The following is a 52,137-nucleotide window of genomic DNA, read 5'->3' on the forward strand; positions in this document are numbered from 1 at the left end:
TTCCCCCTTGAGATTGTAAAGCCCACAAGGGAAAAGTGGAGACTTTTTAATATCCCACTGTGTGCAACTCCTGTCACATAGTAGGTATTTAATCAATGTTCAGTGAAAGGATGAATGAATGACTTTAAGTAGCCCCTTGACAAAAGTATAATCCCATTAATGCTGTATCGGCCACCCGGGAAGTCCTGGATTCTTCCACTTCCTCTGTCTCTGCACTGGTTTCTTCATTTGCTCAGGATGACCATGCACCTGACCCCTGGCTACATCTGACCTTGACCCCACCTCTTCTCTAAACAATGTTGGCGGTGGCCCCTGAGGTGCTCCCTTGAGTGATACTCTACTCCAACTTGCTCTTGTCCCTTGAATAATGGTCCCTCCCAATGCAGGCAGGCATCCCCTCTTTTCCCCAGGAAAGAGAACTTTCCAGCTCTTTCCAGCTTGGCAATTCTCAATCCACAGTCCTAGGCAACATTTGAAAGCCACTGTGAGTGCATCTAAATTACCTTTGCAGTGAAGAGTCTTGGTCACTGGCCGTGTATCAGAGCCTGGACTTAGGGTTCAAGAACACCCCATTCAGCACCCCCTCTGCCTCTTACAAAATATCACTTATCTGAGTCTGTGTCTTCAGTGCCCAGCACAGAGCAGTGGGCTACTACATGCTGTATGTCATCATTATCGTTATATTGTTACCTCTTAGATCAGGATGTAGGTGCTAGAAAGCTGTGTGATTTCCCACTACTGTCCTGGTTCCCCCGGAATTCCTGCAGCTACCCTGGATGAGGGGATTGCCTGTGACTTGTAATACAGAGCCACCGACACTTCCTTTGCCTGCTGACTTGGACGCCTCTGCCTGAATGGGGGTGGGGGTTCACCTTTCCCCTCCTAGCCTTGAGACCCTGAGGGTGCTCCTTTTGCCACCAGAGCACATCCCACCTGGCTTTTAAGGAAAAAAGGCGTTGCAGAGAAGTTTTGTTTGTTTTTTGGCTGGAAAAACCAGTTTCTCCTTGCTTATCCCTGGCTTGAGCCCCCGGGTTTCTGAAGCAGGATTCCTGCCAACACCCACTTGCCAAGGGGCGGTCCTGAAACACCAAGGAGGAGTGCTGGGAAACTGGAACGGAAAGCCTTGCTCCTGCCCCAGGCCGCTTGCAAGACCACCCTGAGCTGAAGGAGAACCATCCGGGACCACTGCAGCACATGGTGGTCACCACTAGACCGGTTTCCTTAGCGACGCCTGGTTTCCAGTCCCGAGACCGACTTCCTCTCACCTCTCCCCAGAGAGGTGTCTGCCTCCATCTCTGGCTTGGGGAAGCTTCTGAGGTTCATGCCGAGGACCATCTGTGCAGGCTCACCTGCAGGAGGAAAAGGAGGGAAGAAGGGGGTGCAGTCCTTCAACACTCGCACCAAGAAAATGCCGAACAGCCTAAGTTTATCTGTAGCACCTCCCGTGGCTCTAGCCTTGCCAGGTGTCTGCCGGGGAAGGGAGACAGAACAGATGCTGGTCTTCCGAGCTTCTGGAATGGTGGGGCTTCTAATTGGCAGTAAAAAAAAAAGAAAGAAAGAAAGAAAGAAAGGAAAGAAAGAAAGAAAATAAAGAAACTCTTGGTGGAAAATTACCACCAGCTCCATTAAGAGCAGAGCACAGGAGAGAGGCTGACTCAGAGCCTCAGGTGACATTGTGTTTCGCCTCAGGGAGTGGGTGACTGTCAGAGATGCGGCAGGACCTCCCAGGCACTGGGAGAAGAGGGCAGGAACACAGGTGGGTGGGTTTTCTTGCTTCATGCACGAGACAGGAGACTGAAACTAGTATGAAAAGTAGATTGTTGCCAGTCTAGGTCACAGAATCCTAACACCTTAAAGCAAGCGATCATTGGGTCCAAATTCATTTCACAGACGTGGACACAGAGGCCCAAACGCAAGTGACTTGCCCAAGGCCGCAGAGTGACACAGCCACGCTGGGATGTACATTCTTGGCTCCTCCCCACAGTGCTCTAGGCGTGAGTGGGTTTTATATGCAGGGACAGAGCTTATTATGTAAGGCGGTTCAGTGGAAAGCCCTGTATCAAGTGATTAATGAACTCTTCCCTCTTCCGGACTCTTAGATGTTCGTTTTAGGCTCCCGTGGGCCATAGTCATAGTTACCCGAGAAACACAGTCTGTATACTTAGCTCTCTGTGGGATAGGACCAACTTCTACTTAATTATGAAACTAAAAATTCTGGTTGTCATTACAGTATAAGAAATATGTGCAGCATATAAAATAAGGAATCGCACACACACAGACTTGGACAGCAAAGACATCTTGTGGCTGTCCTCCTGGATCATTTCTCTTTTATGAGAACTTGGGTTTTAATCAGCGCTGGCTAATTCCCTACTGACTATAAAATTCTGACCCTGCCCTCTGCCTGATGCCAGAGGCTCTGCCTCCAGAGGCTGGCCTGCGGCAGCCGCCAGGAGGACCTGGGGTGACAGGCCTCCAGGAGTCCCCTTGTTCCGGCCCACCTTCTAGAGTGCAGGAGAGCCACTGGCTGATGCACTGATCTTCCAGCGATAGGAGTATTTCTTTGGGGGGTGTTTGAGAAAGAAGTCTCTAGGTCCTGCCTGATTTTTCTTCTCAAGAATGAAGGCAGAGCCCCCAAGGGGCCAGAATCAAGGCCGGCATCCCAGCACCTGTGTAGGACCTTGGATTCGGTGCTCAAGCAAAGCCACCAGGGGGCGTGAGAATGAAGACACACACACACACACACACACACACACACACACACACACACACATTCGCATGTGCCCAGCCATGCACAGAGAGCCCTTCCTGATTCAGCTATTCTACTCACTCTTGGGGACATACCTTAGAGAAATTTGTACACGGGAGCAAAGGGACATGCATGAGAATGTTCCTAGCAGCCTTATGATAGAAAAAACAAAGAAAGCTCTAAATGTACGTTACTGAGAGAATGGGACCGTGGCCTCTCTGTACCATAGAATAGGATACAGCGGCAAATACGTAAGTCAATAAATAAATAAACAAATGAGCTAGACCTACATAGGTCTGCAGGGGTCAAGCTCAAAATTTTCATGTGCTGCCCAAATAGTGAGATACAAGTTAAATAAAGTTTAAAACGCAAAGTACTCTTTGGCTGCTCAGGGTTTATGTAACCTGGAGGGAAGGGGTGAAGACATGTTTGGGGTGGGGAGAAACGTGACGCTCTCCTGAGTGAAACCAAGGAGACTTCAATGGCATTCGTCAAGGTTTCTAAAACTCGGTAGCGGCTAATGACGAGTGTTTATCAAATTATTGTCTGTGCATCTGATGTGTCTCAAATACGAAGCAAAAAGAAAAAAAGAAAACACTGGGCCCCTGACCCCGCTGGAAATTATTTATTTACCACTGAGAGATTTTTGCTCCCAAGTGTGACACCAGACATATGACTACAATGTCTCATGCGTCTTTTTGTGCTTCAGTTCATGATTGAGAAACAAACACACACTTAGCACTGACAACAAGAAACACAGGCAGCAGAAACAGATCACAAGGACTAGGTCTCTCTTTTGGGGGTCTTTACCTCAGTTTGGCTTACACTGCAGCTTCCTCCCCTTCAGACTCCTCTACATCCCCAAGAAACTGCCCCCGGAGAGCCTCTTCTGCATCCTCCCCTCTCTACATAGTGTCCTTTGGAGTGATGGGTCCCTCAGCCCACGCCAAGGATCGTATCTCAAAGTGAAATGGACAGACCTGTGCGAGGCCTGGCGCAATGGGAACCTGGCAGATAAACGCTGATTTGATGTGGAGCCACAGGTTAACGAGGGTGGGCATCCCCTTCACTGTATCTAGGAGAGAACCAGTTCACCTCGGCGGCCCCAGCCTGGTCTGTGGTGGGTTTTCCCTTTATTTTCACCTCGCTCCATGCCCTTTTTAGAAAATGCTCCCTGCGAAGTACAAGGTGTGCCTTTCAAAAATGATCGGTTGATTTCACCCAGACCCGCTTACTCTAAGCTGGTAGTAAAATTGCGCAGGGATCTGGTACAAGGCACCCCGACGCGAAGATTCCTCGAGTCCGTTGATTTGGCAGCCTGATGTCTCTGGGCAATTTAAAATTCACCAAGACAGAGCTCTGCTGGAAAACCACAGCAATTCTATCCTTCTGTATTGTTCATTACATTGATACAGAGGGCTGTGAATTGTCATCAGACGGCTGATGCTTTTACCATGGAGAACTCAAGGCAGACTGACCTTTATGCCACTTACAGTGTCTTTCTCTGTCTGGTCCCCCATCTATCCTGCACTCATTAACTCATTCCACAGATATTAATTGAGGGCCACCAGCTAGCTTTATTCTAGGTTCTTGGAACACCCCAGTGAAGACAACAGACAAAATCCCACGCAAGACCTCCTTCGTTCCTGCGCTTGCCCGCTAAGTGAGGTGGTGGTCGACACTGAGATATTCTGTGGTAGCCCTTGACTCCTATCCAGGGCAACCTTGAGTCTGGATTCTGGAAATGAAATGCTTAAGACACAATGACATAGATGCCCGTGATGGAAAGACCACAGTCTGTAGAGCTGGTGTTTCTGGCTCCGTCTACCTCCAACACCCTTCAGTGTAACTGTGAGGCAGGTGCATAAATTTATAAGGAAGCAGAACTTGTGTTTCCTGACGGTAAGTCCAGAATCCAGACTTTTCTACACTGTAGTGACGGGTGTTAGAGAGAGGAGAGTACCAGTCAGGCCCCAGAGGAAATGCTTTGTTTTCTTGGGGCCATGCTGGCCAAAACCAGGAGGCCAGAGTGTGCGGGGAGTCTTAGCAACATGCCATAGGGAATCACCAACAAATGCTTTGCCTAAAAAAGTTTAAAAAAAAAAAATGTTGCCAGGAGGTGATGAACCTTAAGGCGCAAATTCTCCAATTACCTGAAAACTTGCCAATTAAACAGGGATTCGATATTTTTTCTGTCTCTTGGGATGCTTTTCTTCTTCTGCACAGAAATGGAAAATCATGACCCAAGGTGATGAGGTGCCCGCTCCGATCCTCAGGCAGAGGCCAAGAGCGGCCTGACTCGTCACAGGCCTGAAGTAGGCCCTTACCCACCTCACCCAGGGGTTCCCTTGCAGATGACAGGACTGGGTGACCTTGGAAAGCCCAGAGCTTGGGTGTCAGTAGCGAGGAGCCCAAATGCAGAATCCATAGTTCTGTAAGTGCCTGGGATGGTTCTGGTCCCTTCCAGTCACCATCAACTGCCATCTTGACGCTTAAAGGTGACCTGCCGGGGGCTGTGCTTTGTTTCTAGCAGAGAGCGCCTCCGGTGTTGGAGCTCTCTTTCATCTGCCACGTCATTCACAGAGACAGAGCTGCCGTGTCATTTGTCCCATCTGACAGACGGCCAACAACAGAACCCACGAACCCTGGTTCCTGGGCAAACGGTATACCCAACAGCGAGACTCAGTGTCTAAGTGACCACGTGGACAGCTGTTTGGAATAAGAAGGTAGGAATTTGAAGCCAAGTTGCTGGTTACTTACTGATGACAGTGGCAGGCCCTGAAAATTGAGGAAAGGGGACACATTCATGCAAGACTTTTTTTTGTCCTATTTCAAGTTTCCTTCTTCGGCCCCTTGTAGGCAGCCAGATAGAACAGCCTAAATCAACACGAGCCTCCTGTTCCTCCTGCAGTGGCTGGAACGCTGAGAAAGATGAATCTGTCTCAGAGGGTCACTTTGGTGATGCTGGTGGGCGTGACAACAAGCGCCTTGCGACAAACAGGGGAATCCCACCCACACCTGGTCAAGGAAGATCTCCCCGAAGATAACAGAAACGGACTTTGAGCTAAAACGACAGAGTTTGTCAATAAAAAGCACAAAATCCAGTCCAAAAACGGGATCTGAAGAGCACAAAGGAAAAATATTAAGAATTAAAATGATTAAATTAAAAAGAAAACAAAACCAGAGGCCTCCCAAGTTTCACACTGACAGTTGAGATGTCCAGCCTCGGAACCAGCTGCCTCAGGGTATTGGGAGTCCCAACAAGGACTGGGGAAACCTGTGTGGAATGTTGTAGAAGGGATTTCTCCCAGCGCCGTGCTCCTACCTCTGCATCAAAACCGCACGGAGCTTGGTAAAAATGCAGGTGCCGGGGTCATGGCCAGGAATACTGATCTGGAGTGTCAGGGGGCAGGTCCGGGGAATCTGCTGGTGATTCTTCACACACTAGGGTTCGAGAACCACTGGGTGACAGTCGTGGGTCAGGGGCACGATGTCATGCTGGCTATTTCATCCCACCCTTTCCCGTTCCCAATCCCTAACTCCGCGAGTTGATCCAGGATGCTTTATGTCCTCCACCGTTTTTGAAATGCTCGTTTTTAAAGAGCCACGTTCTCTGCACTCATTCTTCTTCACATTATGCGTTCTCTGCATCGGGCCTGAGTCCACCTGCCAAAACTGCATGTGGTCTGTATTTGACAAGTGTCTCTGCAATAGCACAGAGGAGCACCATACCTTCCTCAGTGCCACCCCAATGCCCCGTTTCCACACACCGCCCCACCCCACCCTGCTCATGTTTTGGAAAGACGAGTGCACTAGGAGAGGCACGGGGTCCCAGCCTTTGCAAACACATCTGTCTCCTGGGTGTCAGAATGAGGATGGGGCACAAAGAGGACGTTGCAGAGGACAGCAGGGCTGGAGGGGCGGGGCGGGGCCCGGAAGGGGAGGAGCCCGGGCGGCTGCCTACAGATGCAGCTGGTGCCACATGGCGATCTGCCGGCGAGGGTTCTTGAGCATCTCCTCCCAGTGGCTGCGCTCAGAGCCCGAGGCGTGCAGGCCCAGGCTGCAGCGGCCAAGGGCACAGCTCTGCCCCTCTTCATCCTGGCCCAGCACCTCCAGCTCCACGCTGGAGGCCTTCAGCAGCTCGTCGGGCAGCTCAAACATGATCATCTCGTTCCATACGGGGTTGATCTTGTGCTTGGCCCGTTTTGTCTGTTTCTTCTTCAGCTTCTGTGCCTGGTGCTTTAAGGTCACCTTGACGGAGACGTCTGGGGGAAAGAGAGATGGAAAGGTGAGTCTGTAGGGTGTGGATGGTCCAGGATAATGCTCTGATTGAGGGCTGGAGAGACAGTGTCCCTGGCTAAAGATGTACCCTGAGGCTCCCTCTCTCTGCATCCCCTCTGCCGGCACCACCCTCCTCACTGGGCCACGCATTCATTCAGCAATAATTAAATGCCCACTGTGAGGCACTAGACATAGAGTTACAGCAAAACTTCCTGCATCTGTAGAACTTAGGCTATAGTGTGGAAAACCCACAATAGTACAACACACCAAGGTGGTCACTGGGTAGCCCATGACTGGGTCAAGCTTGAACCACTACCTGCTATGAGCCCTTCCAAGGGTCTTTGTGTCCCACATCAACCCAGATTCCAGATAGTGCCTCCGATGTATCACAACTTGACCTTCAACTCAACCAGCAATACAAAACCATCCCCACGTCTTCATCCCCTTGGTTCTCCCTCCCAGCATTTTTGTTGGTTATTAAGATAGAAAGTCTCCTGCTGATGGGTTGAGTTCTTCTCCTTGGTTGTTTTGTAAATGTTACTGGAGCAGCCCAGCTTCATGTGGAGGGTGAGAGCAGACTGCCTGGGCCCCTGTGCGTTCTGGGTCAATAGAGCTGCTCCCCCCCCGCCTCCCCAACAGTAGCATGGGTCACAGGACAAGCCTGCATGGAGCCTCACTAGGCTCCGATGCCAAATTACGTTTTCATTAGTCAAGGTTCCCGAAGCTAATGGGAAAATAATTGTTCCTTGGTATTTATGGCGATAATTATCACCCCCATGCGGCTAGTTTGTTATTTCAGCAGATAGATTTGAGAGACAAAGTGTTGTGTCGTAATTGTCCTGACAGGAGCTGTAAAAAAAAAAAAAAAAAAAAGGAGCAGGAAGCAGGAGACCAAGAATTGTCTGAAAGGGATGAGGAAAGGAGGCACGGAATTCTGGCCTGGCCTTCTGCTGGGGGATCTGGCGGTAAGACTAGCGCTTCTGATTTCATTTGCCCAAAATTGTTTGCTCAGAGATTCTGAACACGGTGGTAATTCTTTTTTTGCATCCTGCTATAAATACCTGGTTATTTATATTCTGCTCTGAGCATTTGGCGTGGGGTCTAGGTATCATACTGTTAACCAGTGCTGCTTTCCTGCTCCGATAAGAGAGCCTGTTTGGTCCCCAAGACTCGGGGGGCAGGTGTCTGTCTGTGCTGGGGTATCCAGAAGGAAAAACCGAGGCTCCCGGAATGTTGGAGAGAGGCTTACTTGTGTATATGGGGCACAGACACCCTAAGCTTCAGGCCGTCTCAGCCCATGCACCCACACACCTTCTGCCAGCGCCCACACTCAGCTGGTGTGGGGGCGGCAGCTTGACAAAGACTGAGAGAAGAGAAGAGACTGGGGTTGGGTGCGGGGCACACAGGGATGGTGAGCTGAGACGGGACCACCGCCCCGCCTTCCCGATACCTGCCGGTGAGGTCACTACAGTCCCGTGTGGGAAATGGGCTGAGCTAAGTTTCCTCTCTACAGCCTGGGTACTATGCTCTGTGACTTCCTTGGTCCGATCCTCTGCTTCCTCTGACCCATGGGTGAGACCGGTTCTCCGCATGTGCACCTGCAGGGTCGGGAGCTCCAGGTGGCTCGGACCCGGGCCGGATGAAGGGACGGGCCGGGGAGTATATGGAAATGAGTGTAAAGAAGGGAGTGTAGTCTCACTCACCCTTCCCCAGGAGTGCCTTGGATTGGTTAGAGTGGAGGTTCTTGGCCTTAATGAGTACAACCAGGAGGCGGTTGGCAGCCGGGAGATAGCTGATGGACAGAAGGACCTCCCCAGTTCCTGCAGACGGCTCCTGAAACAGAGAAGAAGATGAAGGAGAGGGCTTCTCTTGGGGGTGGCTTCTGACCCATCAGCTAATGCGGAGGCTGGGCTCCCACTGGTCTTGTATCCAATAGGCATCCTAGAAACACTTCACCCACCAACGCTGCTTTCTTGCAGAAGGGAAGAGGGCACAGAGGAATGATATGGAATGTGAGCTTCAATAAGAGGTTTACATTTGCCACAAAATGTGATTTTCCAAATATCATATATTCAAACCTGACAAATCAAACAGAATGAAGAGACGCCACTTAGGACGTGGCAGGAACAGAGGGTCAGGACCCCTTTTCATCCTTCACCTTTCCCTCCCCCAAGTTCTTGGGGTATTTTTATAGAACACTAGGGTTCTAGCGGACACAATTTGAGAACTATTGCATCGACCGGTCAGGCTCCGGGGGGGCCGCGGAGAGGTGTGATTCATTACTCTGTTTGAGAAGATAATTCCTTCCAGCCCCTGTAGGGCTGAGAGTCAATAACGTGATGACAGATGCTGAGTGCGGCCCTGCTCGGTCAACAGAATGGCCAACCGTGTCAACAAAAAAGCTAGGCACGCGATGGTAGAAAGGGCACCAGAGGCCATTGGCAATAAGTACACTCTGCGGGGGGGCAGACGCCTCTGTGAAGCGTCCAACACACTTTGCCTCCTTTGGTGGCTTTCCAGAGTGTCTCCACTGGAATTGCGACAAGGAATTGTTTGGAATTTCAACAAATCCACCGATAGACAAAAATGACCCAAAGAGCCCCCCCCCCCCAGACCCAGGAGGCAGATGTCCGTCACAGTCCCAAGGCGGTGAAAGTGTGTACACTCTAGCCCCGGACCACAGAGGGCTGAGAAATCCTGCCTTCCAAGTGCTGTCTGCACTTTAACATGTGACTTCGCTTCCCCAGGCCTCCAGGGCCTCATCTGTAAAATGGGGATAATAATACATACATCCACCCAGTGAGCCTGGGGCCCACGTGAATCGCTGTGGAACTGTCTGCTCAGAAGATCACCATCGGTCATTGAGGAAGGACAATCCGCATTTTTCGAGATGATTAAGTGGGAATATTGTTTCTGGATGAATAGGAGCCAGTGTGGGCTTTGGGAGTGAGGCAGGATGAAGCTGGCCAGCCCTCTGCCCGGGTCACCCCTTTTCTCCAGGATGGGGGGATGTCTGCAACATGACCCCAATGACCCCAAAGATTCAACTGGCCCTAAGTAACTAGTCACATGACAAAATGATTTGGGAGCTACCAGGGACTTTTGCAAGGACATGAATAATAGCCATGAAGACTGTTTAAACGCTTACTGTGTGCTAGGTGCAATTGTGCTATCGATCCCACTAGGCTGGGGTTCTGCAAAGCCCTTCCCTAGCACGTAGCCTACAGCTGACATGCAATAAATGTTTGTGAGAAAGTAGGGGGAGACATCCTACTGAATCTTGCCAATCACCCTGGCGACACTAACTTGTTCCCATTCTGAACACAAGGTCTTGACCCTCAGAGGGCACATGGCTGCCTGAGGTCTCCCGCAGCCCAAGGAAGGGAAGCAGCAAAGCGAAGCCTTAGTGGAGGTCTGGCCTGATGCCACAGCCCAAGCTCTAACCCGGAGCTTTCCCTGTTGAAGAAGCTAGGCCCAGGGACCTGTCCAGGCACCCAGAGGGATGTGCCCAGCCTCCTGGCTCCAGACCACTTCTTGGAAGTCCTTGGTGGGCCTGGGCTATAGTCACAGGACAATCTGGGTTCCGTGTCCTGCTTCCCCGAAGCCAAGCGGGAGGATCCTGGGCGCGTCAGCCTGTGAGGGGCTCGTCCCGGGTGACGCCACTGTTTGGCCAAGTGTCTTCCGGCGAGAACTGGGGCACAGAGGGCCCCCGGGTTAACCCATTCTGGCCTAGAGGAGAGAGGCCTCAGGGCTGTGGCCACGGAGGGCTCCACCTACCTTGTTCACCTCAGCCCACAACCCCAAGCTGAGGCCAGGGCCACCCCCTTGAATGACTGCTGTGCCCCCAGCTCCTGGCACAGGGCCTGGCACATGCTGGAAATTGGGCAAGGTGTTCCCAGGATGAAGGGATGCGTTTTGCTCTCCTAGGGGGAGTGACAGCAGGTCTGAGCCTTCTGGCTGGAAGTCCCCGAAGCCCTGGGGAGGCCCTCCCCCTCCAGAGAAAGCTGGTTTGGCAGCTGAATGGACCACAAGTGTCCGATGTTCTTCCCAGCCCCGGCTCCCCCACCCCGGGGCTGTGATTCCGCTCGGGTCCCAAATCGCGCACTCATTAGGGAGCCTGCTGCAGATCAGCCTGGCTGCAGCGGAGAGTGGCTGTCAGTTTTTATCGAGTGTCTGTGGCTGGGAAAGAAAGAAAAATAAGGCGAGGAAGAGATGACAGCCTAAAGGGGGGCCGGCGGGGAGTGACAGTGTCCGTCAGGAGAGGTCCCCTCAGAGGGGGCCTCGTAGGCGGTGACCAGAGGGCAGCACCAGACTGAGTGAGCCAGACCCAGCTGGCCGGAAGGCCGAGCTGGCGCTGTCCCAGCTGGGTGACCCCAGGCCCCACCCCTGTAAATGAGTCACAGTGTCGTTCCTGCCTAGCTGCTCTAGGAAAGGACTGAAGTAAAATTCTAAGCACAGCAACAGATGAACAGAGAGTAAGTCCTCAAAAATGAATGCCCTTTGTAGTATTTTTATTACTCGCGCATAGCAGTCAGCAAACGTTTTCTGTAAAGGGCCGGAGAGTAAATACGTGGGGTTTTGTAGGCTATGCAGTGCCCCCATAAGGCACTGATCCGCTGGTTGAGACCAGCCCCGGAAGGCTCCCGCTAGGCTGCACTGTGGCAGACCCCTGAAGGAGGCCTCGATCCTAAACGATCCTAAATGATCCTGATTTAGGCCTTGATGGGCTAAATAACCACATACCATCCTACGGCCTTGACCTCTCTGACCCCTCACCGCGGGGCCTGTGAGAAATACCGGTTTGTTCTCCAAGAAACGCCGCCCTGAACAGCTCAGCCTCTCGGCAGACCCTTCTCTCCCTCTCTCAGCTCCCGCAGCAGCAGAGGGGTGCGGGGAACCAGGGCTAGGGGCCCTAGAACACTGGGCTCTAGGGCTGCCCCCAGCCCAGTCCGTCCTTCAAAGCCCAGCACAAACACCACTTCCCACCATGCCTTCTAGAACTCTCCATCAGAGCACTTCGGTTAGGTGTCTTAGGATTCAACCCATGTCCCGTATCATCACTCGTCTGCTCCAATTTATCTCTCGGGTCTGTAAGCTCTAGGGATAAAGGCGTCCTATGTGGGGCCTGTCTCCCCAGCAGTGCCTGGCACATAGTAGGGACACAGGGCATCCCTTCAGATGGGGTATTACTGTCAGCATTAGAATCCACACACTCATAACACATTTTCCACGATGGCAAGCAAGCTAGAAGCAAATCAGACGCCAGGAATTCCACAGCCTGGGGTCTGCGGCAGCCCTCCACCCCGTCCACGACTCTCAACTTCCTTGCACGCACATACACACATGCACGCACGCGCGCCGGGAAGGTCTGTAAAGCTTGCTGCGTGAGCACCGGCCCAGTCCCATCACCCCAAGCTCCACTAACGGGTTTCATCTTTCCTGGAAAGACATAACCCTACCTTAACTGAAGTCTTCAGCTCACCCCACTGGGCGGCCCCCAGAGGCCCAGATGCCCCATCCAGGCCCAGGCAGAGCTCCCCGAGCACGCTGTGGCGGGAGAAGCGGTCGCAGGTCCGCAAGGTCAGGCGCAGCGTGGCTGTGGGGAGCTCCTCCTCCGCCAGGGGGAGCACCAGGCCTTCCTCCCAGGTGGTGTGCAGCTGCCGCTTCTTCAGCGCTGTCTGGGCCTCCACTGTGCCGGTCCTGTTGGCCACACTGCCTTGGACGTAGCAGTCACAGCCTCCATCGTGGCCGCTGGTCACAGCTGCAGCCAAGGAGACAGCAACACAGTCGTGGGACTTCGCAAGAACTAGGGGAGGGGGGCGGCTCATGTTGGCTTGGAGTGGCCGTGTCCAGCTTCACAGTCATGACCCCAGGAGCACAGGAGCCCCCAGGTTGACCACCATGGCTTTGTGGAATTGCCCTAGAAACTGGAGCTCCCCCGATATAGCCCATGTCAGCTCATGCTGGTTCCCAGGAGAACAGGGACAGGATAGGGTCCTTCCCAGAGCCCTCCCCACCTCATGACCCTGATGTGTCCCCAAGATGCCAAGACCCATGCACGGCGATGACTTCTGTGCTCCAATCCTGTTCTTGTTTGTTCTGTACCTTCAATATTTACCACAGAACCATTTGTGGCACACATCACTTGGCCACTACCTCTGTTGTTTTCTCATTCTGAACTCTGGTGTTTTTAATGCTTCCCAAGATGGGCTTAATCCAGAAACTTGTACCCCTGGTGCTTTTATGGCTGGATACTCAATGATCACCTGAGAAAGGGTAGCTGACCTTTCCCAAAGAGATGGTGAAGGACTGAGGCCACGTATCCTGCTAGTACTCTCCACCAGGCTCCAAGGGCACTGGGTTTAGTCCTGGCTTTAGCACCAATAGCGGGAGCCATCTCAGACAAGTCACCCGAGGTTGCTAGACCTCAGTTACCTAATCTGTTAAATGGGACTATTGTGAAAACCAAATGCACTCAAGGATAAGAAAAGGCTAAAAAATCTTGAAAGAGAATAATAAAGAAAAACACCCCCTAAAAACATAACATTTAATACAAAAGTCTAATTTCTCCTGCTCACAGCTCCCAACTCCCAGGAGCCATAGAATGGACTATTGTTAGCCCCAATTCTTTAGCAAAGCCTCAGCTTTGTTTGTTGATGGCAAAGTGAACTGTTGGGGTCGGAACACCAGGGACATCGTGACCCCCTTGGAAAGACCACCCAGTTCCTGGATTACAGAAACTTTGCTGCCCATTCAGAACACCCTTCATATCCAGCACAAAGCTCCATTCAATGTCAAAGGCACCTGTGACAGAGAGAGCTAGCTAGTCACCCAAACCCCCTTTCCTCTTTCTGCTGAGCACCCGCTGAGCCACACTTCCCAGGCTCCTTGGCAGTCAGTGACCATGAGTTCCGGGAGTGAGCGGAAGGGATGCATGGTCTATGCAGGTCATGGCTTTTAAGGGGGAGGCTGTGCTCTCGCCTCCTCCTCCCTCTGCTTCCACCTGCTAGATACAGATGACAAGGAGACCTGAGAGGACTGAGGGGCCCTTGATGGAAGGAGCCCGGCCTCTGAATCACCACTTGGAGTAAAGATGTTTTCTAACCAGGATTCTCCACTTTGAATGTTCTATGGGAGGAGGGGAGAACCCCACACATTTCAGGGTCTGTTGGTTACAGGGTGCTCCCTCTGCCACAGGTGCTCCCATCCCTCCCGCCCAGCTCCTCCAGGGGAGATGGGCACATGGAAGCCCGTGGAAGTCCAAAAAAAGTAATACCTTCCAGACGAGTCACGAACAGTTCTGCCTTCTGCCGGTCATAGTCCACACGGTAGTGGAGTTTGGGGGCTTGGTTCCAGCTGGCGGCCTTCTCCGGGTTCCAGGTTTCCATGACACACACATCTTCAACCACACCTGTCAAGAGAGGGAAGGCCGTCACTGCCACCTATGTTAGGGTCCCGTTTTCCAGATCACAGCTTTCCCATCTGCCACGTACACCATGAATGCAAACTGAAAGCTCCATAGCTGGGGAGCGACATCGTGGTGGCCACACCAGGGTGACCCTGGTGGTCCCAGGATGACATTTTGAAGGACTGTCACCGCCCAGTGGGCAAGACACAGGCTTTGGTGTCGCACCTTGTTGCCCTGTAATAGTTATGTGACCCAGGACTTCTCAGTTTCCTCATCTTTACCATGGGAGTGATCATAGTTCCTCCTTCCTAAAGTTACTTGCACAAAATGAAATGAAGTGGGGAAAGTACTTGGCCCAGGACTCAGCCCCTGGTGAACTTTCAAGAAGGGAAACTGTCAGAGCGTGTGTGGTCCAGGCACCCTGCTTCAGGCAAACCAAGCTCAGGTCTCCAGCTCCGCCTCTCCTGGAGTCTCATCCTTGCTCCGCAGGTATTCACGGACAGAGATCAATGTGAGAGAAATGAGTCAGGAGGAGATGCCAGGGACAAGGTCAGGTTGTGGACATGACTTCAGTGCAGGTGCAATAAATGCTTGTGGAACAAATGAATGACCACAGCTTTATTTCAGACGTTCCTAAACCCACCAAGATTGCTCACTCAGCATCCTTTGCACTGGAGCCAAACATCTGGAAGACTGCCATCACTCAAACACACTCCAAGAATTAGAGGTTCCAGCAGCTATAGCAGACGCCACTTGAGGCAGATAGGAATTTTAAAAATTTTGAATTTCAGAGCAAATTTAGAGAGTAGCTACTTGAAGGACCATTGAACTTCCTAAATGGCTCACTATGAGGTTCGTGCGAGTGGTGAACAATTCCCCTGATGTCTAAGTCAGGAATAGATTGTCCAGGCTGTGAGCAATGCATAAAGTAAGACCAACACTCACACAGGACCCATGTGGCTTCCGAGGGTCCCACACAGAGGAACACAGCAGGGTCAGGGACAGAAAGGGCCTGCCTGGCACCCAGAGCTCTCTGCTCTCAGATGACCTTAGCCTTCAATTTCAAAACCAAAACAAAGCCAGCATCACTTGGAAATGAGGAATGTATTCAGCTTCTAGAAGCAGGACACTGAGCCCCACGGCAGGTGCTGGGGATCATCGCGGGTGGGAGTAGGACATGTTCAGCATCCCTGAGACAACATCCAATTGATCTGGCATCCCCCTCTGTGGCACACCCATGCCTGTGGTCAATATTTGCTGAAGAATTAATTCCTGGTAGCTTTCTGTAGGGCTGGTGTTTGGCTTCTTGGGGGAGAAAGAAAAAGAGGAATGATGACCAAGAGAAGATGAGCTAATGCTCTGAATTTTTCAAAGTTCCAGACTCTGACACCCTTTCCTGTTCTTCCTGGTGGAAAGCATCCAATCCTGGCTTCATCTGGGCTTTGAGAAATTAGGACTCCGACCATCCACCCTCAAGGCTCCTCATGCAAGCTCTTCCCCACCCTCCAAGTGTAAGCTCTGGAGTCCTCAATGGGTCTGTTTTCATCTATTTAAAATGTAGATCTCTCGGGGCTCCTGGGTGGCTCAGTCGGTTAAGCCTCTGCCTTCGGCTCTGGTCATGATCTCAAGGTCCTGGGATCAAGCCCCACATCAGGCTCTCTGCCCAGCAGGGAATCTTCTTCTTCTTCTTCTTCCTCTGCCCCCCACTCCGCTCATGCTTTTTTCTCTCTGTCTCAAATAAATAAATTTTTAAAAATCTCTAAAATAAAAATAAAATGTAGGCTGGAGGCTAAAAGAGGAGCAGCTTCGTTCATGCCACAGGCACTATGTGAATTTGTTCTTGAAGAAATGCCGGACTAATCATTGTGGTCCTGGGTGGGTTTTGAAGGGGGCGCTATCCACCGGCCAGCACGAGATACAGCAGGACAGAAGATGCATAAAAATCGGGGTCCATGCCAGAACCAGTTCACTGATTCCTCTTCTGCCATCTCTGTCTCCAACCACACAAACGAAATCACCAAACCACACAACAACCATTCTCCTGGCTGTATTTCTTGCCTCCTTGTGAAAGCCTGCATGCTCCTTTGGTTTGGGGATGGTGTCTGCCTTGCACACCTGCCCCAGTGCCCAGCATAGCACCGTACCCCTGAAGGTGTTACATCTTGAAGTCCACACTGATGAGAAGGAGAAGAGGAAAACATAGTAACAGAGTGCTGTGATTATGTCCTTTGTGCCACTCCCTGGGCTGAGCACTTTACACGCGTTATTTTATTTACACTTCACAACAGGCCTATGAGGCAGATGAAAGTGCAGTCCCATTTTATGTATGAGGAAACTGAAGCCCAGAGAGGTTAGCAACATGACCAAGGCCACCCAACGAGTACATGAGAATTGAACCCATGACTTTGAAAGCCTGTGATCTAATCACTAATCAGGACTTCTCTACAGACTTGAAAAGGATTCTCCATTGCCCGGTGGGAAGCTGGAGGCCCTGGAGGGAGGCACTGTAGCAACATATCTGGGGGAGTAAAGCACAGTGGTTCCAAGGCCCCGGGCCCACCTGCTTGCCCAGCGCCAAAAGCTACGGACTGACGCTGGGGCTGGGTTAGGCCCAGCATCTACAGGGTCGCCGCTAGACCCACCCCCCCGGAGTGCCACCTGGCGGGGAACCAAGGGCAGGAGACCCCTACCGTTCTGAGGAAGGATGAACAGCTCCTCCGTGACCTGCCTCTTGAGGCGGCTGTCCTTCGGGGCCTGGGGGCTGGCAGGGACAGCGGACTCCTCCGTGGTCCTCAGAGTGTAGTCTGCATAGTTGATGACCTCCGGGGCTGTGACAGCTGGCCTGGGTCCGTAGATGTCTGGGAACTTGAGGAGGGCTCGGGGCTGCACAGGCTCCGTGGACTTTTTAACATTGAACTGCGAACACACATCACTCTGCTTAGTCCGCGAGAGGACCTCCCACCTGCGTGCCACCCACAGAAAGGAGACACTATGACCTAATCTGTCATGAGAGGCAGAGGGAGGCCTGTGGTCCCTTTCTGCTCCAAGGCGAGGCACCCCAGAAGTTGAAATGTCACCTCCAAACCCACCAGAATCCATGACATCATGAGAGGTGGCAGGGCGAGGTGAGATTTGGGCCCTGTTCAACCATCCGTCCTTCCCCTGACCCTTGTCCTCTGCTGAGCCCCCAGGGGTTATCCCCCTGGCCACTTGTCTCTGGTCACTTTCCACTCCCTCTTCCACCCAGTGGCTCAGAAGGGCCAGGGGTCCCACCACACTTTGAACAAAATCCAAACTTCTAGCAGTGAACTTCAAGCACTTGCCCCACCCAGGCCCACTCACCTTTCTGATGTCCCAGAATTCTCCCTTTGCACCCCTCCAGCCACTGACCGCCCTGCTTCTCAGATAGTTGAACTCTTTCTGGGTCTGATTTCCTGGCCCCAACCCATCCCCCAGAAACCACCCCCTCCCTACCTGCTATGAATTAAGTCCCTCCACCGTGCCCGTCCCCTCCCTTTCCCCACATCATGCTCTTGGCTGGATAGCCTTGAGCTCACCCTATATTGTTGTAGTCATAGGTTGGCCTCTTTGTGGCCAATCCTCTGTGAGCCCCGTAAGCCCAGGGATCATGCATGTCTTGTCTTGTTCCTTCTGTGTCCCCAGTGTCGGCAGTGCCTGCTCACAAGGAGTATGCAATACAAAACTCTGGCTAGGGCTGCCATGTTTAGTTGCATGGTTTGTGCACTGCACAAAGGAGCCTAGATGAGGGGCAATGGGGGTCAAAATGCAGTCTGTGTACCACTTGCCCAGCTGTGTGCCCTTAGGTGGGAGCTTAGTCCCCCTGGAGGAAAGGGCATCTTTTTCTTAACACAAAGGCCCGAGTGCTTGTGAAGCTTGAAGTCTGCAGGGCTGCCTCACACAGACAATTGGAATCTATCCCTCCCTTAGGGACTGAGCTATCTTCTACCGGAGGGATTCAGACTTATATATACCAGGCAGCAATATCAGAGATCTGCCCAGTCCCAGGGAAACTCAGGGACTGAGGGCCGGACATGGATCTCAAAATCCTGGCTGGGTACCCCACAATGTAGCCCTCAAGTTGGGGCAGGTACGGAGCCATGGCAGCATCCCCCAAGAAGCCTCCTGCCCCTCGCGCTGGCCCTCCTGTCTCTCCCCGCTCTGTGGCTGCTGGAGAGGCCAGTAAGGGGTCAAGGCTGCACTCTCCAGTGACAGGAGTGACCAGGGACTGGGGCGTGGGGGGGGCAGTCCTGCAGAGGGTCAGCGCTGACAAGTTCACACACACTATTTCAAAGCGTGTGTTCACAGTGTTTGCACACTCTGCATTCCACTACCCTGGGACAAATCCTGGACATTCTGCCTTCACTGACACTCTGTCCCGGACCATTCTCAAGGGATGCTAGACCTTGGGGACAAGGGATTCATAACTGTCTGTTTAACAGATGAGGAGAGCACCAGGGCTCCCAGGGGCCAGAGACAGGAGCTGGTGTCTCCTCGCCACCGTGCGGGTCATGGTGGTCCTTTCTCTCCCAACTCCCTAAGGGACTTAGAGGGGAAAAAACACTTTATTCCTCTCTCGAAAACACTGCCCAGTGGACCACAGTACAACCAAACGAGGGCACCGCGATCCCAATCTCTGACTGTGCCTGCCACCGTCGGGCTCGAAAAGCATTTCTGACCTCAGTGGAATGAAGCTGCCCACGAGCAGACAGTGGGGGTGGTGGCAGGATTATACCTAGACCAGCCTGGCCACAGAGCCCTCTGTCACTGTGGCCCCGGATCCCCTCCCTGCCTTCAAGTCTTTGCCAGGCCCAACACTCACCCATCAGAAACGTGTGTCACCGTTACACGTCGTGACGAGTCCCCCACAGAGACACCCGTATGATCTGCAAAATCGGGTCCCCCTTACACCCTCACCCCACTGACTGTGTCACTGGGCATCAAGGGGCCTGGCTCCTGGTGCTGACCCGACCTCCAGAGCCGAGCAGCTCTTGGCAGGTCATTTCACCTCTCTGAGGTGTCCCCTCAAAGGACAGGTGATTTTGAGGCTGGTGCTACTCCTACATTCTGACCTCCGAGGATGTAGGAGACACGGCTCTTTATTGGCAGGTACAGGTGATCTGGGGAGCTGGTCACTCACTGGAGAGTAAATAACAGGTGTATTTGGCCTTTGGGGACAGCAGTTCCAGAAGTGGGGGCGGCAGGCAGTCTGTGTAGGTGGTGGTGGAGGGGAGCAGGTGGGAGCTGACGGTGCATGCACAGGGCAAGCAGGGGTCCGGGAGGCCAGGGAGGGCATTAGGGAGGAGCCAGGGCGTGAGCTAGACTTGAAGGAGGGGCGGATTGGAAAGCAGGGTGGCGGGTGGGGAAGGGATGGGGTGGGGGGGTCTGCCCTCCTGACTAGGGCAATGACTGAAGTCCCCACATCTTTTTATCCTCGTGGTGCCCACCTCCAACATTTCATCCAAGTCTGAGTTATCCTTATTATACTATCGTACAGCAAGGAAAAGGGCTTGAGGAAGTTCAAGGTCATAGCATTGACAAGTGGTATATAGTTCAGCCTCCAGATATTTTGACACCAAATTTGCGTCACTTCCACTGCCCTGCAGCTGCTTCTCTAAAAAAAAAAAAAAAGTCCATGTCTGTCTTGGATGCTGGATGCTGAGCAGCGACAGCCTCTGCTGCTCCCTCCCGTTCCTCAGCACAAAGGCGCTCGGCTTCCCACTGGCCGCTGGGCACCCAGCCCCTTCTTGGAACCACCCTGTCGTCGCTTGTGGGGTCCGGAACTAAGGTTGTTTGGCTGGTTTGGGGGATACTTTTGTAGTTTCATATTTGATTTCATCCCAGTTCAATCGCTTCAGAAGAGGGTTATGTTGATGATTTCCAGCTGGTTCAGATTTGGCTCGTTCTGCATTTTTCATGGCAAAATAATCATTGGGCTCAATTCTGAGTGAGGTTCGCTCTGCGTTGCCTCAAGTCTCTGCAAGGCCGGGGTCCTCCCTACTCACCGGGTCTTCATTTGTGTGCCCCTGACGTGCTCAGGAGCCTGTGATAAGAGCTTAAAATGCAGCCCCAGGGCACATAGTTGGGGTTTTCTTGGGTGTCCACCAATATCCATCCTCTCCACGCTGCCTTTCCTCCAGATCGCCAGGTTTTCTGAGTCCCACCACAGGCCCAGCAGTGGGGTGGCGGCGGGTGGGGACCTGTTTAGCCTAATCCTATCAGGTCTTGGGTGCTGTTCCCGCCACAGGAGTTGGTGCCTGTCCTGGAAAGCCAACCCAGACAGAATGGAAGGACTTGCATTTCACAATGGTAGAAGAGATCCTCTCCCCAGCCGGACAGGAAGCCTGTGGCCCTGTCTGGTGACTACGAGATGAGCCAGTCTTAGGACAAAGTTGACATGGTGGACAGCAGGGTGGAGAGAAAAAAGGAAACTCTCAAAAAAAAAAAAAAAAAAGGAAACTCTCTGGGGACAGTGTCCTCAAGCCACTGAACCAGCCAAGCCTGGTGTCCCACCTCTGTACCGGTGGTCACACAAGCAATATTGTTCTTCTTGTTTATTCGAGTTGGGATCGGGGTCTTTGGGATTTGCAGCCAGGAGCCTCCAGAACTGAGGCACATTGCCTTGTTCTTGAACATCCCAGGACACCACTGCCTCTGGTAAGATGCCATTCACGCTTCTTGAATGTCTCGGCATCCAGTTGATGTAAGATCCCTTGTGGCGAGGGCTCCCCAAAGAGGAGAGTGATCAATGGGCCTTCACTGGGCTGAGAGCAGAGTCTGATGGCTGCTACCGGACTCTCTGCAAGTAGGAAAAGCAGCGGCTGATTGCCTCTCCCGTCCTCTCGTCCAACCTTATTTACTGCCTTTCAAAAGCCTGGTTCCGCCTCATCTTTCAAGGACATCTATGTTTCCTCTTTGAACAGCTGGAACTTCAGTGCCCGAGAAGCAGAAAAGAGGTTTGGGAGTGAGGGAGGGGGGTGAGTGGGGGGCAAGCTAGAATGGCCGGGAGGAGGGAGGCTCCATGGAGGGAGCAGACCCCCAGAGAAGGGCCCATGTTAGAGCCTAACCCTGCAAGGCATGAGGGACAGGATTTGGAAGTGCGGATCCTCCCCCCACTGTCCCTTGAACTCAGGGTGGAAATATGGGCACCAACTGAATCACGGAGTGTTTCCGGGGACACAGACGTTCAACAATGAGGGAAACGCCCACCTGTGCTGGCATGACCGGTACGGAGCCAGGAGGCCCCTCTGATGGCTCTCTGCATATTGTCCTGGCCTCGCCTGTCTCCGGGGCCTCGGGCGGGCCCCTTGCTCCTGCCTGGCGTGGACTCTGAGCTCATGTCCACGCTCATGTCCATCCTACTCCCCTCTTGCCACCTGTCGTGGGCCTCTCAGTGGCAGCTGAGGAGCGTGAGACACCCAGGGGCACTCTGGACCCACCCAAGGACAACCCTGATTTGCCAAGACTTAACACTTCATGGATTCGGGGGCCAGGTTGGGCAGGGGCGCTTGACGGTAGGGAGCTGGAAGCCAGACCTGAGTTCCTCCCCTCTCCACCTGCCTACCCCTCCCAAAAGTATCTCCAGTCACCTCCAGTCATCTCCAGTATCTCCCAGTACCTCTCCCAAAAGTATCTCCAGTCACCTCTGGGAAGATGCCACCTCCGACAATCGCCCCGATGCCAGGGGGTGGCCCGGCTCCGTGACGCCCCCTGTGTGTGGCCCCCTCCCCCTCCCTCCTGTGTCCCTTCATACTTCCTGCTGAAGACCCAGACGGAGGCCTCCAGGCAGGCTCAGCTCTCCCTCATCCAGGCTAAGACAGATGGTGGGGGGAGGGAGGGGTGAGCCTTCATTTAATGAACAAATATTTATTGAGCCCTGCTACAGGCCAGGTCCTATGCTAAGTGTCAGGAACACAGAAGTGAACAAGACAGATGCTGTCCTTCCCTTATGGGGCCTGCGTGGGAAAAAGAGAAATTAATTATGCAGCTAATGATCTGTAAACAAACGCTTAACCTTACCAGAGACGTCAGGCAACCCCTTTCGCGACATGATTAATTTTTTTTCACCTCACGGCTGTTTATTACATTGGGCTTTTGAGCTAGGGCGTCTGTCTTTGAGCATCGCAGCACCCAGGAAGGTACGGGTGGGCGAAGCAGACTCCGGGTGGGAAAGGGACAGATGGCTTCTTCCCTTTCACTTGAATTTAAAAAAGGAGAGGACAGAGGGGACAGAGTCGGACACAGGGCATTTGGAGCATGTCAAACACAGGCCACTGTGGCTAGGGTCTGCAGCCAAGCAGAGCAAAGTGCCCCCCCCCCCCCTCCAGCAGTGCTAGAGGAAGGAACCTGCCAGCTTCTGTCCCTCTGCCCCTGATGCTGGTAATGATGCACACTGACATGGAACCCAGAGTTGGAAATGGAGCCTGGGGGTCAGGTGCTCAAGCTTGGGAACAAGACAGTGCAGCTGGAGCCCACATTCTGCCAATTACTTGCTATATGATCCTGGGTCTGATTCATGAACCTCTCTGTGTCCCCCGTTTCTTCATTTGTAAAATGGGGTTGCTGACACCACCACACCAATTTCCTGGGGGGTTGGATGGAGGATTAACTAAGTGAACTGGGCTAAAGCTTTCAGCACAGAGATAAGCATTACAACCCCTCAATAAATGTTAGAAATACCTGGTTGACCTTGAGGTCTAGACTAGTGCATTGTGAAGTAGGGCTCATGCACTGGGGTCTGACCATGAACTCTTTTGTGATGAGAAGAGTAGATGTTAAAATGAAACAAAACAGGTTCTTCTCCCCCCCAGATGGTGTGAGACGCTCCTGTGTAGACCAAGCTGTGGTCCAACAGGCAGGTGGCCTGACAGGGGCCTCCCGGGCCCCTCACCTCCAAGTGTGGGCTGGACCTCTTGACTTGCTTCTGGTGAAGAGAGTATGGGATGAGATACCACAAGGGAGATGAGCTTGCAAGAGAATTAGATTTCATCTGGTCTGCTCCCTCTGAAAAGCAGGCTGTGATGTTGAGAGCTGCCCAGGGAGCCTGGGGTGCCCTGGCTGGCAACAGGGGCAGAGCAGCCCATGAGGAATGGAATCCCACCAATAATTCGGAAGTAAACCCTGCCCCAGTCAGACCTGGAGATGACCGCAGCTCTGGACGACCCAACTATGTCAGGACCAGATTTCTATGTCAGGCACTGCGACCTGGTGTTATTTTAAGCCACTAATTTGCTGGATGATTTGTTAGGCGGCACTAGATAACTAATACATCGGTTTGGGAAGAATTTTCCAAGAAGGCATAAAAAATAGAACAACTACCACACACCCACTAGAATGGCTAAAATGAAACAGAGTAATAACACCAAGGATGGACAAGGATGGGAGACAATGGGAACATTCACACATTGCTCAGAAGGGAGAACAGGAAAACTCTTTGGACGACTGGGAGTTTCAGACACAGTAAACTCCTATCTGCCCTGTGGCCCAAGAAATGTTCTCCTGCGTATTCATTCAAGGGCGATAAAAATATATGTTTACACAAAGACTTAGCCATGAATATTGGCAGTAAATTTACTCGTCCTGGCCCCACACTGACATCAGCCCACGTGTCCATCAATACGAAAATGGATAAGTAAATTGTGGCCTGTTTTCATGATGGAATACTCTTCAAAAATAAAAAGAAATGAATTCTGTGTATGCTCAACAACAGAGAAAAATCACCAAAATGTGCTGAAGGAAAGAAGGCACCATACGTAAGAATACATACCACATCATTCAATTTCTATCACTAGTGCTTAACTCAGGAGACACTTGGCAATGTCTGGAGACATTTTTGCTTGTTATAACGGGCAGGTGGAGGCTGTTCCTGGATGGAAGCCAGGAATGCCGCCAGCCATATTCCCATGCCCAGGACAGGTCTCTACGAGGAAGAGTTAGCCAACCCAAAATGTCAGTAGTGCTGATTGAGAAACACTGATTTACATGAAGTTTTAAAACAGGTAAAACTAATCCATGGTGATAGAAATCAGAAGAGTGGGTGCTTCTGGGAGAAACCAGTGGTAAGGGGCATGTCAGAGGTATGGTGATAGCCTACAGGATAAATATTTGTCAAAACGGATGAAGCCATACACTTATAATATGTATGTTTTCACTGCATGTGAACTGTACCCCACTAATAATTTAGACAGAGGTGAACACACACAGGCACATACCTTGACCCAACCTGCTGCATTAGGCTTTCTGAGATGGGCATAAGAATCTGAATGTTCAGGGCGTGCCTGGGTGGCTCAGTCAGTTAAGCATCTGCCTTCAGCTCAGGTCATGATCCCAAGGTCCTGGGATGGAGCCCCACATTGGGCTCCCTGCTCTGCAGGGAGTCTGCTTCTCCCTCTCCCTCTGCCTGCCACTCCCCCTGCTTATACTCTCTTTCAATCAGATAAATGAATAAATTCTATGAACAAAAGAATCTGAGAGTTCAGCAATTGTCCCAAGTGATTCCTGCATGCAGCCCACTCAGAACTGTCTGTGGACTTAGATTCAGGACCTTCTGGTCTCTGGATCAGCATTTCTCAAACTTTCCCTCCAAAACAGCTCCAGAGGGAGAGAAAGGTAACACATACTCTAGAGATGGGGAAGTCTTCTGGAGCAATTGGGAAACTTTCTTGAAATCTCCAGTGCTATCATTAAAATTCATGTGAGCCTTTGTATTTGGCACCACAGGGCCGTTTTAGGACAGAAATGTTTTAAATCATCACCAAGAGGGAAAATTTGCTCTTGTGTACTTTGTGACTTGAGAAATTTCCCAGGACACTGGTTCTGCCTCCAGCACACTCACACATGTGCACACTCTCACACGTGCTCACACTCACACACACATGCACTCTCTCCCCTAAAGGAGAAGTAGGATTCTCTCCCTAATGTCTGGATAACGGGCAGTAAGTCCATTAGGTCGAGCTAAGAGTTCACAGAACTCATCATTTTGCAGCTAGGGAAGGACGCACTCCTGGAGGCTGTGTCTGGGAGTGGGAAGTCCTTCCAGCCATATAGATAACACCACCAGAAAGAATTTGGGGTGCAGCCATAGCGGCTCTTGACCAGCCCAAAGCCTTGATCCCCCCTGCTCATTCCCTCTAGAGAACCTCCTGGCACACACCCACAACCGTTGAAGCTTCACAGTCAATAGGCTGATTGTTAATCTCCTTGTATTGGTCAGGTGAGCCCTACTGCTGTGTAACAAAGAGCCCCCACATCTAAATGGCTGAGCACAACGGAAGTTGATTTCTTACGGTCTTAAAGGGTCTACTGGCTCTTCCCCAAACTCAAGAGTCCCAGCCTCTTTCATCTTGCGGCTCTGCCCTGTGTCCTGCACTGTTTGGATAGGAGCTCACCGCATCTCCACAATGACCCAATCAGGAAGAACTCCTAGGAGCAATCCCATTCTCCAGATAGGAAGTACCACCAGATAGTAAGTGGTCGGGCCTCCATGCAAACCCAGGCCGACTCACTCCAGAGCCTGACACTGCACCACTCAGCTCTGCTTCCGGCCACTTTCTTCATCTCCTCTCATCTCCAGCCATATTTTGCCAAAGCTCACTGGTGTTTTCCTTCCACGGAGATTGATGCCCGGGCCACTGGGTGGCCGGACCATCCCAACTCTGCCCCTTTGGGCAGAGGAACAGGGCTGGAAGCACTGCTTCCCGCACTTAGATGTGCACAATTCCCACCTGCAGAAGTGAGAAATCCCGATTTTTCTGAAACCCCCAGGCCCAGGGGTTTGATTCAGAGGGGATAGGTACTGCCTGGGAACTTACATGTCTGTGAAGCTCTCCAGCATGACTGTAATGGGGCGTGGGGACTGTAATGCCCGCATGGGAACACCCTGATTTTGTAAAGGTCCCAGAATCAAGGCGGCATAGGTGTAGAAATGCCCTCTTGTGCGGTGAGCCGTTCCTGGGCACAACCTCCCTGTCTTTCAGCAAGTCCCCTCAGCTCCCTGATTACTTGTCCGGTAGATCTCCCACCCCAGGGGATTGCTGGTACCAGATTTCTACGTCTTAGAGGCTTATGGGCAAATCCACAGGGTCAGGCCCCAAGGAAGGGTGTACTCTGGGGGGAGGAGCACACTTCCAGCTGCAAGGTTGAAATTCACCTTGAAGGAGCAGCTTGTCTTCCGGTCCAGGCACCACACAGGGTTTCCATGGCAACTCAGCCACCGTTCCATCTTTCAATATCCCTCCCAACACCTCCTCCTCTGTTTATTGCAAGTCTGTGTGTCCCCAATCCCTTTTCAACTCCCACTCCCTTGGGACTCACCTGCTACTTTCTTTCCCCTTCTTTGTTATTTTAAAATCTAAAAAGGCTAGTTTGTAGTTCACCCAGGACACTCCCTGACCCCTGGCTGGTACCTAATGCAACAGACGGGGAGCTGCAACAGACAAGAGGGTTTGTCGGTGAATCAGCCTTGTTGAGAGTTGGGTCATTGTGCCTCTCGACCGGGCAAGAATGACACCCAAGTGAAAACGGCAGCCAGCCCAGTGTCAACACTCTCTCTGCTGGTCGCCATTCATCTAATCATTTGTTCAACATCTATGAAATCTCTAGAGGCTGGTCAGCTGCAGGAACAACACTGTCCAGTCACTTCCCTTATAGACGGAGCATCGCCAGGGAAGTAGAAAGCAAGAAGTCACTGGATGCAAAAAAGGCAATCTCACGGACAGATGGGAATGGGGGTGGGGTTGGGGGTGGGGAAGGAGAAGTGGTGTCCACTTAGAATGTGAGGGTCAGGAAAAGGCTTTAAAGTATTAAGCTAAAATTGATGGGCAAAATCCCTCTCTAGCATTAATCATGTGTTGGATACAGGTATAAGTGGTTTACTTGGAGGGTTCCATTTAAACCTCACAGCCTCCTGAAGGAGGTGTTATTTATTAACCCCACTTTGCAGAGGAGGACACTGAGGCACAGAGGATGACTGTCTGAAGTCCCACAGTTATCTGGATGCAGAACTGGTATTTGAACCCAGCACGTGGCCATGGAGCCTACAGGCTTTATAGCTTGATCGTGACCTTCCCTTCCTGGGTCAAACCAAGGAACCAAAGATAAAATGGGGCTCAGGGAGTTTGAATCATGTCCAAGATCCTACAATTAATGGATGACTGCTCTGGACTTGGAAGCCAAGTCCCCCGAAAGCCCCAAAGCCAGGCTGCTGACCACAACATGGCTCCCTGGGGGGGGCTGTCTCTGGATACCACCCATAAACAGGTGGAAACGGAGACTCCCGTGGGTTGCTGCTAATTGGCTGGCAGGGGCCGCTTCATTAGACTGATAACCCCACCCCCGCCTCCCCACCCTGTCATCTGGGATTTTTTTAATGAAGTGTCTGGATCTTTGGGCAGCCGCTTTGTTACCGCTCTCAGTCTTGAATACAGGCTTGACGTTCTTTGTGCCCAAAATGTGTCTCGTTTGCAACAGGAGCCAGGACAATGGCAAGACTATGTTGTAAGCTCATCAGCATCTGTCATAAGTGTTGTCTCAAAGCCAGGATGTTTGAAAGGTCAGAGGAAACCCCTCAGGCCAGTAGCCTGGGCCTCAAACTCAGTCTTGACACCCCATCCAGCCCATCCTTATCCTCCATGTCCAGCTGCCATAGCAGGGCTGTGGCTAGTGGGGCCAATGGGATGGATTCCGAGCACAGTCTCGGCCAGCCTTTAACCGTCAGCGCTTGCCCCCTACACCCACTGTATTGGTTTCCCCAGGGCCTTCAGAATCTTTCTGTGAAACCACGTCCATGGATAGAAGGAAAATCTTGGTCCTGAATCATCAAAAATTTCCGTAACATAAGAACACAGATGTTTACCATTGGCCAACTGTCCGTTTGAATGTTTAAGATACTGGTTTTTTTTTTTTTTTTTTCAGTTTCTTATCTCTGGGTGCCTCATTTCTAATGTTCGAACATCATTTTGGCATGGGAGACTGAGAAATCTCATTAGAGGCTAGTTGCCTTGACTTTGAATTCAGGATCTTCTTTCAGGTCAGCTATAGCATTTTTTTGATTCCATGATGCTTGACAATTGATGAAACTATTGACAAAGGAAACAGTGTTTAACGTCATTAAGCTGATACATTACAAATGGGAGTGAAGGTCCTGAAATTTGATATTTTTTCCCCCACTTACAAAATCAGAGCACATTCAAGGTTATTCTCATAATACCTCCTTCACACATTTGCATTCTGATAAGCTTTTCTGAGTGAGAGAGAAAGGAGGTAAAATCTGTAAAAGCCTTGCACGTGTATGCCATCCATCACACGTGACACTGTGCAGAACACACGTGCAGAGAACAACTAAGAGAAGACATCCATCCACTTCTGGCCAGACACTTGGAAAGCACCTCATTTTCCAACCCGTTGGTTTAAAAAACAGCCAAGCTATAAAGCGTGGCTTCAGAACAGAACAGTGGCTGTTTCACCAGATCCTTCTTACATTTTGGTTTGAAGCCCGAACCCTCCAGTTTCTCGCCAATAACACAGAAATCCATACACGCTGTTGCCCACTAACTCTGGACTCACCCACCCTTAAAACCAACGCCAGATACATGAATAAGTCCCTGCTCTCAGGAAGTTTACTACGCCCTGGTGGAGACGAGATATCTCATATACGGGAAAGACAAGCCCTTATGCGAGAACTCTCCTGTGTCCGGGGCAGACAGAACCAATCAGCTAAAGACTTCTTTAACTTCCCTGCTCAGACAGGGCCTGTTGCGCTCAGGGCTCGAGGAAGCCACTAGAAAGGAATAAGAATTGGTATACAAGATGAAAGCTAGATGCTGTCTGCTTTCCCTGACATATAAAAAGATAAGAGTCTGATTGAATCCCCATGATTCTCAAAGGACTGTATGTCTAGACTGTGCAAAAGACTATAGAGGAGGTCCTCATCGTTAGTTAACAGAGAAGGCTTCCTGCAAGAGGGGCTTCAGCACAATGTTCAAGGAAAACTATGGACGAAAGGCAGGGGTCGCTCAGATGGAGAGAGAGGAAGAATGCGAGCAGAGAGGGTACATAGCCGGGGCCCTGGGAGTCTGGCAAACCAGCTGAAGAGAAAGATTGGGATTAGAGAAATGGATTTGCAAAGGAACGGTGAGGCCAGGCCGTGAACGGTCTTGAATACCCAGCAACAGATTTGGAATTCTAGTTTCTAGAAGAGTGGAGAGACGCAGACAGTTAGTGAATGGGAGAATGATAGGAGCTGCGTGTGCAGTAAAATCAGACTAGCAGGTGCGTGCCGGAGGGACTGGAGGCGAGAAGGCCAGCCCAGAGCCCGGTGACAGGAAGCGAGGGGCTGGGTTGGACTATACCTGTCCCGATGAGAGAGGAAAGCTACATGTGAGACACGTTCCCAAGGAAGATTTGACAGTGCTCACGGGTGGAGCGGCGTGTAGGCAGAAGGAGGAGTCTGAGAGACCTGCATTAAGGGAAAGGTACACCCATCTCTACCTGGCAGGGCTCCTTTCCTGAAAAAGCATCCTTTCTGAGGGTCACTAAAGGTCTACAGCCACAGAGATGATTGCGCAACAGATCATTTCTTCCGCGTGACTTTTGTATGAGATTTTAAGAGATTTTGTAAGAGATTGCAAGGCACAGCCACCAAAGATCTTCTGACATTGACCTCCTGGTGGCCATTTGGGCGACCCAGAGCCATGGAGGATCAGGCAGCTGCTGACTTTAAATGGGCTGCACACCCAGTGGATTTCCCTTCTGCATCACACGACCGACATCCCAACGGGCTACTGACTATCACAAACATAGGATTTGATTATGGAAGGTCAGTAAAACTAGAGGGTCTGGCTCCAAGTTACTATGAATGTCAAAGAGTTTTCCTCAGCTCATGTCAGGCTTCTTGAAATGAGAAAAGCAGCTGAAATTTCCTCCCCGCATGAACTCCAAGATGCGCAGGGGCTAGAGGCTAGACCCCATGGAAGCCAAGCCAGAGGCTGGACCAAACAGAAACCAGGCTAGAGGCTAATGAGAACAGTTTCTAAACAAGGGAGACTTATGCAGACAGGGCTTGATCATTGTTGACTCTGACCCTTGCCAGCCTGTCTCCTGTCTCTCTGATGTGCAGACTCTCCCTTGGTTGTTATTAATTATCAGGGTTGGTAATAATAGCGAACACTGCATGAAAACCCTATCCCTAAGGGTTTGGGCAGGAACACAAGGCATGTTCAAAGGGTGCCACTGAGAAGAGTTTCAGAAAGCAGGTATTTACAAGGGTGGGGAAGGTTAAGGAAAACATGGAATGGAGACTTCTGGAGCCAGGGGTAGTTGGGCGCTGTTCACAGCCCTAGACTGGGCCTTCTGGGACCGGGACACGCGGGTGGGGACGTTAGGGAAAGGCGGTGGGCTTAGGCGGGAGTGGCAGGGAGGGGAGGAGGCTACAGAAGGAGGTCTCAAAGCAAAGGGACAATGTCCAGCCCAGCCTTTAATTTCTGGACTTGGTGACAATGACACAGTTCATAAATGGCTACACCGAGGCACAGAGAGGTCAAGTCACCAGCCAACCATCATACAGGAAGCAAGGGGCAGACTGAAACCAGAACCCAAAGCTTGAGGGCTTCATGTCCTCCACTCTTCTCGTGTGTCACTTCCCATCAGGTTACTAGAGTCATTTTGATGACATCTTAATAATAATACTACTATTCATTAGTTTAATAACCGTTTCATGGACTGTTGCATTTGGTGCGGCCCCCCAAAGGCTGTCTGGAGGAGTCATAGGAGTTCATAGTGGCGGCGGCAGGCAGAGTCACCCTTCTGCTCCTGAGGAGGCCAAGGGCCCTGGTATGACTCTGCCAGGGACACCTCGTGCACTTGGGGCAGGTGCCTGGATCTCAGGCTGTGGCCCAAGGAACTGCAAACACACCAGTGGCCTCAACCCTGCCGTCCAGAAGCTAAGCCACAGGCTGCACAGCATGCAGCCTTCCCGATCCTTCCTGTGGCCCTCAGGAGTTACAGATTCGGCGCACTCCTTCCTTAGAGTCTCACGTTGCCATAAAATGAAGAGTTCCTGAAACGCCCCCAGGGCAGGCACCTGCTGACCTCACTAGCCGCTGACTCCTCTGGTCTTCTTAAGAATTCAAGTCTGTCAAATATTCACCGTACCATGGGGGGCCTGCACCCCACTCCTTCCCCGCCCTGTGAGGGGACGGAAGGATGCTTCTGTTACCTCTGACCCTGGTGGGCATACTGTCCTCAGGGCGCCCGCGGCCGCAGGCCCCACTTGCAGCCGCTGCCGGAGCCCCCCACAGCTCTTCTCCTACCCCTAACGGGACTTCAGACCAGCTTCTTCCTTCTTTCCCCTTTCTTCCCTTGGCAACCTTCCCCATTTGATTCCTCGAGCCAGCATTGCAACCATACCTCTTTAGTGTCTAAAGACCCCCTTGCCTTCCTGCCCTTCCCTAATGCCGCGTGGCCGAAGCCCAGCTTTGGATGAACCCGCTACACGGCGATGCCTGCACCCAATGGTCCTGCCCTGTGGGAGGGTCATTCCGGGGGGGGGGGTGTCCCTGGACAAATTCACAGCCAGCAGCCTCACACTGGCTCCCAGCCCTGCCCCACAATCCTACCATTTCCCTATCTCCTTCCCCGATCCCACATTCTGGAATCTATCACCTCAGGCTTCCTCCACAGACTAAAAGGAAGCCAAGAGAACGGAGGTCCCTTTGTATCCTGTTCATAGACCTCCTCCCGCTCACCCTCGGCTGGAGGGACGCTGTGGCCGCCCCCGTCCTGTGACACTGCGGGAGGTGCATCCCTTGCTCTCCGCCTTGGGGACCAGCCCTTCTGTCCGAGCCTGGCACCCGTCGCCGTAGCACTTGTGGGAGTGCCACCTCAGGTATTTGCCGGCTCTCTCTTCCTCTCTCTTGAACATTTACCTTTCTCTTTCAGCTGGCTCCTCCCCCTCTTTCAGCTGGCTCCTCCCCCACTAGCTTTTAAATGTGCCCAGCACTCCAGGGGCCTCTTGTCCCCTGCTCAGCCCCAGTCCTCTCCCTCTCTGCCCGTCGGCAGCCACAAATCTCAAAACAATCATCAGTACTGGGTGCCCTCCTGGCTTCCTCACTCTCCATCTGTGTGACAAGCCATTCCCATTGGGCCCTTGTCAGCCCACCAGAACATCACTGTTGGTCTCCAAGGTCGCCGATGACTTTCACCTTCTGATTCCTATGGATTTTTTTCAGTCTTCTCTTCCTTGACTTTTCAGTGGCAGGTTCGCATTTAAGAGGATTTCCTTCCGCTTCAAAAAGCTTTTTCTCCTGTTATTACTATTTCTCTGGCAGTAGATTCTCTAAGTTTTCCTTCCTCTCTGGCCACTCCTCCTTCTCATGAAATGCTGGTGTGGATCAGGACTTTCCAGGCTCCTTTCCTCTCTCGTTCTGCCTTCTTGCTACGTGGTCTCAGTCATGCTCACGCCTAAGATTGCTGCCTCCTACCGATGACCCCTCAGCACACATCGCCAGCTCCCCAGTATACATCACAGCCACACTCGGAGCCCCAGGCCTGCAGACCGCCGGCATGATTAACATCTTGGTCCTGATAGCACAGAGACTCCTAGCGCTCTCCCTGCACAAAAGTGACTTCAAACCCATGACCTCATTCTTGCTGAGTGTTCCCCGTTTTGCTAACTACTGCCACGGCCCATTTGGGTAAGTAAAAATCTCGGTGTCATACCTAACTCCTCCCTCTTCCTGAAGCCCACAGGCAGCCCACTGGCAAACCCAGTCGATCTATTTCCAAAACATCCAGCCAACCCACTGCTGCCATCTTATCCTCCCAAACCGTCACCATCTTTCCCTGGGCCTTCCCTTGGTCTCTCTTTCCACTCTTCCCCATCCATAAGGATGGTTTCACAGCCTAAATATAGCCATGTCACATCTCACTAAAGGTCTTTCAGGAGCTTCCGTTGCTCTTGGGATAAATATCTAAGCAATTCTGGTGACCCAGAGGGTCCTGGGTACCCCTGCCCTGCTGACTGGCTCCTTCACCTCATTCCCTCCTGTGTTCTTTGTACTCTACCCACTTTAACCTTTATCCCATCCCTCCTGAGTGATATTTCTTCTTTCCACAGGGCCTTTGCACATGCCTAGAAGATGCAAATGTAATCCCCAACACCTTTACCTAGTAAATACCACTAACTGTATGTCATGGGGGTATGCAAGATAGTTCATTTAAGGTATAGGAAAAGAATAACAGAATTTCATTTTATAATTTATTTTATCTCATTTCCTTAAAAGATCCATTTTGTGCACATTTTATTATGTATATGATACATTAGGAGAGTAAAATATGTATAATATATAAATATACATACTTTATGAAGAATTAAATATATATGTACAACATGCATGCTCAATTTTTTTTTACTGAAAAGTGTCTCCAAAAATGTTGAAGATCAGAGCAGTAATCAGCTCTCACTTCTTGGGAAGACTCCTACCTCCTTTACCAAATCTAACACTATAGAGTTATATTCATTTGTACAACTGTGTGAGAAGCATCTCTACCCTTAGAATCTGAGCTATAGCAGGTCAAAGACACTGTCTGTCTGGTTCCTGCAGTGCCCCCAGTGCTCAGCACCTCATATATACTAGGTAATCATTTTTTAATGATAATTTTTAATGATATACTTAATAATGATAATTTTTTAAATGAACGATTATCGTAGAAGTAGAATGTTCATGCTCTCCTTGTCATCCTCATAGAAGACTTTTCATTTCTTACATCTGGAAGGCTTTCATGGACTCTCTCTTTCCTGCATGGTGAAGACACACCTAAGTCCTTACTTTTATAAAAGGTCTATAAGAACATGATTTCAATATACTTAAAATATACTCTGAGGAATGCCAGGTGTTGAGTCCATTAGAGAGCATGATCCTTATCCCTGCTTATTGATGACAAAAGTACAATTCACAATGGTCAAGGTAATTTAGCCGGAAAATGGTGGGGGCTCCCTTCAAATTCAAGTTCGGGGGTCTAAACCTAATCTGCTTCCTAGTTGATCTCAGCAACTTGAACATAAAACGACCATTTTCATTCTAACAGGCAACTTCCTCTTTTGAGTGATCTCAAAAAACTAGGTTGTTATTAAGCCTCTAATCCTGGTGGATATCCAAAATCAAATGCAGGTCTGCCATATCATGGTTCCAAGCAGGTTACCAAATCCCATGTCCACTGCTTTCTGTTCTTTGTTTCTGTGTGGTTTGCAATGAGGCTGTCAAGCAAAAGGCAATAGTCATGCTGCTGCTTAAAAGATCTGTTCACTGGCAAGATAAGAAATGTGCTCCCCAGAAGGCACGCTGGCAGGGACAGTGCCCCAAAGCCCTCCAGATCACGTTGCTGGTTTACTATGGAGTTTTGTGTCTTGATGTGCTGCACGGCCTTCGCCATCTCTCTCTGATGGACTTGCCCTTTCTTCTAAGGGAAGGGACTGTAAGCAAATGATATTGAAAGATACTCCATACCCTCACTCAGACCTGGGTTTGTAGGACACCAGGTCTATGGGTGAAGCAGAGTGGGTCCCACAAGGGGTAGAGTTCAGGGGGAAGGGTGGGGACTGTGACAGTGATAACACGCAGTGTATTTGAGGGCGGAGCAGCAGGTGTAAGCATGCAGGTACCAATAGTCCAACAGGGGAGCCAGGACTGCCATGCATGGCCTCCTTCTGTAAGACTCCGGAGCCATGGAATGTTTGTACAGGTGTGGCCTTGTGGATTCATTGCCTGTGACAATGTTTGGTCACCAAGAGGAAATGTTTTAAAAACTTGCCAGATACTGATGAGTATTTTAAAAATGAGAGTTTGTGGGGCGGGGATGGGGGTGGGCAGTGCCTGGGTGGCCAAGTGGGTTGGGCGTCTGATTCCTGATTTCAGCTCAGGTCATGGTCTCAGGGTGGTGGGATCAAGTCCTATGCTAAGTCTGGAGCCTGCTTGGGATTCTCTCTCTCCCTTATTCTCTGCCCCCACCACTCACGCGTGCTCTCACTCACTCGCTCGCAAAAAACCAAGACCAAATAAAACAAAAACAAGTGTTTGGATTTGTAAAAAATTAAAAGCTTAAAAAACACCACTAGTGGGTGCCACTTCACACCCACAAGGATGATTATAACAAAAAAACAATAATAATAAAAAGAAACTCACAAATGCTGGCAGGGATGTGAAGAAATTGGAAGTCTCAGACATTGCTGGTGATGTAAACAGTGCCGCTGCTATAGAAAACAATTTGGCATGCCCTCAAAATTTAAGCATAGAATTACCACATGATGGGGGAAGTCCACTCCTAGATATCTACTTGGGAGAAGGAAGACCAGGTTGTCAAACAAATATGTGTGCGGCGATGTCCACGGCAACACTATTCACAACCGAAGGGTTGCTAACAAGCACGAGGAAACTTTGCTTTGAGGATGGAGGAGAAGAGCTTCACGGGGATACATGTTAAGAACTAAGGGGTTCTATGTGAATGTCAGAATCAACATACACATGCATACAAAGGGCCTCTCTAGCCAATGTCCACCCAGGTGTCCATCAACCGATGAATGCATAAACAAAATGAGACAAATACTCATAATGGGATATTATTCAGCCATACGAATAAAGTTCTGATATAAGCCACAACATGGATGGACCTTGAGAACATAATGCTGAGTGATAAAAGCCAGAAGCAAAAGGTCATGTATTTTATCATTCCAAACATGCCAAACGTCCAGAATAGGTGAATCCATAAAGACAGAAAGCAGACTGGCAGTTCGCCAGGGCCTGCGAGAGACAGGGCAATAGAAAGTATGTCTGCTCAGTGGGTATGGAGTTCTCTTCAGGGGACATGAAGACATTTTAGAGCTGAATGAAGATGAGAACAAAGTGCTAGAACCATGTGACAGTGTGATTCCTACACTTTAGAATAGTTCATTTTATGTGAATTTCACCTCAATTTTAAAAAAGTTTCGAAAATAACTCTACCTTTCTTGTTATCAGTGCTCACCACGTAGGCACTCATCAAGTTTGAAGCAGGAGTGAATAAATGAATGAGCGAACCTGTCCCTGGTTTACAATGCCCTTCAGGCCCCCGTCCACTCCCCAGCCTCATCATACACCAGGACCTGCCTTGCTTTCTGCTTTCAGGCACACTGACCTTTCTCTGGGTCCTTCGAAGTGCTGGGTTTCTGTCACAGGACCTTTGCACAGCCTCATTCCTGTCTGCAGCTCTCACAACCCTTCCCATTGCCCTGGTTAACTTCCCTTTCAATCCAGCTCTCAGCTTGGCCATCGCTCCATCCAGGAAAACCTTCTCTGACCTTCCTGACTGGGTCAGCTCCACCTTAGAGTCCCAGACCTTTCTCTTTAGGTCACTTACCACGATAGCCTTTTCATTTATCTGTGCTCTTCTCCTTTGAACTCTGGGGTTTCCATTACAACATAAATTTCATGTGGGCTGAGGATGGGCGAGTGTGTTGTTGAGGAGGGAGCAGTTAATACAGTATCCCAACCCCCAAGCCCAGAACCTGGTGCATAGTATGTGCTCAGTAAACATAATCAAGGGAGGAAGGGAAGGATGGAGGTGAGACAGAGGAATCTATCTACCCTTTCCATCTGTTTGCCTTCAGAAATCTGTAACACATAATTTCTTAACATATTGGCTAGAGAGGCCCTTTGTACACATGTGTATGTTGATTCTGACATGGACATATAGAACCCCTTAGTTGTAACACATACCCCCCCTGAAGCTCTCCTCTATCCTCACAGCAGCATTTCCTAATCTTTGTTAGCAAGAAATAAGTTCCACAGGGAGTGAAGGCAATGACACTGAGTTATGCACGGTTACTGGTGGCTGGGAGACGAAAGGTCAAGTAGTGGGTGATGGTCTCCGGGTGTCCTGATTTCTCCTGCCGGTCTCCGACCCTGGGATGACCAGTCAGTCTTGACCCTGCCGCCTCTTTGTCTTCTGGGTCTGCTGCTTCCCCATCCAACTGGTCTCTCCCCTTCCTTCTGACTTTGCCTCACCCCCCTCCGATTTCTCCTCTGGGCATTTCCTCCTTGAATGGCCCAGCTACTTGACGGCAAATGAGGCCAGGGTCTGAAAATCAGAAAATGTCTAAAGATGCAGCAGTCTTTAGACAGTAAGCACACGGTGCTAGTGAACTATCAATCCCGTGAAGAGAAGAGTCGGGGGCCTGTATTATCCTGGATTATCTACATGCTCCATCGGAGGAGAAACCAGGAAGGGACAGAGACGTGAGAGGTCTGGGACCTTCCAGTGGGAGGGGACTGTGGACACAGACTTCGGGTCCACATTATATCTGGAAGGGCCTGGTGTTTCTGGCGGGTGTGTGCTCATCTCTCTGAAATAATCCATGCTAATTTCTCGATGAAAAATTCACACTGTCTTCCACGTTGCTAAGCAACCAGCCCAAACATGTTTACTGTGTAAATCTCTCCGGAGAGACCTGGGCTGCGTTCATGGTCTAAAGTGGGATGGACATGAGAGGCGACAAAACCATCCCAAGCTCTGAGAAAGGCTTCGGAAGCTGACCTGCAAAAATGCATGTTTTTGAGGCTTTGATGCCATACCTGGGGAAATACAGTGGTTCAAGTATAACTCTGAGTAGCTTTTCTTGGCTAATGTCCAGGCTACGGGTCAAAGTGTGGGCTCGGGAATGAGACTTCCTAAATTTGATTTCCGACTCTGCCACTAAAACGTTGCTTAAGGGTGCTGTGTTTTACCTTCCCCATCTGCAGGAGGGAAACAATAATCCCACAGGTTTCATAGGGCTATACCGTGAGGATAAAATCAATATGATTAAGGAGGGCCTCGCACACATAAAGGACCTAAACAACGTTAGTTATACTATCACTATTTTAGAAGTGCTTCTATTTTTTGTCTGTCTGTTAATGTGAGCAAGAGAGTTTGCCAGCCCGGAGATGAGCTGAGAAACGGATCCTTTCAAAGGGTAAGAATCCGTGGAGGGCAAACCTTAGAGCAGCCCAGAGGCCCATCAGCCGCCAGGAGAGGGGTAGCTGCTCATGGGGCCTCCTGTGACCACTTAGGTGCAGAGGAGAACCTGGCAGAGCAGTGAGTCAGAATAGGAGAAAGTTCTTGGAGCTGAAGGTGGGGGGTGCCCCTCCTAAGGGTTTCCTGTATCCCTGCCCCTGCCATCATGACAGCAGCGTGGCATGCTCCATGGCTCCAACATCTGTCACCCCACTCAGCAGAAAGTGTGCATGCCCGTTTCCTTATTGCTCTAGACCAGTGCCTAGCAGGGAGCTCACGAATGAATGAACTTATTAGCTAATGAAACGCAGCATATGGTCCTTGACGCATCCACATGTGGATAAGTATAAATTCAGACACGTGATCGGAGAGGACGGGGCTCCAGTGGTCTAAGGAAGAGGAGAACAAGGCGGGTTGAGGGCTGATCGGGCCACACTGATAATCTCGAGGCCCCAGTCCCAGGAAGAAGGCGGCCACAGAAGTAGCAGCGGAAAGCGGACAGAGCCAGGGATCAGGTACTGTGTAACAGATCACAAAAGAGAAGGGCCTAGTCTCTTGATAATAACCCCGAAGTCCTCCCAGGCATAAAAACAGTGATTTGATACTAAGTTAGTGTCGAGGAACACTGTATCCCAACATGAAAAATTTCAACGACAACCTCACTGAAGTCTAACTCTACAGGGAAACGTGCACAAATCCTAAATGTAGAGCTGGGTGAATGTTCCTTCACAAAGTGGACAAAACGCTTGGGTGACCAGCATTCCCATCAAGAGGCAGAATATGAACATGGCAGGAGCTGTCCAGCCACGCCCTGCCCTTGCCTGCCCCCCAGCGCAAGACCAAACATACATGGACTTGACTTCAAATCTGAGGGAAATAAATCCTTACCGCTTTGCCCTCCTTTTTGCCTTTCCTCTTAGTCGTGGGTTGCAATACGACCCCTTCATTCACAATATACATTCAAGGGTTATCATGGGCCCAGCGTCACACCGGGTATCGTCAGGGACACCAGAAAAATGAAAAACACACTCCCTGATCTTGGTGGAAAAGATTCCTCTGTACCTATACCGTTGGATACCAACTCAGCACTTGTTTTCATTATTTCATAAAAGCCTAGAATTAATTTATTCATGTTTGCTGAAGTCTGAACGTCCATGTCCCCCCGCCCCCCAAAATTCACCAGTTGAAACTTAGCCCCTGAGGAGATACTACGAGGAGGCAGGCCTATGAGAGGTGATCAGGTCCTGAGGGCGGAGCCCTTATAAATGAAATCTATGACCTTACAGAAAGGGCCCTAGAGAGCTCCCTCACCTCTTCCCCATGGTGAGGACAGAGCAAAGTCTACATATGAATGGGCTCTCACCAGACGCTGAATCTGCTGGAGGCTTGGCTTTTGCGCTCTCCAGCCTCCAGAACTTTAAGAAGCTCATGTCTGTTGCTTATAAGCTGCCCCATGTGAATTTTGTTCCCATGGCCCAAGCAGACTAAGACAAGGTTCCATGGAAGCCCCCCCGACTGGAAGGAGAGTAGGATTGTACAGTTTGGTGGGAAGTGGCAGTAAGGTCCCAGGGGACATGGAGAGAAGAAGTACAGGGACTTCTGCCGAGGGTCCAAACAACTTGGCTAAAGGCTTGAACTACACGTTAGCTAGCTGCAAAGGGACAGAGCCCAGGGTCACCCTGGGGACCTTTGAGACACAATCAAGAAGATTCACTTCAAGAATACAGCAAGGTAAGCACTGTGCGGGGAGAAAAATCAGACATGAAAACCAGAGCTTTCTGAAAACAGGACCCCCAACTTCTGTTAAGTGACAGCGGTTGGGGGTCTGAGCTGTCAGAAAGAGCAGTTCTGGGCGCCTGGGTGGCTCAGTGGTTAAGCCGCTGCCTTCGGCTCAAGTCATGATCTCAGGGTCCTGGGATCGAGTCCCGCATCGGGCTCTCTGCTCAGCAGGAAGCCTGCTTCCTCCTCTCTCTCTCTCTCTCTGCCTGCCTCTCTGCCTACTTGTGATTTCTCTCTGTTAAATAAATAAATAAAATCTTTAAAAAAAAAAAAAGAAAGAGCAGTTCTCCCTGCTCACTCTTCACCACCGAGGCAAACCCCAATCAGGGCTTCTTCTGAAGCGACCCAGGATAAGGTGAATGGATGCCTGGTCAGACCAGTGTGAAAAGGAAACTGAGGGGGACGGAACCAAGGGGCTTGGCTGTCTTTCACTAGTAGATTCTGGAGCAGTGGGGAAAGGAAGTCTCTCCTACGTACGTACGCGTGCACGTGCACTGTCCTGTGGCTCTCTGCCCTCTCCCTCCTCCTGCTTGGCAGAGATTCTTCCCCCCCAACCCTCCCCCCCCTTTTTTTTTTGTTTCAGGGATTCCTTTAGCTCTCCAAAGAAGCCCTCTGGACACTTCCTCAGAATGTTTGCAAATCAACGACATCAGACGACGGAGGAACATCTAATAAAATCGGCTTGTGAAATGGCTCTATGTGCGCCCTTCATCCATTCGTTGGCTAACAGGATCTGGCAGGAGATTTAATAAGTACCATGATTTAGAACCGGCGGTGAACAGAAATGATCCCGAGGCGTATCTCCAGCAGCTGTCATTGCCTCGAAACGACCTGTGATTTCCCTGGGGGGCCAAAGCACCCACATTACTAACACTTTGAAGGGGTGTGGTTGATATTCCTCCTTATAGGAAATGCGAAGTTTCAGCTAGAAGTTAGTGAAAACAAAGGTGTAATTTTTTTCCTATCCAAGACCATAAACCTCTTAAATTCTATCTACAGACTCCATGGGGGGGGGGGGGTCCTTGAACCTCAGGTAAAGAACCCCCAGGGGAACTTCCATGTTCTTCTCAAAATCACTACAAGCTTCAACTTCAACCAACCATGCAAAGGTGAATATCCAAGGAATTTTTCACAACCGGTAACTCACAGACAGACACATGGGCAGTCCCTCTGCAGCCCACAGACATGTGATTCTCAGTGTAAAGGAGTCTGGAACCCCATTCTGCTCCCTGTGCCCTCCCTTCCAGGGACACCTTCAGAAAATCTTCCCCGACTCCTCCCCTTGTTGTCAACATGGGTCACTTCCATCACCCTGCTGTCACCTGCCACTCCTAAGACCACCTCCTTTACTTCTTTGGAAATGGCAATTGTGTTCTTTCCTCCATTCACTCTATCTGCGTCAGTGGCTGAATCAGTCTGAGAACAATGGTAGCCCTACCGACATTGTGAGATCTCCCCTGAGCTACACCCATGCCCACTGATCCAGCCTGGGTTGCCCAAATCCTTGTCGCCAAGGGAACCAGATGAGGGAATATGAAGGAAGGGGCCTCCTGTAACAACAAAAGCTTATTGTGGCCCTACTGAGCTAGCACAGCACTACAAAGGCATGGTACGTTCACTCTCATTGGAAAAAATGACTTCAGCCACAATCTCAGTGGGAGAAATGACCCCATTCATAATCTCAAATGGACACAGGTGGACCAGGAAACTGTTTACTGGTCAACAGTTTCTTATTAGCCACCTGCTAGGTTCCAGACACTGAGGAGGTACTGGGAATAAATAACATACAAGTAAGTGGACAGCAATGATCACATTTGGTTATAAGGAGCACTACGAAAGAATTGGAAGAACAATAAGGAAAAAGGTAAAAGAGGAAAAGGTACTTTGTTACATGTGGACGGAGACAAAATCCTCTGGAGAAAGAGGTGTAAAGAATGAGAAGGAGCCATCAGTATGAAAAGCCAGAGGAAAATGGCTATGGGCGCTGGGGGTACTTTGAGAAGGATCATAAAGGCAGGGAGGGTGAGATTTCAGATGCCTGGGAGAAGGGGCGTGAGCTTGGCCGGAGAGGTAGACACCCGCCAGGTCAAGTACATGGGGGAGTGGAGTGGCTAATGGCATGGATTCCCATAAGTAGACCAGCCTGGCTAGAATCCATCCAACTCTCAAACTTCTCTAGCTGTGTGTCCTTGGGCAACTCACTTATCCTCTCTGAGCCTTACTTTCCTCATCTTTAAGTAAGGATCATCATATGTGTCCTTCATTGACTTGCTAAGTGCATTAAGAATAAAGCACTTAGAGCGGTGGCTGACAGAGAGTGCCGGCCATGTCACGGTTTGCTATGACTTGTTCCAAGCTCATTGAGAAGCTGGGGGTTGGGGGTTGAGCCCAAGAGAGACGTGATCTGGATTGTGTTTGATAGATTCTTGGCCCATGTGTGGGCTACTGGTCATCAATAATAGGTAGCTGGAAGATCCCTGAGGTCATTTATACCAATTCCTTCCCTAGCACTTCTCTTTAAGAAGGGGAGGGGACATTGCCTGAGCAGCCATCTCTGAGAAAGGCTTGATGGCCTTCCCCTAACACTGGGTGGGAGAGAAGTCTGAGAGGCAGTGGGCCACAGCTTCTGAAGGGCTCATCCATCCCCTCAACTGCCTGCCGGAGAAGAGCCCACTAATCCCACTTCAGATGGTTCTAGAAGGGTCCCGTGTTCCAATGCCTCACCGGCTCCTATTCCTGCCAGTGTCAATGTCACTTTTCTAGGATTATAAGTGCCTCAAGGACAGCAGCCATTTCCTTCCCCTCTCACCACCCGGTGACTGACAGAAGCCCCAAGCACTGAGTCTCAGAGCTTTTGAATAATTGATTAGGAAAAGGAAGGTGGAATCACAGCATTTTTGTGTCTCTCCCAGACCTATAAGCTCTATAAGGAATCTAGAGAACCTCCGGGAAGTCATTAAGTCGCATCCCTGCCCTGGGGCCAGCCTTCCTCAAACACCCTTGCAAGACTCTTCCTCCAGGTCTCCACAGGACATTTTGCATTCACCACCCAGTAATGTGTCCTAAACAGTCTCCTTCCAAACCTCTCCCCTAGACCCCTTCTGCCGCACTGCACAATGGGGGCACCACCCACTTCCTGCCCCAAGGGGCTCTGGGTACAAGCCAATGCAGGGGATAAAAGCCCTCTCCTCTCCAGGGACATCTTCAGACAGACCACAGCAAGCCCCTCTGGCTGGCTGGAGCCGAGGGCTGATGGGAGGGGGCGGAGGTCCTTCAGGCCCCTCCAGATTCACCAGCCTCCCCCAAGACCCCAGGCACTCCCTGACCAGCTGCCCCTCTCCAGCTCCCACGGGAGCAGCAACCAACCACCACCCTTCTCGTTTTTTTCCATTCTTCCGTGGCTTTCCCCCTCCTCAGCTAAGGCAGTGCTTTTTCCCTACACCAGACCCCCCAACTTCTCTTCCCTCCCCCGTCCCCATTTCTCTTCCCCCAATTCTGCAAGCTTCTAATCCCCCAACCCCCTCCCGCGTTTCCTCCCAGCCGCTCAACTCTCCTCCCAGCCCCTATTTGTCCTCTCCAATCCCCTGTCCCAATTGGTCCCACCCCCTCTCCTTTAGCGCTGGCTGACCCCATTCCTCTCGCGCCCCCACCAAGCCTCCCTCCCCTAACTATTCTCCCTGACCCTTCCCCCACCCCCAGGCCTTCCGGACCCCGGAGCTCCGGACCGCGGGTCCCGGAGCACGTCCTCCGCCCTCCTCCCCGCCACGCTTGGTGGCGCAAAGAACGGCGACCGCTCCCCGGGTCCGGTCTCCCCGCAGCTGCAGCCGCCGCTGAGACCCCAACCGCGCCCGGAGGGCCGAGGCGCCGCCCCCGCTCACCTGTTGGGCGGACCGGAGCACGCCGGGTCTCGCCTTCTCCGGATCTGGGTCCCGGTCGCGCTGCAGCACCCCCTTCTTGGGATGCATGTGCCGGCACAGGCAGGTGACCCCGCACAGCGCGAGGATGCTGGTGGCCGTGCCCAGCGTGGCGCCCAGCGCGATCACGGGCACCGACAGCACCATGGTGCCCGTTCCCCGCGCGGGGCTCGGTCCTGCCGCAGCGCACCGTCCTCCCAGCCGGGCCCGCCGCCGGGCAGCTCCTGGGATCCGGGCGCGCCGGCTGCTCTCCCGCCGCCGGGGGGGGCGGGGAGGGAGGGCGGCTGCGAGGACGTCAGAGGAGGCCGGCCGGGAGCAGGCTGGTGCTGGTGCTCCCGCACTGGGCTCGGCGTCAACCTGCACCCCCTCCCGCCGACACGTGACCAGACCCTTCCACCCCAACAGCCGCCGAGCATTCACATGCCTGAAACCTTAGGGGTATCTGCAGCCATTCTTCACGTTTTCTGTAGGAGGACGATTGGCCCCAAGAAGGGCAGGAGCTCGCAGAGGTCACACTGTGTGAGCAGGCAAACCAGGTCTCCGACCCAGGCCTGCGGCTCCGTCTGGGTAGCGGTAACTTTACCAGACTACTAACCCTTCCTTTCTCACCTTCTCTGCCCCGGAGAAGTAGATGCTTGGGTCCTCCAGGAGATTTTCAAACACGCAAGGGCTGGAGAGTTCCCTTGTCCTGAATTTGCCCAGCTTTTGCTCTGCAATGGGGAAGGGGAAGCAGGTGACAAGGAGAAGGGAATTGCTGTCTGGGGTTGAGACTGCGCCCTTGTCCTGGTGAAGATCACGGCGCCCATTCTGTTTCTATCTGGATCTCCTTTAGCATGCTTTCCGACCCCATTTGGCCTGTAGGTCTCCATTCACAGATGAGGAAGCCGCGGCTGGTAGGGGATGTGAGGCAACCAGGAAAATCCAGGCATCCGCAACCCAAACCCAGGTTGGCAGAGTCCAAGTCCATGTGTCACACTCAGAGAAAGAACTTGCCTTAGAAGAACAAAGAGGATCATATGCAGCGACCTGGAGTCCAAACTTGATTCAGAGAAAGGGGAAATTAAACAAGAATGCTTAGAGTAAGGCGAAATTAGAATTCCAGGCATAAGGACCCTGCCTTAGATCAGAAAATAGTGGTTTTCAGTGTGTTGTGTTATGTGGAGTGTTTCGTTTAATTCAGCAAGCACGTGCGGTGTCTGCTATACTTGAGGTGTGCAGGGCACGTGTGAGATGGAGGGCAGAGAATTTCATTCACAACAGGGCTTTGGAATTCCCATGAAGCCAATGGCTCCTGAGTCTAGCATGGCTCCCACCAGACCTTCTGTGTTGAGCTGCATAAGTGACCCCTCCTGGTACCTTATCTACCCCTGCGTGACAAACCACACGTGACTTGGTGGCTTAGAACCATGCTTTTGTGCGTTGACTGGGCTCCGCTGGGTGTTTTTCCTGCTGCAAATGGTGTCTCTCCAGCGCCTGCACTCTGCTGGGCTGGCAGACATACACGATGGCAAACCACATGTCGGGCAGCTGGTACTGGCTGCCTCTAGGCGCCACAGCTGGCTGTCAGCGGTGCACTGGGGATCCCCTCTACGTGGCTGGAGCTGCACAGCAGCCAGGTTCCACGAGGAAGGAAGCAGGAGCTGCCCATTCTCTTAAGACCTGGCTTCAGAAGTTCTAGAACATCATTCCTCTGGTCAAGCAATTGTCTCCCTCTAATCCTTTCCCTCCCTACAGGGCATTAAAAAGGATGTTTCTGAAATACAAAGCTGATCCTGTCATTTATATGCATAAAGGCCTTCAAAGTGTCACCAATAATAAATGCAGGAGCCTCCAGTTAAATCCAAAGCCCTTTGTGATGTGGTCCGCACACTTTCCAACCTGCCCTGAGCCTCAAAGAACTTGGGATTCACTCTGCAAGCTGCTAGCTTTGGAGCCTTCATACTGTCACCCATGGTGCATACAGGAGGTACTCAAGAATCGTGGAAAGGGTGAATGACTCACATGATCATCAGAGGCAAGAATTCCAGTGGTTTGGAAGGAATCCCATTTGCTAAATGAGCTCCATTTGATTAAACCAACTCTTCGACAAATATTTATTTTGTGCCTGCTGTATGCCAGCCACATTTTCCTACTGAGCTCCATTTGCTGCCAACTGTGGGACTGAACGCAGTGCCTCGGTCCCTGGTGGTAGACTTAGCACTCTCTCTCATAGGAGCTTCCCTTGGAGGTTTTCTTGGCTCCCGGGCCTGGCAAATGCAAAATGTTCTGGGGAAATGAGCGGTTTAATTAATGCTGTCAGCCCGGATCTCCCATGCCTGAGCTAATCCCCTGGGAGATCCTTCACACCACCTAGCAGGATCTGGGGCAGGAGGGACGATGAGCACTTAATTCTAGACATTGTCTGATGGAGATCATACACCTGTCATGTGGTTCATTGTTACCATGGTTACTGGGATGACAGCAACTGCAGTGACCTTCATTTTTACCAGGAAGAGGGACCCCAGCCCAAGACAAACCGCTTGTCTTTTGCCTTTTTCACACAGAATGAACCGAGGGCAGGGCTAGGATAGACTTCAGGAGATTTGAAACCCAGTTACCAGAACTCTGTGTCTCCTGTGCTCCCTCTCATCAAACATTGCAACTCCGGCTTCTCGGCTACTGATATCCAGGCAGTAGCCTTTCATGACAACTTTCTAAGGAAAGGTGTGAGTGGATTCCTTTGAAAAAATGGGACCATCTCTATTGAGAAAGAGGGATGACCGAGTCAGCCGAGTGGAGCATTTGGGACAGTCTAAGGAGGAGGCCTGCCAAGGGTTAGAATTCCTGGGGCCCCCAGACTGCCAAGAACTGAACAAGATAATTGGGGGAGCTTCTGAAGGCTGAGAGGTAGATCTCAGAAGGTTTCCTAGCCTCCAGATAAAATGTCACCATCGTTATTTGGACCAATATTTCACTCGTTGGATGATTAAATATTCTGAGCATCCACTCAGAATTTCTAAGGTATTAAAATGCTTTTATCTGGGGGGAAAGGATTTCAAATATAGGAGATTCTCTTATCTACAAACGTTTGTCATACCCGCATATAGTACTAGGCAGGAGGGAGGAAAATAAACAAGCAGAACCAGCAAATTTTTAACACTGGAAACATATCAGACAGCATCTTGTGTGATCCTTTCATTTAACCACTAGGAAAACTGAGGCCCAGAGAGCTTGTGGCTTGCCAAAGGGCAGAAGGAGTTCATGACAACGCTGAGGTCTTTTAGGTCAGGGTAGAGGCAGTCCTGCAACAGTTAGAAGTAACCCCCGAACCTCAGGGATTAGCACAATAAAAGTACAGCTCGATCCTATCATAGTTCAAGGAAGTTCAGGTGTCTCCAATCAGTGACTCAGGCTGGGCTCCTGCTTCCTACTGCCATTCCGATAGAGAAAAGAGAGCCCTGAAGACCACTCGTGCCATTTCGGAGGCCATGGCTGGAAACAGTATATATGGTTCTCACCCTACCGCACTGGCCAGGATTTGGTGACATGACAAAGCCAACAACAGAAGATTCTGGATGGGAAGGAAACCGGAGTAATGGTAGTCCCTCCCCCATATCCCAAAGCTTTAGGTTCCTGTCTAGTGCCTGTTTCTGTAACTTTTTCATTAATCTAACAAATGTTTTGAGTTTCTACCATGTACCAGGTCTTGTGCTGGCCGATGGGGCAATGATAGTGAGGGAAATCATTCATCACACAAACACATGTGGAATTGCAGCTGTGATACGAGCTCAGAGGGACAGGTTTGAGGTTGACATTTGACGGGTTCTGAGACACCAAGGAAGCCTTCCCAAAGGAAGTATCAATGGGACTGAGGTCTAAAAGAGTCAAGTTAACTCAGCAAAGAGGGAGGCGTGTTCCAGGGAGAGAAGCAGGCTGTGCAAGGACCCCATGGTGGAATCCCACAGTGGCATGGGGCCCCAGTGTGCTGGTCAACCAGCTCTCCGGGGGAAATGTTTATTTTCAGCATTTGTTGGTTTTTCTGATGTAAATAACCCCACTACAGTGAATTTCCAGCTACCACCACATTCCTGAATATTTCCCAGTTGGCTCTGGGAGTGCTAGGAGCCAGCTCCAGTGCAGAGCTGGGATAAAGTCTTAGAGATGAGCCTGAAGGCAGAGGCAGGGGCCAGACATCATGACTGGTAGACCATACTGGAAGGCCACTGAGTGTTTTTAGGTAGAGGAGCATGATATGATTAGATCCGTGTTTTGAATAGATCCCTCTAGCTGAAGTATTGAGAACAGATGGAAGAGGAACCAAGTGGATGCACATGGGCCAGAGAAATTGCCAGAACAGGCACCCAGGAGAGGGATGCTAAGCTTCTCTAGGACATGCGTCTTCATGCAATGGGTAGAAGTTGTTGATGGCGTGAGGAGAGGGCAGTATGGAGGGCAAGTCCCTTTCTCTACTGGTCCCACTTTTCAGCTCTGTGTGGTTACACCCTCAATTTGATGACTGTGGTTCTCCATGCTAGATCGCTGCTAACTGGGGGCTCCCCAGCCCTGGGACCTGTTAAAGGCTGGCAGCTGAGCACGAAGGTGAAGAGCTCCGTCGAGGCTCGGGAGTGGAGCGCACCCTCAGGACTCCTGCTCTGGCTCTGAGCAATTCTGGGGCCACTTCTTAAGGCAAAAGAGAGAAAGGAGTTAGGTCTGGGATCCCCTGATACAGAATTCCAAGTCAGTAGAAGGTAGAAAAATATTCTAGAGCAAATGGCAGTACTCTTACTGACCACTACTGGTGACCACCTGCCCAACAGGTCATTTCCAACAACCCAGTGTGCGTTCACACCCCTGATACCATCTTATTACAAGATGAAGTGACACATTCCAATTCTCAGAGCGTCTCAATCCTACCCGATCTTTCTTGGACTTAACCTAAAGGCTCCCTTTCTCTCCACGATTCTAGAATAGGCAAAGCTTATGGGACTAAAGGGTTTTGCCTGTCTGGTTGGGAGGAAATACAGCATTTATGCAGTACTTAACTTAGTGGGGGGGGGCATAGATCCCTCTGAGAATCTAATGAGAACTATTTCTTTTTCTTTTCCTTTTTCAGGAAAATGCTTGATTGGCACCTGGATGGTTCAGTTTGTTGTGTGTCCGACTCTTGGTTTCTGTTCAGGTCAGGATCTCAGGGTTGTAAGATCGAGCCCTGGGTGGTACTCCCCACTGGGTGTGGAAACTGCTTGAGATTTTCTCTCTCCCTCTCCTTCTCCCTCTGCTTCCCTTCCCCTCTGCTCTTCCCTCCACTGCCACTGCTTCCACTCTTCCTCCTTAAAAAAAATAATAGGGGCTCCTGGGTGGCTCAGTGGGTTAAAGCCTCTGCCTTTAGCTAAGGTCACGGTCTCAGGGTCCTGGGATCGAGCCCCGCATTGGGCTCTCTGCTCAGAGGGGAGCCTGCTTCCCCTTCTCTCTCTGCCTGCCTCTCTGCCTACTTGTGATCTCTGTCTGTCAAAATAAATAAATAAATAAAATCTTAAAAAATAATAATAATAAAGAAAAATGCTTGAAAGCAGTATTTTTGAAATTTTGTATGGAAGCTTAGCTTGTTCAAGGACCACGTGACATCTTCTAGAAGTTCATGGGCCCCACATGAATATTTCTTTGTGTGACTGAAAGAAGAATGGATCTGTAATCAGAAGAAATAGGTTCCAATCCCTTGTCCTTACGTGCACTAAGCTTCATAATCCATTGATGAATAACCTTAATTGTTTTGAGCCTTAATTTCCTGACCTGTCAAATGAGGATGATCACCTCTACTTAGTGCTGTATAATAGAGGATGCTCAACCAAGTTAATTTAAGAATTGAAACGATCATTTTCATCTTTTAATTTCTTAATTAAGCCACTTAGCCTAGTGGAAGAGCGCACATGTTGTTCTAGTTCCTTCACTTATGAGCTGAGAGACCCTAGGTAGATGAGTAGCTTAACCTGCTCAAGTCTTCGTTTCTTCATGTATAAAGACTAAGGAATACTGTTGGCAACGTGGCCGCAATTATTCCCGCGCCTGGGTGCATACCCCTTTGCAGTACAACTTCGCAAAAAGGTGGTGGTCTACTGCTTCACTCCTTAATCTGGGCTAGCCTCGTGGGTTGATCTGGCTGAGAGACGATAGTGGAAATGACATGGTGCCATGTCTAAGTCTTGCCTCACAGAGACCTCGGAGGTTTCCTGTCTCTTTCATGGGACCCTGCCCAGCCCCTGTGTGGAGAAGCTCAGGCTAGTCTGCTGGAGGGTGAGAGACCCAGGGAGTGGCCCTAGTGTCTCAGTCGCCCCAGCCTGCCGCTGGCCAATTCCCAAGAGAAGAGCTCATCAAAGACGCATGACCAAGACCAACTGAATCTAGAATGACCCACTTGAGACCCCAAGTAGTGCCAACCACAGGATTATAAAATAAGTTAAAATTGGGGTTTTTTAAATGTTCGTTACACATCAAGATTACCAGATTCAAAGACTAAATGATATCTAGCCCTCTCAAGGTTACTGTCAGGGTACGTGAGGCACCTCGCACAGGGCCTGGTACACAGGCAATGGCTGTGATGATTATTCCCAGATCCCCAAGGCAGCCTGCCTGACCAAGTACTTCCAGTAATACTCGGCGGATGCACCCACTTATTGGTATTGTGTAAGAATCACAGTTCTTCACAATTCACAATGGGGTGTAGGGGGAGGCTGGGTGGCTCAGTTGTTGGGTGGCTGCCTTTGGCTCAGGTCATGGTCCTAGGATTAAGCCCCGCATGGGGCTCCCTGCTCAGCAGGAAGCCTGCTTTTTCCTCTCCCACTCCCCCTGCTTGTGTTCTCTCTCTCGCTGTGTCTCTCTCTGTCAAATAAATAAATAAATAAAATCTTAAAAAAAATTAATCCAGGGTCGGGGGGGTGATGCCTGGGTGGCTCAGTTGGTTAAGCGTCTGCCTTCTGCTCAGCTTATGATCCTGGGGTCCTGGGCACTGCCTGGGGCTCCCTGTTCAGAGGGAAGTCTGCTTCTCCCTCCCTCTGCTTTTGCACTCTTATTCTTTCTTTGCTTCTCTCTCTCTATATCCCTCTCAAATAAATAAATAAAATCTTAAAAAAAAAAAGAATCAATCTTGGGGATTGCAACACTTGAGAAGGGTACAAGATAGCTCTCTAACTCAACCACTCAACCAACTTTCCCCACTGGCCAAGGCTCTCTCCACCCCTTCTGAAGCTCTTGTTGCTGGAGGAAGCCTCTCTCCTTGACCTCAGTCTTCCCTCCCCTTCCAACTGAGTTGTATACTCATTTAGTGTTAGATGGGCTTGTCTCCAAATCTGTTTTTCTAAAGATTTATTTATTTATTTGAGGAAAAGAGAGAAAGAGAGAGAGAGAGAGATGGGAAGGATGGGGGGAGAGATCTCAAGCAGACTCTTTTTTGAGCACAGAGCCAAGGTGGGGCTTGATCTCCTGACCCTGAGATCATGACTTGAACCAAAACTAAGTCAGACACTTAATAGACTGCAACACTCAGGTGTCCCCTGTCTCCAAATTTATTTTTATGCCAGTTGATCTCCTTATTGAATGAGGTACTTTAATTAATATGTCATCTAATGATATCGAAGTATGAAGGAGAGTTAGTTCTATGAAAACTAAGGTGAGTACTTTAGAAAAACCCATAAAGGTAAGTTCCCTTAGAACTTCTATTGAAATAGGTATGGGCAAGTTATCTGGAAAAGGTTGGGAAAAATCATAAAAGTCTAGGATTTTGCCATTAGGTCACTGGGCAAGTTTTTCTAAGTTCTTTCTCCACTGTAAAGAAGGCAAGACTGGATATCACAGACCATGCATCTCAGCGTGTACAACAGGAAATGGTGTTAACATTTACAAAGAGCTTCCTACCTGTCAGGAATGGCTCTGGACATGTTATCTGTTCTAATGTATCTAATAATCCTTAAGAAAGATGGCACAGAGCTCTCTAATCA

The 52,137-nt window shown here is 50.7% G+C and overlaps 1 protein-coding gene across 1 annotated transcript; it reads right to left on the reverse strand.

Annotated features, from left to right (window-relative positions):
• Positions 1–3,356: 3,356 nt before the first annotated feature.
• Positions 3,357–44,496, reverse strand: SYT13 (synaptotagmin 13). Its single transcript, XM_082684244.1, has 6 exons — positions 44,132–44,496; positions 17,126–17,351; positions 14,304–14,438; positions 12,487–12,788; positions 8,731–8,860; positions 3,357–7,011 (listed from the first exon to the last, which is right to left on the reverse strand). The coding sequence occupies exons 1-6, from the start codon at positions 44,312–44,314 to the stop codon at positions 6,707–6,709; spliced, it is 1,281 nt and encodes a 426-aa protein (XP_082540370.1). The 5' UTR covers positions 44,315–44,496; the 3' UTR covers positions 3,357–6,706.
• Positions 44,497–52,137: the final 7,641 nt, after the last annotated feature.

This window comes from Mustela nivalis, assembly GCF_964662115.1.
Source record: "Mustela nivalis genome assembly, chromosome: 9".
In the NCBI taxonomy this organism is placed as follows: domain Eukaryota; kingdom Metazoa; phylum Chordata; class Mammalia; order Carnivora; family Mustelidae; genus Mustela; species Mustela nivalis.

Excerpts from the sequence above, each read along its gene's own strand:
- SYT13 (XM_082684244.1), bottom strand. The coding sequence starts at position 44,314 with ATGGTGCTGTCGGTGCCCGTGATCGCGCTGGGCGCCACGCTGGGCACG. Across the intron at positions 12,789-14,303 it reads GTTCGTGACTCGTCTGGAAG|CTGTGACCAGCGGCCACGAT; the intron begins GTATTACTTTTT and ends CCTTGGCTGCAG. Across the intron at positions 8,861-12,486 it reads AGCTGAAGACTTCAGTTAAG|GAGCCGTCTGCAGGAACTGG; the intron begins GTAGGGTTATGT and ends TCTCTGTTTCAG.